Source organism: Dioscorea cayenensis, chromosome 6, assembly GCF_009730915.1.
Source record: "Dioscorea cayenensis subsp. rotundata cultivar TDr96_F1 chromosome 6, TDr96_F1_v2_PseudoChromosome.rev07_lg8_w22 25.fasta, whole genome shotgun sequence".
NCBI classification, from domain to species: Eukaryota; Viridiplantae; Streptophyta; class Magnoliopsida; order Dioscoreales; family Dioscoreaceae; genus Dioscorea; species Dioscorea cayenensis.
Genome location: NC_052476.1, coordinates 5693733 through 5765821, shown reverse-complemented (window position 1 = coordinate 5765821; position 72089 = coordinate 5693733). Strand labels below are relative to the sequence as shown.

Below are 72089 nucleotides of genomic sequence, written 5' to 3'. Positions count from 1 at the left end.
GTCATTCACAGGGGCGAGTCCAAGCCCCTGTGTCCTCTCGGGATGAGCTCTCAGTAAAGACACATGGCCGTGTGGAAATTCCACACGGCCGTGTGTTTTCTCTGGACTCAGAAAAATTTCAAGCTCTGCAGAACATGTCTGAACGTGTATACACACTCAGAGCCTGCCTTGTATGCAACATATACCAGGGAAAAACACGAAAAACTTGCTCAAACAACCAATAACTTCGCCATACACATTTTAAGCACACGAAAACATCAAATAATCCACCAGAAATCACACCAAAAACATCGAAAAGATCTAGACACCGACACTCAAAGCCTTATTCATTCAAACACTAAACTAAGCACTAGAAAAATAGTAAAGACTTGGGTTGCCTCACAAGAAACGCTTGTTTAACGTCATTTAGCTTGACGTACCTTGCCTTACCTCATGGGGGCTCTCAGAGAAAGAATACTTCCTTTTCATCTTTACTAACTTTCCCACCAAAATAGGGCTTTAGCCGATGTCTATTCACCTTCAATGTACCTCTCTCCGGATGAGAAATTTCAATAGCACCATGGGGCGACACCCCAGTTACGGTGTAGGGCCCAAACCATCTGCACTTGAGCTTCCCTGAAAAATAGCCTTCGGTGAGAATTAAACAATAATACTTGATCGCCCACCTTAAATTCTTTCGTAGTTTTAATATGCTTGTCATGCCACTTCCGAATTCTTTCCTTGTAAATCCTTGCATTCTCATACGCCTTCATTCTCTATTTATCCAACTCATTGAGATGAAACATTCTTTGTTTACCTGCTTTTCTCATGTCAAAGTTCATAGCCTTGATGGCCGAATAAGCTTTGTGCTTGAACTCCACAGGCAAGTGACACGACTTAGCATATAGCAAATTATAGGGAGTGGTCTCTATCGGTGTTTTATATGCCATTCTATGAGCCCAAAGTGTGTCATCCAAGCGTTCCGACTAATCCCGCTTTCCTTGTTCCATGGACTTTGTCAAGATTCTCTAAAGCTCTATATTTGTAACTTCCACTTGACCACTTGTCTGCGGATGATAGGGAGTAGCAAGGCGATGATGCACCCCGTAGCACTTCAAAACTTTCTCAAGTTGAGCGTTGCAAAAATGAGTCCCTCGATCACTAATGATAATTCGTGGGGTCCCAAATCGAGTGAACAACCTCTTCAGAAATTTTACCATGGTTCTGGCGTCATTAGTAGGTAAAGCTTGAGCCTCCACTCATTTAGACACATAATGAACTACAACCAGAATGTATTGATTACCATTAAACTTTGGAAATGGACCCATGAAATCAATACCCCATACATCAAATACCTCACAGCATCGGATTCTGAGGCATTTCATCCCGCCGTGATAGATTTCCAGCCCTTTGACAACTTTCACATTGAAGAACAAACTTATGTGTTTCTTGAAATAAGGTAAGCCAATGGAATCCGGCAGCTAGAGCCTTTTCAGCAGTTCTACTTAACGCATAATGTCCCCCAACGGGCCCGGAGTGACAATGTGCAAGGTTGTCCCATCCCTCTTCCCTTGATACACATCTTCGAACTATGTGATCTATGCAAATGCAGAACAGGAATGGGTCGTCCCAAAAGTAATTCCTCAGATCACTAAAGAACTTCTTCTTTTGCTGGAATATGAGGCTCTGCTTAAGAACTTTCCCTGATAAGTAATTTGCAAAATCTGCGAACCATGGAGTACCCTCTGATTATGAACTCTAAATTTCATACAAATGTTCCTCGGGAAAGAAATCATTAATTTCTTTGCCTGCTGGCTCTTGACCTTCACACCCCTCTAGTCAAGACAAATGGTCTGTAACCACATTGTCGGTTCCTCTCTTATCTTTTATCTCCATATCAAACTCTTGCAATAATAAGATCCAACGAATCAATCTCAGTTTTGCATCCGCTTTGTTCATAAGATAGTGGAGGGCCGAGTGATCGGTAAATACAATAACCCTAGATAAGATGAGATATGGCCTGAATTTGTCAAAAGCAAACACTACTGCTAACAACTCTTTTTCGGTGGTAGTATAATTCTCTTGAGCACTCGTAAGTGTCTTGCTAGCATAATAGATCGGTCGAAACTGCTTATCTTTCCTCTGTCCCGACACTGCTCCAACAGCATAATCACTTGCGTCGCACATGAGCTCAAAGGGTTCGTTCCAATCTAGTATGGTTAAAATTGGTGCTTGCACTAATTTTTCCTTCAACAAGTTGAAGGCGATCAAACAGTCATCCCAAAATCAAAGGGGGCATCCTTTTGAAGAAGTTTAGTCAACGGTTGAGTGATCTTCGAAAAATCCTTGATGAACCTTCTATAGAAAACCGCATGCCCCCAAGAAACTAAGAACCCCCTTTTACATTTGTAGGTGGAGGAAGCTTCTCTATGACTTCAATCTTTGCCTTATCTACCTCCATCCCCACTTGAGAAATCTTATGTCCAAGTACAATGCCTTCTTGAACCATAAAGTGACATTTCTCCCAATTAAGAACAAGATTTGTCTTTTCGCACCTTACTAGCACTCTCTCCAAATTCTTTAGACACATGTCGAAGGAGTCTCCGAATACCAAAAAGTCATCCATGAGCACCTCCATTATGTCCTCTAGAAGATCGTCGAAGATGGCAGTCATGCAACGTTGGAATGTCACTAGTGCTTTACACAGCCCAAAAGGCATTCTTTTGTAAGCAAAAGTACCATAAGGACAAGTGATTGTTGTCTTCTATTGATCCTCTAGAGCAATTGGGATTTGGAAGTACCCTGAAATACTATCAAGGAAGCAATTAAACTGATGGCCCGCCAATCGCTCCAATATTTGATCAATAAACGACAATGGAAAATGGTCATTTCGAGTAGCATCATTCAGCCTTCTGTAGTCAATGCAAACACGCCAGCCCGTGACTGTCCTGGTTGGAATCAGTTCATTCTTTTCATTCCTCCCTTCTTTGGGACTACTTGAGTTGGGCTCACCCATGCACTGTTGGAGATGGGATAAATAATTCCCGTATCTAGTAGTTTTACCACTTCTGCTTTGACAACTTCCTTCATGTTTGGGTTCAATCTTCTTTGGGGTTAGATCACATATTTATAATTATCCTCCATCAAGATTTTATGAGTGAAAAATGATGGATTGATGCCCTTGATATCTGAGATCTTCCAAGCAATTGCCGATTTATATCTTTTCAACATACTAACAAGCTTCTCCTTCTGATCTATAGACAAATTTGAAGCCACAATTACAGGAAGCTTTGATTCTTCCAATAAAAAGGCATACTCCAAATGTGCCGGCAAGGTTTTAAGCTCTAGTTCGGGTGGTTCCTCAATTGATGGGCGCAATCTGCTTCCTTTCAATCTGTCAATTTCCTCAAAATTGTTCGCCTCCTGTTCAAAATCATTCTCCACCTCTTCCACTTGTGCATGTGATTCTGAATGGTCTTCAACGACTATCAATTCCTCCATCTCACAACTTTCCTTCCCAGACATTGACACGCCCAAAGAGAAAAGTCCATGTCTTTGTTCATGATAAGACAAGTCAAACTGAGCAAGGACTCTCTCCAAACTTTCTTCTAAGTGATTACTCATAGATGCCAATGCAGATTTCTTGAAACTGATTAAGTACACTATCTAATCCACCATTCTGATTCTGAATTCTGGAAATATAATCAACAACTGATTCTTCCACTTGATGGTGAAGAGTGCAGTGTTCTTGGAGGGAATAACATGGTGTTTCTTGTACTGCAAATAGTTGAACTTTCGGTTCTATATTTTCAACCATTCCCGTGATTGTGTAGAATAATTCAGGTATGTTGATCATTTTTCCTGTAATCAAAGAAAAAGAACAAATTAGAACGGTGAAAGAATAAGAAAATGTGGAATAGAAAGAATAATGAATAGCTAAGATAGAAAAGTGCAAAGTATCTCTAAACACCTACTCCCCGGCAATGTCGCCAAAAACTTGACACAACCCTTGCGTGTGACCTGCAAGTGCATGGGTTTGTCAAAGTAATAAATCTCAAGTGAGTGGGTATCGTATCCACAGGAAGTAGGGAATAAAAACACCAAGATTGCTACTTAACCAAGCGAAGATGAAACAAAATCTAATTGACGCTTTTTATAATCAACAAAATCTAATCTATCATCTCACCTCACCATAAGTGTTCAAATCTTCTAAATTCATCAAACCAAATATATGTTTGAAAAATCCACATGTACATCGAACGGGTAAATTTTTCATGTGGTCATTGTATTATGTTTGATTTACATTTTGATCATTGTGTTTCAATTTTTGTCATTAGATATTAATTTGTTTTCACCGGTTGGTCACTTGGAGTTTTCCAGCGAAATTTAGATGACGTGGCAGCCGGAAATGCCACATCACTCTTTTTTTTTATATTTTTTCTAATCTCAGCTGGAGAGAGGATGCTGACTCAACTCACTTAAAAAAAAAGAGTGACGTGGCATTTCCGGCCGCCACATCATCTAAATTTGGTTGAAAAACCCCAAGTGACCAACCGGTGAAAACAAATTAATATCTAATAACCAAAAATAAACAAATTGAAATACAATGACCAAAATGGAAATTAGCCATAACACAGTGACCACATGAAAAATTATGGGATATTTCAAGTTTGTGAGAATAATTATGGGATATATCATTATAATTGGAGTCTGATAGAAGGACTTTGATGATTTAACTTGAGTGGGCTTATGTTGTTGATAAAGGATGGAGCTACTCCCATTTACCACTTCGTTTTACTCAATGTATTTTATCATGTTCCTTGAAACTATTTTATATTTCCTTGTTGATTTCTATATGAAATGCTAGAATATATAGCATGTTTTGTTCTGTTCAAGCCTTTGAATAATTATTCATATCCCATTTAAGATGTTGATAGTTTCATGCTTTCAAAATGATAGTTGAAAATCATTTATAGTTGATGAAATTGTTATTTTGATCTTAAATGAATTCGATGCAATGCTTGCGAGAGTGCATTACTTGGATTTACAAAACCTTGTTTCCTCGAGTATGTATTGGAATATAGGAATAGATTTCATTTCTGAAATGCAAATGTTTATGACTATGTTGTTATCGGGATTGAAAAGAATTATGAAACTTTGTACAAATATCTTGCTTTTGACAAACGCTCTTGTGATATGGATTTCTTTCCCGATGTGTGAATATTTGTTCTAGAAAAGGACTCTTGTATGTAATATACATGAATTGTATTATTTGAGCACCTACACGACTTGAACATATCCACAAAAGTGGTGGCCTACGATCTTGATGTTCTCGATAGGGTGGTTTTAATGGTGATTATGGACTTTAGTCTGACACTGCAGTGGGGGTCTCACAGTCTGACCTGATGGGAGGCGGCGTGGTCAACCTTGAGTATACCCCTGGTCAAGAGGTGCATAAAGCCATTGACAGGGTTTAGTTCTGTTGAGAAACTCGGATCACCACACGGGCTCCCCAACGGCCAATGCCAAGAGACGCGTATCTTGGCGGCTCCGGATCTAGCCATGGCCATTGTTAGAGATAGAGGGTTTCTTGAGGCTATCCATTGAATTGATGGTTTTTGGCATATTTTTCATGAATTTCTGTGTCTAGGAACTTATTAGATTAATGATGTTTACTTGGCAAAAATTTTACTTTGATCAGCCTGTTTCATGAGAATGCTATGATTTGTGCATATTATTCTTTTTGGACATTTTCATTGGGAGATCATATTATGTTTCACTATTGGAATGGTATTTACTAACATATTTTAAGCTGTGTTTTCCCAAGATTTTATTGAGAAGTAATTGCAAAGTCTGTTTGCAAAGTTTTACGTTGAAATCTTATGTGTATATTCATACATTTATATTCTATCCTACCTACTTTTATTTGACTGTGTTCATTCAATGGTATTGTGATTTACACTGCCATTTTGGAAAAGTATAAATAACCAATTTTTCTATATTTGTTAATTTGTGAGATTTTCAATTGCCCTCACCAAACTCACTGAGTAATCAAGTTACTCAGCCTTTCTTCTTTCATCTTTTTCAGGTACAAGACCCCAAGATTGTTGAGCTTGAGACTAGTGGTGTATTGCCAGTTTTAGGATGGATCCACTAGGGCTGTTTTTTTGTGAATTTTATATTTCTGAAAGTATTTATTCCTTTTGTATTGTTGTACAATATTACATTCTAAATACTTATATGTTCTCACTTGGTTATCTTATTTAAAGTTGATTTTGAAGTGTTTTAGAAATTGTTTGAGATCAGGTTACTAAGCAGTCTTGTAGGACTTCAGGTTTAGGAAGACTTGTGTCCTTTGTTTGAAAGTTCTACTACATTTGTTGCGCACCCGGCCGTGTGTCGGGCCGTGACAGATGAAGAGATTTAGATTTTGAGGTTGGTGATAGTGTTTCCAAAGATATCACCTTGTAAGAATACAAACCAATTTTGTATTAGAGGAAAGCTAAGTTCTCGCTACATTGGGTTATTTCCAATCTTTTCAAGGATTGAGCCAGTAGCTTATTATTTGGAGCTATCTTAGGAATTAGCTAAGATGCATGATGTATTTCATGTATTTATTTTGAGAAAGTATACACCGAATCCGTTGCATATTCTTGAAGCACCATTGGTAAACTTATGTAATGACTTGACTTTTGAGGTCTAACAGTTCAAAATACTTGACCATCACTAAAATATGCTTTGTACGAGATTTTTACCGATGGTGAAATTCTTTGGCAAATTGACAGTGTTGTATAACTTAGGAACCCAAAACATCGCTAAGGAATTAAAAATACTAAGTATTACGCACTCAACGTGGATCCATAGATTACAGTGGTAAAGCACATTAACTATGATCACAAATGAATTCTGCAAACCCAAAGGTTACCCGAAAATCCTTTTGAATAAACAATAAATGAATCAACAAAACATAACTTCTCTATCACTGAATTAGCCTTCTTCTCACTCATCCTTGGCTTACAAATGATAATAATATCAAATTTATAAAGATTCTTTAAATCCTTAAAAGAAGTATGAAAGAGGGGACTACATGCATCCTAATAATTTCACAACATAAAAGACATCTGATAGAGGTAAATTAAAAAAAGAAACTCAATTCCATTAGTCTTGCATAGAGGAACTCTCACCCATTAACTGCCTTATGGACTTCCACTGCACCAATGGCAATATCACCTATAAATATCACTAACCAAAAGCCAACACCATTATTGAGCTGTTAACAATAGCACCTTCATCTCCTCCTTCTAATGCCAATTTATTCTTCTGTATCTTTTTCTTATTTGGGTCTAGTTGTTTCTAACTTAGAAAGTATCCACCAAGTTTTTAAAAGCTAGAAGATCAAAGATAAAATTGTTCTCAGAGTGACAGGAAGGTCAACCCGGCGGGAATCAACTGCCCTATCCCTTGGAGGTGTTTAATTAATAGAAAAATATATATATATATATATAATTGTTGGCATCATCATGTTATTATCTTTTTGATGTAATCTCTAAAATTTTAAATTTTACTACAACATAATTTGTAAAAAAAAATTATTAAAACTATACATTTTTATTAACCTTCATATTAATATATTTTAATAAAAAAATCTAAATTAGGATAAATATATTCAGTATAAGATTATATTAACAATTGTCATATTATAAAAAAAAAACCATTAATATTTTAAAAATTTTTAGATTAATCATTTCTATATTTAACTATTTTATAATATAAAGATAAATTTCTCATTTAGTAAAATTTCTTCAATTCTTACATCCAATGACCCTCTTTAATTAAATCAATGGTTCTCTAATAGATTTGAATTTAATTTCACATCAACTAATATCTCGTTTTAAAAACATTATATTATAAGTATTTAACAAAATAAATTAATAACTATAAAAGTTTGTAACTATTTCAATTTATTTGAATTTATCTTATATATTTTTAAATTTTTAAAAATTTAATTTAATTTCTGTCTTAAAAATAATTAATAATAGCAGTCAACAAAGCCTGAACTCGTGACTTCATGATACCAACACACTTATAACAACATCAATCTAAACAATCCATCAATAAATTTTTAATTAACATTGTATCTTTACTAAAGGATACATATAATAGATAAGTTTTTAATTAACATTGTATCTTTACTAAAGGATAGCCCAATGGTATGACATCAAAATATAAGAGAAAGGTCATGGGTTCAAATCTCTCCCCCAACAGTACTGTTCCCCATACTGTTCATACACTGTTCACCCGGGATTTCTATACTATTCTCATACTGTATATATACTGTACATCCGGGTTCCAGTACTGTTTAGTACTGTTTATATTCATAAAAAAAGGGCGTTTGTCGTCTATTATTCAAAAAAAAAAAAAGTTTTACATTAATTACATTTAATCCCACATCGGCTTAGATAAGAAAAATGCCATATTAATTGCCTATGAAAGCAATGGTAACCACTAACCAACCCTTTTTTTGTGATTTTTTCATATATTTCTTTATTTTAAATTATATTTTATAATTTTATTTAAATAAATAAATAAAAACCTGGAGGGCCAGCCTGTAAACCTACGAGTTATGGCTTAGGCCACTAGTTTTGGAAGGCGTCCTAGGCAAGAACCGGCAGGTCAGTTACGGGTCACCCTGTGCCCCCTCTATATTTGGGTCCTGATAAAACTATTAGCAAGTGTGCTTCGTTTTGGCAAAGATGTACCAACCTAATTTCTCCTACTTTGGGCCAACAACACACCCAAGATAGTGGGCCTATCTGAGATGGACTTTGAAATAGGGCCAGGAGTATGCATAGAGTTGGCCTTATTCTTCTCTTTATTAACTTGCCTACCTGAAAAGGAGCCTTCATCAAATCCAAATTTGAACTTTTAAAAATCATTTGAGGTTAAATAAATAAAGGATTATAGTTAATTCTTAAATCCAAAACCTCCAAAGAATTAAGTAAATTAAAACTTAAGCGTGAAGATTTGTTCCTCCTAAATTGGTTCAAAATGCCCATTTTTTTTTTAAATTTTAATGTAGTTCGCCGATTATGCCTAGGAGTAGCATCCATGGCAAAACTACAAATTATTATCAGCCACCTCTGTTATGACTCTGTTTTTCTAGTCATCTCAGATTTCATAAGGCTTAGTAGCAATAAAGGCATCCTCGTTCACCTTGGCTTTCTTCAAGAAAGCTGCTAAGTTATGCCCACACCTTGCAACTAAACAAATGTGTGGAACACCTTTATATTCCACCCTCTTATCGCATTTTGTGCGGTAGTATGCAAGAATTGTGAAAACATTCCAAAGACTTTAAAGCTAAGTTATTGATCCAGGTAATTAGTTCATCTTGATTCAACTTTCTAATGAACTAGATATTCATAGAGCTATATTAGGTGGTCCTTGAATAATAATGGGCTATTATCTTTTAAAAAGTTCATTAGTTGTATCATTTAGAGCCTTGGCGGCATTAATAATGTCACAAAGCAGTTTTCACAAAAATTGACAACATTATTGGTGGAAACTTGAAGATTGATTATTATACTGTTTTTTGTTTTTCCATAAGTTTGCCAATAATCAATCGCTTGCTTTTATAGTTGTACACTTGTACCAATAGACTATGTTGTGTTGTCTAGAAGATAAACATATATTACGACTTTAATAATCTATTGTAACCTCAAAGCCTGATAATATTATTTGCTAACTTGATGCTAGATTGATGTTTGATCATGTTAAATCGGTTAACATTGTTTTGAACCATCTTAGAAGCTTTATTGGTGATATCAAATAATTAAAAAAAAAATTAAGGATTAAAATATTTTCTTTCATCACACTTGGGAATATTAAATTTTTTTTTATAGAGATACCAAATTTAGATGTAATATGGAGACTGATTTTTAGGGGGCTTTTGATTCCATGATTAGAATGAAGAGGAGTTGAATAAGAATGCGAATGAGAGGGAGTGAAGTAGGAATTTGAATAAAGAATTTATACTGGTCAAGTAAATAATATTATATATATAATAAAATGTTAGGTTGAATGAAAACTATTTTTTAATTATAAAAGATTTTGAATAATATTATTTTTATTATTGTAATTAAATATTTAAAAATAAAATTTTCATTTTAATAATAAATAAATTTATCTATTTAATTATTATTTGAATAAGATTATTGTTTTAACTATTATTTATTATGATTTCATTTTAATTATTATTATTATAATATTATTATTATTATTTTAATTATTATTTATTATGTTAAACAGTTATACCTTCATAATCATTATTTATTAATATCAAGGCAATTTTGTCATTTCAACTACAATTAGCGGGTAATCCTCCCATATGTAATTTAAAATAATTCATATTAATTATTATTTATTTTAATTATTTTAATTATATTTAATTACAATAATTAAATATTTAAATTAATTACTTCATATTAATTATTATAAATAATTATTTAAATTAATAAAATTTATAATTAAAACGGTAGATAGGAAATATATCTCTCATTCATTTTCATCCCCTCTCATTGCTCTCAAAATTTATTGGAAATTGGAAGGCATGAGATGCCGCCTCTATACCTCCTTTAAGCCCATTTTCATTGCCTTGGTGGTGTATCCGGATACCAATGCGAGTAAAGTAATATGATAGTCACCGGAAATTTTTATTTTTATTTTTATTTTTATTTTTGTTTTTCTCTTTGTTGCTTGGTGATGTCTTCTTAGTGTACAGTTCCTAAAAGTATTAATGATTAGCATAAAGCGATTACTTTGCAAAAATAACATAATCAAAAAACTTCCAACAGGCCATATGTTTCCTAAAAATTTTAATGATTAACATATATCAATTATTTTTTATAAAAAAATATAACAAAAAACTTCAAGCACGCCATACGCTTGTGAGTTATAACCAGACATTCCAAATTATCCTTTCTATGTAAAGATATATTAAAAAAATAATGATAAAAAAATTTAAACAAAAAAATCCGCTCAATGTAAATCTTGTAATTAATGTCCATTATTTGTGTATTTGGGTGCACGCAACCATGAATCTCCCAAAAAAATATCTAATCTAAATAAACTTTTAATTAAAAATAATAAATTTAATAATAATAATAATAATAATAATAATTAAAAAGAAATATAATATGAAATAAAAAATAATACTTATTAAAAATACAATCATTTCTATATAAACCAACCATCAAGAAACCACTCAATCTCAAAAAAAAACCCCAAAAGCTTTCGTGGAGTTCGTCAATGGCGGAAGATCTAGACAACCAAATCGAGCAAGACTTCGGCCACTTCCTCCGCGTCTACAAGAGCGGCCGCATCGAGCGCATCCTCGGCACTGAAGTCCTCCCCCCCTCCACCGATCCCTCCACTGGCGTCTCCTCCAAAGACATCCTCATCGACCCCACCACCGGCCTTTCCGTCCGCCTCTACCTCCCCGCCGGCCACCTCCACCCCCGACCCCAACCTCCCCCTCCTCATCTACTTCCACGGTGGCGCCTTCTGCATCGAGAGCGCCTCCTCCCCCACATACCACAACTATCTCAACGCCCTTGTCGCCAGATCCAACACCACCGTCGTCTCCGTCGACTACCGCCGTGCACCAGAGCACCCTCTCCCCGCCGCCTACGATGATTCCTGGGCCGTGCTACGCTGGGCCGCTAACCTTGCCGATTTCAAACGTGTGTTCCTCGCCGGTGACAGCGCCGGCGCCAACATCGCGCATCGGGTGGCGATGATGGCCGGGAATGAGAATTCAGATCTGGGAATGAAAATCAAAGGTATGGCTTTAATTCATTCGTACTTCTGGGGAAGGGATGCATTGGAAGGGGAAAATCACGATCCGAAGTTCAGGGAGGAGATGGAGAGGATGTGGAGGTTTGTGTGCCCGTCGTCGACGGAGGGCACGGACGACGTGTGGGCGAATCCGGTGAAGGAGCCGGCGGAGAGGCTGGCGAGATTGGGGTGTGAGAAGGTGATGGTGTGGGTGGCTGAGAAGGATATCTTCAGAGCGAGAGGAGTTGCTTACTGTGAAGCGTTGAAGAAGAGTCGTTGGAATGGAGATGTGAAGCTTGTGGAGCATAAAGGACAGGGTCATGTTTTTCATCTACTGGATCCTCAGTCTCAGCAGGCTTTGGAGTTTTTGGAGGATTTGGGAGGGTTTTTGAATCAAGAGCAGTAGGACTTTTGGGACTAGGGGTTTTTGGGTCGAGAATAAAGTTGAATCTTAAAAATTATATATATATAAATATATGAAGGGGGTTTTGCATATGTGCTGCTCATCTCACAATTTGTTGATGTTATATTAGAAAAATGTATGATGCAATTATATTCTGAATGATTATCAAGAAAGATGTCCGAGTGCTTACAGTCTGAATTTTAAGTTTGTTTAATAAAAATAATAAAAAAATTGAAATTGATCTTAGAAGGGTTGTTGCGTCTGAAGATTCTGGCTACAAAAATAATGTGTTGTCAGTTATATTTAATTCTATACAGTAGGATTGGATGTGCAATTTTCATTAAGTTATTTTGTAAATTTAAAGAAAATCTTGGAAAAAAAAGCAGTTATCTATGCGTATAAACATATAAACATACATATATAAAGGACTATTATTGAAGAATATTATTTATATAATGTTGCGTATGATGGTTTAGAATATTTGAGGGTGAAAAATTTTATATAAGATTAAATATGTTTATATAATTGAAAATAATTACATTTAAAATAAATGTTAATAAATCATTTTCATTTATCAAAATAAAATCACATGCATATTTTTGGTTTTTTTAATAAATTGAGGGCATTTTCCATGTAAAGTCATAAATTTTTGGCTAAAAATCTCATTGTCATGCCTAAGCGATGGGTACAAATTATTTTTAGAAAGTTGACTTTAACTATAGAAGTAAATAAAAATATAATAATAAAAAAAATAAATCTTGTTTAAAGGTAGATATTCAAATATGATTTGTAGAGGGGTTTGTAACTAATAATGTACTTATATGAATTATTTCTAAATTTTTATATTTTTAGAAAAAAAATCAAATGGTTGTTAGTGATGGCATAATCGTAAATATGATAAAGTTAAAGGGTTAATGTGGAAAAAGAACTTGCTTATAATATAAGGATATATTCCTATAAAACCTAAAAAATTTGCTAACAAACGTTACCCGATATATAAGTCATGATTTTTATAACAATACTTTTGATAAATTTGCTATCATGTTTCCATGTATATTTTTATGTACTAACCTAAATTTTAAGTTGTTTTTTTGTTATTTTTTTGTTTTTACAATAATTCTTGGGAGCGTTTGAGCTTTTGGACTGAATTTGAGGAAACATATTGATGTTATGGATCTTTAGCTAAAAAATTCAGGCAAGAATCATATAAATCGATTTGGTAATTATAGAAATCACAGCCAGAACTTGAGATAATTCATCTATAGTCTATTAAATAAAATTGAAATAATCATCTTTAGTCTATTAAACACAAACAAAAGCAATAAAATTATTTTGTTTGTTATTTTCATAAGTTGGGGAGTGTACATCAAACTTTGGCTCATGATGTTACGTGTAAAGAACTCATTTATGTGTTGTTACTTTTTTATAGAAATCAATTTAATAAAATAAAAAGAGATTTATTACTTTGCAAATACCCAAAAAGCCTTCCATTTAAAATATATGTATATACTCCCTTTATTTATTTATTTGTTTTTACATCTCTATTTTTTTATTTTTTATTTTTAAAATTTCATACAGTATTACATATTTTTTTAAAAAAATTTATACTTTAATTTAATATACTTGTACAATTTTTAATAAATCATAATCAATTAAATTATATTTAACTTAGTGGAGTTTTAAATAAGGGTAGTTTTGAAAAGTAACAAATTTTTTTATAAGATATAAATAATTAATTAATTTTAATTAATTAAAATTAATTTTTTTAATCATCATGAATTAAATAGACATGACAAGTAAAAAGATAGGGAGGGAATAGTTTTTATAACCAAAATATAATTTATTATTTTTGAAAATTATAAATTTTCCCTATCATTGAAAAATAATCAAAGATATGCTTGTACAGTTGCACATGTTGATTTTGATGGGCTTAAAAGTTGTCTTTTGCAACAAGCCCAGGGAAGATAATATTCATTTTCAAAACTGCATTACATTACGTATCAAGCACGTTCTGTTATGTCAGACATTGAAAAAGTGGGCCAAAGATGCCATATTTTCCAACAGATTAACTCTCACAATGTCTCTATTTTGACAATGGATTCCTTATCCAATTTTACCATTGACAAATGATGTTGATCATGATCATAATCATCCTATAATTTCCAAAAAATTAAACTGTTTGAACCCAGAGAAATTGTCACCATTTTGACATTGCACGAGAATGATGATGATGATGATAATAAAATCAATACCTATTTTTTGACAAATGAAACAGGTAACAACAAATTAAGAAGCAGAGAAAATCAAGTTTCAGATTTTGATTTTTTTTTTAATTTTAACTTTATCTTCACTCTAAATAAACAAAATTCCAGCAATGTTACAATTTGGAAGAAAACATTCAATATATGCTCCCACAAACTATTCGTTGTGTTCATCTATTATAGAAGTGCTAACTCACAAATTTATAATAAAGCCATAAATAAAAATAAAAACAAGAAATACCCATACGGAAACACGAGAAACCTGACTTGCAGTTGTATACAGAAGCCTTCTAGTCAACCTCATTCGTTGACCAAGAAAGACATATGATTGTAATTCTTAAAAAAAATCGGGACGAGGTGTGTTAGCGACGAGTTCCTTCTTGGCAACCAAAACCTTTCTCTGGTGTGGCAAATGATGTTAGGAGGCAAAAGCTTGATGAAAAGTGAAAAGAATTTATGGCCATCTAGACTTTAATCCTGCCACATTTCAAAATAGTGTCTTGTATAAAGTGATTGATGATGTTGCACCTAATTACCTAAGACTGAAACACTGAAGAGAGTTGATTGGGGCTCAGCGTGATTGGCAAACCAATTGCAAATATGATAAACTGGTTCAAATTAAGGGTGGAATCCCATCCATTATCTTTTGTAATCCTTGACATGATTCAAGCTAGAAAGAATACCTAGATTGACCCAAAAATGTCGCTTTACGTGACTGGATATTGAAGAATGCGCAATTTGAATTCATAGAGAATCCATTTTATCACACAGTCAACAACACTGATTGTAAACGGTCTTATTTCTGCCACTTAATTGTCATTGCCACGTCTCCAAAGTTATTTCCCTTCATTGTCCATGGATCACCGGACCGGCGACCTTATCATAGAGACCCAAGCTAATACTAGCGTATTTATTTGGGAGATGGCAAATCCTTTGTATTTTCAAGTGAAGGACCATAAAGACCGACCATTTAACAACAACTGGGACCGCATTACCATTGAAGTTTGTTTCAACTACTATCTCCGGAGGGCATTGCACTTACACAAATGTTGGTTGTTCTTCACCATCTGGACATCCTTGTGGCCTTTGAGTGATAGTTTTCCTCATGTATTCCATTGTAATGTTATAAACTTTATACGTAATTTCGGTGTTATTTCAATTAATTTTGTAATTAGATCGGTAGCTCATTTTGTGCGCCACTTTGAGTGTTATAAGCAAGGTTGTCAAACCCAGCCCGGACAATGACCCGGCTAAGCCCAGGGGTCAGGGGTCAATGGGTTCGACCGGGTCGAACCGAGGTTGAACCGGAGTCAATAATTAAATATAAAAAATATTATAATAATTAATAATGAGCAAATATAATATTAAACCATAATTATAATATAAAAAACTTATCAAATTTGATATTTAAATTGATAAATGATCTTATATACAATAGAGTTTCTAATTATATCATTTATTTTTATATTTTTTAAATATTCACAAATTTAATATATTAATATATAATTATCGAATTTCTCTCAATCTTATTTATTTATTTATTTATTTACTGGTTGATTTTGTTAAAATAGATAAGAAATTTAATTCACTAATTCTTATATCTCAATTAACTTTTTATTTTGTTTTAAATTTTCTTATATTTTTTATTTAATTAGAATACTTTAATTTTATATTTTTCTAATAAAATTACACTCATTCATTTTTATAATAAAATTACACTCATTTATTGTTTTTTTTCTTAATAAATTAAATTTTTAGAAAGTATTTACATAACACATTAATAGATTTTATTTTTAAATGTTAATTTTTGTTGGTATGTTTATGATATATATATATATATATATTGTAATTCTATTTATTGATTATAAATTATAAATTAATATTAATAAATATACACGATTTTGTGATTTCTAATGAGAAAATAATAATAAATTATTAAATATTATATAAAAAAAAATTAAACATTGTGACCCGATTGACCCGGCCAGGTCAACTGGTTCTCGGTTGAACCACCCGGGTCACCGGGTTAACACCGGGGTTTTTAATACCCGGTTCAATGGGGTATACCCGGGCCGGCCACATGGTCGGTTCTCGGTTTTTCCGATTGAACCGGCCTGGCCGATTCGGGTCTGACAACCTTGAAAATAATTACACTGCCATGATCTCCTCTTTCTCCATTTTGCTTCATCATTTCCTTCTCCTAGGGTATATATACTTATTTTTCTTCCTTTCTACACTTCCCGACTATCAAATTTCCATCAGCCAAAGCCTTGTCGTTTCCCTTATTTTTAATGTTATGTGGGACCCACAGTTTGAATTTTCTGACCCTTACCTACCACTCCACTGATTCCTTGTTATATATTATTTTAATATTTTTGTGGGACCCATAATTGAATTTTCTGAACCTTGCCTACCACTCCACTGATTCCTCGTTGTTATATATTCAAAACTCCAAGAGAATCAAAGGTTGGGAGTTTTAATTTGAATTGTCCAATCATATCTCGTCACGTGGCAGTATGGACAGGGTGGCCAATCGTGTAATATTAGAATGGATGGCCGAGTGAATGGGGGTTCTATAAATGATCACACATACACAGTTATAGATGGATTTCGAGAGCTCTACACCATTCCAAAATGTGTAAGCCCCATAATTACAAAACTGTCACTCTTACTCTCAATGAGCTTTTTTCTGAAGAAGCTACATCCAATTTGCTCATATATTCCTCTTGCCGGCTGTGATCTAAACTAATATTGTGATTATTTCATTTTCATCATATTTTTAAGTTCTTTATACTAGTTTTCTCTTGTTCCGGCATGGAGTCGTAGCTGCTATCGCTTACATCGGAATATAATGTTTCAAAGCGATTTGAGTATAGATTATCCACTGAGTTACAACCCATTCAACTTATACTTCCATAATTGGCTAAGATAGCTTGGGCAAAGATTATAGGTCATTGTTTAAATATTATCCATTGCAAGGTTGAATATAACCCGCAAGTACCTTTCAACGTAACAGGCTTTGTCATTGTAGAAATACATGATGAACGTATGGAAAAGGGACATATTTTGCAAGCTAAGTTTCATTTTCCAATAGATTTCCAAATTGATCTACATTAATATTCTTCCTCTTATTTTTCTGTAAATGATCCTATACCATGGAGAGCATATTTTCGCGTAGAGGAATTGAATATCAATGTGGGTTCTTACTTCACAAAGTTTAAAGGCCTATTGAAATTACTAGCTGCCATTAAATCTACATCTGTGGCTTTTCGAGGACCTACCGTCAAAATTTATTCACTGAAATACACATTACAAGGCGTGGACTTCAAACATGTCCCATACGGTTTGGATTATAAAGCTGTATGCTGTAGCAATTCGTCTTTATCCACCTTGAACCCGTTACGGCTATTGCCAGGTGAATCTTACAGAGGCCACGCATTTACTCTATGTGGACCATGTGGAGATGATGATTCATGTCACCTAATGGATATGGGGGCCATTGGACAATCTATTTTGAAGGTCGGGGTCAAGTAGTACATGTGAACCACATTCAAAATAGCCGACATTGTAAATTTGCTCAGAACACACATATGGGGCCCCTGTATATACAGTGCAGTCACATGGTTTATCTATCAAGTTCCTGAGATAGAAAATAAAAAACTAGCTATATGTAGTTGTTCAAATTATAAAATACAAAGTATAAGGGACTAGGCAAGCTACTAGCAATAATAGAGTAACCAAAAGCGTATAGCACACTATGAAATAGTGATAATTAAATGATATGTATATAAATGGCAAAGCGCTGTTGGATAAGAAGATGCAATATGGCATTCCCTAACATGAATATGTATTACAGGATTAGGTACACTAACATCAATTTTAGGTACCATACAATGTATAATAGGAGGAGATATGCATACAAGCAATCCACCCAAGATAGGTGTTAATACATATGGTGTATTAATACGAGGTATATCATGAAGACACAACATCCACGTATGAAGAATATTACAGAATAAATTAAATTCGGCGCAACTGTAAATATCATTAGACCGGGTGAGAAACCAGTAACCTACTTAAGTCTACTTTTTGTTGGACCTAAGGAAGACCTAAGGGAAAAGTTTGTTATAATGTTAAAATTTCTATATATGACAGGGAGTGTGAAAGTGCCTAAATTGCCACAACAAAATATGATGGCGGTTGATGGGAAGCCAACATACGTACTTCAAGGTGTCATAGGTTTTTTTGTTGTGAAAGATAGATGACCACAGGGAACAACGCTTCCAGAATTGAAAGACATATTTGAGCTTAATGATTATAACCAAGCGAATGCGCTCATAAAGTCGTCACTAAGTACCAGGTTCTCAATCATATGCAAGAAGAAGATTATTGTCACACCCTGACTCACGGGCCCAATGATGCGACAAATGCCGCAACAACCTGAGGAAGGATACCCTACCACTCTATCCTCAGGTCGCCGCAAGGCTTACAAAATACATGGAATCAATTACCCTGAACAGAGTATTCACAAACAGAAATATCCAAGGCTACGAAGTACAAATATACAGAGAGGAAGCTACACACTCAGTAACAAAATAAAAGGAATTCAAAATTTAAATAAGACATCACACAACCAAGATAACCTATAAAGCAGAACATGCAACAACAATACTAATTTTCAAAACCTAACGGTAGTAGTGGTTCCATGAATGTTATACAATATAAACATGCCCACATATACAAATATACAAGACTGTAGAAAAAGAAAGATGAATAATACAAGCCATGCCCAACACTCCACCATGCCGCACCACCTCTAAAATCTGAAATCTAAAAAGGGGGAGAGAGGGTGAGCAACCTAAGTTACACAGTGAGTGGGTTAACACAACTCTCAAAAGAATATATCAAAATAATCGAGATAAATTACCGAAATAAGCTTTTACCAACAATACTCACAGATTAAAACATAATAGCATATAACATTAATCACAGGTGCAATAAAACCAAAAATAACATAAAAGAAACCTTTTCATCAAATAGGGTTTCAACAAACAATTTTCCGAAATACAAAACACGGGTTTTAAACAATAAAACAAGTTGAACATCAATCCAAGTTTTTACAATAATACATATAGATCAAGACATTTTGATATATAACAACATATATAATACGAGTTTCAAAATCCATAAAACACAATACTTGTCATCAAATCAAATTTGGGGGAGACTGTTCTCCTAAGAGTAATAGCTGGACTTCGCCCCCTCACCACAAATTTAAGATGACACTATAAAAGATACAGAATACATAATACTCATCGCCAAATCAAATTTGTGGGAGACTGCTCTCCTAAGAGTAATAGCTGAGCTTCGCCCCCTCACCACAAATTTAAGATGACACCGCAACGCAACCAGCAAGTAGTAATCTACAAATCTTTCTAAACCTTTGCCATGGCCGGGGCTAGGTTCAAAGCTGTCAAGATACTCATGCCCTTAACGTTGACCCATTGATTTACCATATGGTGACCCTGGCTTCCCGATGAATATCTAATCAGGGCTCTCCTCTCCCACCTGAACTGGACCAATAATTCAACCGGTTTTCCACGTCAGCTCAACAGACTGGCCGTCGAAACTGCCTACTGCAGTACGATATCACCAACAAAAATAATGCAATACATGCATATATCATCAAAGAATCTATAACCAGGACAACCTTTAAATATCCAGAATAAAATACCAGCCCCACATTTGCCAATGTTAAAAGCATGATATAATAACCAAAGCCTCATAAATTAATCCAAATTCAAATACAGGCACAATCAATAATATTCTCATTCGAACATCAAGAATTTCATAAATGCATCAGTAATATAGAAACACATTCCCAAGCCATTTAAATCATTGATTTATTGTGATAAGCCAAGGAAAACTTTCAAATAAAGCAATATAGATTTATAAGTAATATTCTAATAGAATTATGCATCACAAAGCCCACTCACAGCTTAGACGATTTATAATTCCCAGATGCTCCAACCTCGAGGCGAGCACTCATCTCCTAGCCAAAGCACACACACACAAGCAATAACCAGAGTTAAACAAAGCATACCAATAAAAAGAAATGAAACCCTAGGACACACTAACTTGCAACCCTCAAATGATGCTAGGGTTAACTCAAAACTTGCTTCTCAGGTTACTAGTGAATTCCTAAGGTCTTGAGCTTCACTCTAAACCAAAGATATCAAAGAAACAACTAAAGTTCACCTATGATACAATAAACTTGGGATTGCTACAGTAAAAGCGGCCCTTCTACAAAGAATATCTCCAGATTTACATCATCAAATCATGAAATCTCATTACAAGCATTCACACAAATGAATAACAATGACATTGGTTTCAATTTGAGCCTAAAATCAACCCAAACCATGGTGTATTTCTAGGTTTTCAAAGATTTTCAAAAACAAGGAAATACGAAAGAATAACCTTGGATCGAAGCCTTATCGTATTCACAAGTAAAAAAGGGAGAGAATGGATGCTTGGTTCACCGGAAAAATTATCTAGGGTTTGGGTGGTCAGCCAAAAGAAACAAAGAAAGAGGAAGAAAGAAATAAGAAGGAATTAATGAAAAATTCGTGCTGCTATAGTATCATGCTACTACAGTATTGGGTTGAAAAAACAATAGTACCAGGCTGACTAAAGCTACTATAAAAACTGGTTATAAGAATTATAATCAACGAGGTTGGTGCTATCTACATCGAAGATTTACGTCATTATATGAAAATGCCATGGAGGTATGTAGTATGGTCAGTTTTCCGTGATAAGATGAATTCCAAATCAGGTTAATACTCCAATACACTAAAGAATACGTTGAACTCTGGGGCTTCTATTAATTGTACATGTTTACACCAATTGAGATGGATTTTTGAGAGCTCTGCACAATTCCAAAGAGTGTAAAAAAAGTAATTACATATATGCCACTCCAGCCCAAGAGATTTTGTTTTAATGCCAAATTTTTTTCTTACATATCCTCATTGTCCTCTGACAAAGGAAACTACGCTGTAACAACTGTTGGTTGTATCTCTTCCGAGCAACAAAAAATTTGTATGTGTTGTAAGGGAATTACATGAAGATGGCAGTCCACACTTACATGTTTTAATATAGCTTGAAGGCCGTACTTAGGTAACCAATCCGAGATTGTTTAATATAACTTGAAATCAAGCTTGGATGTAAAAGCTAGTATTGAGAAAGAGAGTGATTACATCGACTGGGGTTAGTTTCAAGTTGACGGCAGATCCACCCGGGACGGAAGACATAACTTATCTTCTGTTTATGCCGATGCGTTGTACTCTGGAACACCAGACAATGCTTTACAGATAATTAGAGAAAAAGATCCCCGGGCATTTACTTTACAATATCACAATCTTAAATCTAATTATGAACGTATATTTGCCAGACCGTTGGTTCCTTACATTTCTTATTGAGATTATTTAACGTTCAGGATTACACCACGTATGCAGGTATGGCTTGAGCATAATTTTAGATTAATGTCACTACGTGACCTGATGAAAATAATATAATACATAAGGTTGGATGTCAGCTGCTGACAAGTCTGATCCTGGAGAGACCAAGCTATATCGGGAAGACAGCCTGGGTAAGATCTCTAGGTACGCATAACTATATTTGTAGCCATATAGACTTTAATCCTTTCACGTTTCAGCAAAAATGTATTATACAATGTAATTAATGATGTGGCGCCAAACTACGAATAAAACATTGGTGGGAGCGGAATTGGTGCTCAGCGGGATTGGCAGACCAATTGTAAGTATGGTAAACTGATTCAAATTAAAGGTGGCATCCCATCCATTATTCTCTGTCATCCGGGACATGATTCAAGTTACAAGGAATATCTGGATAGGTTGGAGAGTTTAGCTTTACGTGACTGGACGCTGAAAATGCCCAATTTGAATTCATAGAGAATCCGCTCTATAACACGGACAACAACACTGACCGCGGCGATCTTCTCGTCGTTACCTCTCTACTTAATTATCCTTGCCACTTCTTCATAGTTAGTTCCCGTCATTGTTCATAGATATCAGGACAGGAGACATCATCACGGAGACCCATATTAATATTGGCATATTTTTTTGGGAACTAAATAATCCTCTATATTTCTGTGTGAAAGATCACATCGATAGACCCTTTTTCCGCAACTGGGACCGCATACAGAGGATTATTTACATAGAAATTGCTGTTGAAAAATATGCCTTTGCATGTACACATACAAAGGATTATGTATGCTTCAACAACAATCTCCGACGTACTTTGTGTGTACACAAATGCTAGCTCTTGTTCACCATATGGACAACCTTCAAACCTCTGAGTGATAGTTTTCTACATGTATTCAGATGTAATGTTATGAACTTTCTACGTAGTTTCAGTGTAATCTCTATTAATTCTGTCATTAGATCTGTTCAACATTTTGTGGGCCGGTTTGATAGTTATATCCTTCATGTAGAGAATTCGGTCCATGTTCAGTTTGACTTATATTAATTTTGATTAAAGATTGTTCTTTGATCTTTGTCCATTTCCATTAGGTGTATACTGGTCCTGACCTATATCTTACGATAAAACATACATATTTTATTATGGATAAACAGGTTTACATTACCTAAACAAACAGCACTCAGAAACAGATTTTATGCTAACAACGTAACAACAATCCGGTCTACACATCACCAACCGGTTGATACGGCTCCTTTCGAGGTATCTATATTACCTAAGTCCTCAAAGTTTCATTTTTTTTTTCTTCAGGCCATCTCTTTCCACGATCGTATACGCTTCGGTGATGTCCTCATCATCTTTACTTGTCGTTGCCGCTAGTCATAGCATACGGTATACGGCTTCTTCGTATTTCAGTAATGCGTTGATGTACTCCGACAACGGCTTCTGTAATACAATTAATGAGGGTGGTTCGGCCGTATCTGAGAAATAATAAATACATTGCCATTATCTTCTCCTTCTCAATCTTATTTACTAATTTCCTTCTCATCCGGGGTATAAAAACTTATTTTTCTTCCTGTCTACACTTTCCGACAGTCAAATTGTCAACAATAAGCACCATGACGTTTCTCATATGTTTAATACCATGGGGGACCTACATTTGAATATGATGAACTTTGCTTGCCACTAAATTGACTTCCTCAATCTTTCATATTATTTTATTCAAAGTGGGTTCCATAGGCATTCAAATCCCAGAAAAGGAAAGAGACGGGACCTTTAATTTGAATGGATCTATCAGAATTCAACATGTGGCAATATATGGATGTGTTTGGTACATCTGAAAGTTCGTTATTTTATCCGGGAAAATAACATATGAGAATGACTCTACCATGTTTGAAGTGTTTTTATTGAAAAATAGCTTTACCATGGAAATTAAAATCCATCAATTTGATGGAAAGTCATTCACTCACATTTTGGTAGGAAAGTCTGTTTATATAATTGAAAATAATTACATTTAAAATAAATGTTTATAAGTACCTATCATTTATCAAAATAAAATGAAGTAATCCTCCAAACAGTCTCTCTACTTTTTAAAATGTGCCCGTTTGGTCATCTACTGGTTTTCAAGCACTTTTGTCCTCTTACTTTTCTAAAACGCACCCCATTAGTTCAGGAGCAAACGACCATCGTATTATAGAAAAATAGAGAGACCAAATGTGTCTGTTTGGTCCCTCTACTTTTCTAAAACATGTCATTTTGGTCCCCTACTTTTTAAAAATATGACGGCCATTTGCTCTTTGATTAATTGAGCAAGTTTTACAAAAGTAAGGAGACCAAATGGACACATTTTAAAAAGTAGAAGGACTATTTGGAGTATTACTGCAAATAAAATCACATGCATATTTTTGGTTTTTTAATAAATTGAGGGTATTTTCCAAGTATAATCATAAATTTTTGGCTAAAAATCTCACAGTCATGCAATGGGGACAAATTAGTTTTAGAGAGTAGATTTTAACTATAGAAGTAAATAAAAATATAACAATAAAAAAATAAATTTGTTTAAAGGTAGATATTCAAATATGATTTTTAGAGGGCGTTTGTAACCAATAATGTACTTACATGGATTATTTCTAAATTTTGGTACTTTTAGGGGGAAAAAATCAAATAATTGGCATTGATGGCATATCTGTGAATATGATAAAGTTAAGGGTAAATGTAGAAAAAGAACTTGCTTATAATATAAGGATATATTCCTATAAAACCTAATTTGCATGTATAATTTGTTATACTTAATTTAAATGTTTTTATAAAAATTTGCCAACAAACGTTACCCTATATATAAGTCATGATTTTTATAACAGTACTTTTTGCTATCATGTTTCCATGTATACTTTTTATGCACTAACCTACTTTTTAAGGACTGTTTTCTTTTTAAAATTTTTGACAATAATTCTTAAGGATTAAATTCATATTTTATTGGTATTTTTTATGTTTAGGAAATCAGTGTATTGCTCTATTTTATTTATTTATTTATTTTCGGAAACTAAGCACTCTTTAAAAATAACAAAGAAAGTTGAACTTTCAATTTTTGAAAAAGGGACTACATGCATCCTAAAACATTTCAGGTATAAAAAACATTTTATCGAGGTAAACTAAAAAGAGAAACTCATCACCATTAGTCTTGCATGGAGGAAATCTCACCAATTAACTGTCTTTTGGACTTCCTTTGCACCAATGACAATATCACCTACAAATATCACTGACTGAAAACCAACGCTATTCTCTGAGTTGTTAACAATAGCACTAATAAGTGTCAAAATGTGCATATCTTCATTATATTATTTTACACACTTAGGGTGTGTTTGATGTGTAACTAAGTGCAACACAAGCAGTATAGAACAAAACAAATAGTTGTGGTACAGCACAACTACTTATACTGTACCTTGTTTGATATTTTATAAATAGCAAAAAAATTTGTACTGTTCTTTGTTTGATTACTATAAGTACTGAACAAATTATTGTAAAATTACTTTTGATACCCTTTATACTGTCTTATGTTTCTTTTACAATAAACAATTTCACAAGTAAATTTCAAAGTTTTTTCTCAATTTCAATATTAACCTAATTAAATTTGTATGATTAATCAACTTACTAAATGTATTTTTTAAAATTTTAAAATATACGAAAAAATATTTTATAGCTAAAAAATACATGATAAATTCGTTTAATATGTCAATCCACTAAACAATAAAATTTAGTACTCTATAATCTTATTAAATATACTGCAATATATAATCCATATAACCTAATTTATAATTAATAATCCTATCAAATCATAATTATATTTTTATATTATATACACTAATCTAAAGAAAATAAGGTTCCAAACAATTAATTTTCACATTATTTTTACTATATAAACAAATTTACAAAATGTCAAGAGATTAAATAATAAAATTTGTAAATATGATTTTCTAAAATTATAAATTTTTAATACTATATGTACTAATTTGTAAAAATTTTTGAGTTGCCAACCAATACAATTTAAATTTTCAATTTTTGGATAGAAATATAAAAACAAATTATGTGAATTTTTATGATTTAAAATTTTAATTTTAAGATATCGATCAAGATAATTCTCACTTTTATTTATATTGTATAGAAATCAAATATGAATTTAGATAAAAATACATCCTATTGTACTAAAAAAAAATTATATATTATTCAAATTAAAATGAAAACACAAACACCATCAAGGAAAGGTAAAATACCCTATTTAGTTCCTCTAATATAGTCAATTTGCCCCTTTGGTTCCTCTAATATGATTTGTCTGTAGGAGGTCCATGTATTTTAATTGTTGGGAAATATAAGTCCCTCTCTAATATAATTTGTCCCTAGGAGACACTTATGAGGACTTACATCTCCCAAACTCCTAGTAAGGGTGAGCAAAACCGGGTACCTGATCTGGTTTTTGAAACCGTATCGGGTACCGGTTTTTCGGATCGACAAAAACTTGACCCGTATCCGACCCGGTTTAAACCGGGTACCGAAAAGCGAGTACCTGGTTTAAACCGGTTCGGATATCGGATATCCGTATCCGAATTTAAGTTTTATCTACTCCATGGATTTGTTTTATCTAACAACATTACAAAAGAACAAATATAAAAAATTTACAACTTAGCATTAAACTTAAATTTATTTATACATATATATAAATCTTCTAAGAATGAAATTAGAAATGCAATCTATGCATGTTGATTGTTAGCCTTTATATTATCAATCAATGGTCACGATCATGTTCAAAAATAGTTTAACTATGCTTATGAATAGTAGCACAGTATTTTGATCTAAACTGTAGATCACCATCGTATTAGTTACTGAATCAATCTAAACCGTCAAATCAACCATCGTAATAGTTACTGAATCAATCTTAATAGTTACTGAATCAATCTAAACCGTCAAATTTGATTTCTACTAGACCTACAGAGTGGGGAGCAACCAAACATAAATTAGCCTATGAATTATCAATCAACGGTCACGATCATGTCCAGAAATAGCACCACCCGATTGAGAGGCAGTACAATGTTTGAACACTGTTAAGGTTACCTCTCTCCACTCAATTCTCTCTCAAACTTTTAATTATCTGGGGACGTTCCCCAAATTACATTTTCTATATATATATATATATATATATATATATATATAACTATTAATAGGTTGAGATGAGGGATTTGGATTTTTGTTATTTTTTTACTTTTTTTAGAACATATAAAATTTAAAATTATTATTATTATATATATAATGTAATAAAAATTAAAAACCTAATCAAATTCAGATACCCGATTTTTAATTTCTCCTGATCCAGATCTGACCCGATTTGCATCTAAAAAATTCAGATCGGGTACCCGACCCTTTTTTCCGGATCGGGTACCCAAAAAATTAGGGTAAAAAAATTGGATATCAAATCGGATCATCGGATCCGGATTTTTTTGCTCACCCCTACCTCCTAGGGACTAATCATATTACAAGGACCAAAATAAGGTAATCTACCTCAAGGAAACTATCAAATATGGCAAAATAATTATAAATCAATCATAAATATAAATAAGGTGTAAATATCAAAATGGTCCCTTTATTTTATGTTTTTCGCCTTTTTAGTCCCTCTAATATAAAATCCGCGTATTTGCACATTTTCATTTTTTCACTATAAAATCCACCCTTTTGGTTCTTGTATTTACACATTTTCATCCTTTTTGGTCCCTCCAGTTCATCAGATGGAAGGACCAAAATGGCAGATCCGTCAATTGGAGGGACCAAAAAGACAGAAATGTGCAAATACGAGGACCAAAAAGGCGGATTTTGTTTTAGAGACACTAAAAGGGCAGAAAAAGCAAAATAGGGTGACCATTTTAATATTTTGACCTATAATTAAACCTATAATCTAAAAAAAATGCGTATATTTCTGCATGAGTTCTTAATTAATCTCTCTTTTGGGAGAGTCCTTGCAAACCCTAAAATTTTAAAGAGGTCCTAAAATTTTAGAGAGATGAGGGAGCAAAAAAAAGCAAAAAAATCAAAAGATAGGAAAATATGAAAAAAAGAGGAGGAAACGGAGAGGGAGTGGGAGATCAAACTATGAAGATGAGAAAGGGTGTCGGCGGAGAAAGAGAATGAGGTGCAAGATTGGGGACGTGAACGTCGTGGGATGTGGAATACATGATTATAATTTTTAATGTTTATTAAGGGTAGTCTAGTCTTTTAGTTATACAATAAATTTTTTGTACCGAGGTTTTGGTGGTACAAAAATTTTGTCTACTTGTGTTGTACTCTAACTTTGCCTTGTGTTGTACTCTCAATCTTTTTACAAATCAAACAAGGGATGTACCTCAAAATTTTACATATCGAACGGACCCTTAGTGTATTTTCATGAATTGATGCCACTCTTAACCACAATTTGGTATATGTTTATCTACAAGGAATGGAAAAGGTGATTGGGAGTTAAGAAAACATTGCGGAGTATGTTTGACGCGAAACAGGCGAGTTTTGAAGAGAAGTACTGTAGCATTTCATTGTATTTTTTGCTGCCCGCACAAGAGGACGTATGAAACAAGTTGAAAGTGTTAAGATAATTAGGATCCATGTTAAGATAATTAGGATCCATGTCTAGTTGGTAAGAAACCAAATCATATCACATCCATGTATAGTTGGTAAGAAGCCAAATCATATCACATCCATGTATAGTTGGTAAGAAACCAAATCATATCACATAATTATAGGATATGTATCAACATTGATTGTAAGCCATAAAATTGTAACACTATCTTATATATAAATATGAGAAGGATGCAACCTGTAAGGTATGCAAGTTACAAAACCCTCATTCATTAATTCCTTTTATGGTATCAGAGAGGTTTTCTTCCACAAAACATCCAGTGAATTATGGTGCTTCTTCTGCCTGCATGGCGGCGTTATCTCTTGGTCTCACCAACTTCGTCAATGTGAAACTCACGAGGGAGAATTACATGCTATGGAAGGCGCAGCAGATGCCTATCCTTCGAGGCTATCAACTTCTTAGTTTCGTTGATGAATCGGAGGTCGCGCTGCCAACAACCATCAAGGTAACTAAGATGATTGACGGCAAGATAGTTGAGAAGATCATCCCCAACCTGGAGTACAATGTCTGGCTTCTCAAGGATTAGCAAGTACTCAGCTTACTTCTCGTATCGCTCGAACCGGTGGTGCTGTCACAAGTCATTGGCTTGACATCCACAGCAGAGGTGTGGGCTGCCATCAAACGCATGTTCGTATCATAATCCAAGGCCCGGATCATGTAAATCCGGATGCAACTCTCCACGACGCACAAGATTGATCTGAGCGCGATGGAGTACTTCAACCGCATGAAATTGCTTGCGGATCAAATGTCATCTACGGGCCATCTAATGAGTGATGATGATCTGATTGGCTATATAATGGTGGATCTTGACGTTGAGTACAACCCGCTGGTTTCCTCAGTCACAACCAGGTCTGACTCAATCGGTCTCTCCGAGTTCTACTCCTATTTTCTCTCATATGAGACTCGCCTGGAGCAACAGTATCAAGCCCTCCAAATTGGTTCGACCGCCAATCTCGTTTCGCGTGGCTATCAAGGCGGCGACCATGGTGGTGGTTTCGGGGGAGGCCATTTTGGTAGCGGCCAAGGTGGCGGTCGAGGCGGTAGCGGTCGTGGACCACTACATAAGAGCCGCGAACACCGCGACCACTCCAAGGGCCAGAACAAGAAGGGCGGCGGTAGCTCAAGGCCTACATGTCAAGTGTGTGGTAAGGTGGGACACAATGTGTTAAAGTGCCATCATCGCTTTAATCACTCCTACCAGGCAGAAGATGATCGTGTGGCTAATTACATCAACACCATCCCCTACAACGCCGATACCAATTAATACACTGACACGGGCGACACCGACCACATCACAAGCGAGCTCGATAAGCTGACGATCCGTGACAAATATCATGGTTGTGATCAGGTTCACACTGCAAATGGTGCATGTATGTTTATTAGTCATATTGGTCATTCCTCGATTAATACCCTGGATCAAGCTTTATGCTTGAAACATATTCTTCATGTTCCTAATGCCAAGAAAAATCTTGTTTCCGTACACCGTTTAACCTCTGATAACAATGTCTTTCTTGTAACATATTCTCCTGACCATTTTCATATTAAGGATCAGGAAACGAAGAGAACACTTCTTCACGGGGAATGTAGGGGTGGCCTCTATCCCCTCCTATCGAGTTCACCATCTGCGTCTTCCAAGCATGCCTATTCCGTTACCACACCCACTCAAAAAAGATGGCATAATCGTCTCGGCCATCTGTCGCTTTCTATAGTTCGTTTGTGTTGTTAGTCTAAATAATCTTTCATGTTCCAATATTTCCAATAATGTGTTGGTCTGTGATTTATGTGAACAGGCTAAAAGTTATCAGTTACCTTACACTACTTCGCATGAACTTCCGTTGTCTCCATTAGCACTTATCTATTCCGATGTATGGGTCTTGCACTTACTTCTGCTAGGGGTTTTAAATATTATATAAGTTTTCTTGATGATTTCAGCAAGTTGTTTGGGTATTTCCTCTTAAAAGTAAGGTTGATGTTTTTCGTACATTTGTTCATTTTCAAACTCTTGTTGAAAAACAACTTGATAGGAAGATTCTTTGCATGCAAACTGATGGGTGGGTGGGTGGTGGGGGGAGTGAGTATCACAAATTACATTCATTTTTTAATCCAGTTGGCATTGCTCATCGTGTTTCTTGTCCTCACACAACTCAACAAAACGGTGTAGTTGAACGAAAGCATCGGCACATTATCAAAACTGGTTTAGCTCTTCTTGCCCTTTCGGGTGTTCCCCTCAAGTTTTGGGATAAAGCCTTTAGCACTACCAGTTACCTCATTAATCGGCTACCAAATAAAGTTAAACACAATTCCACTCCACTAAAAAATTGTTCAACATTAAACCTGATTATTCATCTTTAAAGATTTTTGGGTGTGTGTGTTGGCCTTATCTTTGAGCCTACAATGTTCGCAAACTTCAGCTTCGTTCTCGCCGATGTGTATTTCTTGGCTATAGTACTCAATATAAGGGCTATAAGTGTCTTGATCCAACATCTGGTCGTATATACATCTCCCGCGATGTTGTTTTCGATGAGGAAGTATTTCCCTTTACCATCTCTTTGTGCATGAATGGTCCTCGCGTCCTGTCAGAAACTGTTCTTTTTCCAATTGTTCTGGGTATTGATCATGGCCATGCGACTAATGAACCTACTAATGCTCCTGTTGTTGTGTAGCCTAGTGTTTTTGTGTAGCCACAGGTTGTCCCTGTGTATGGTGAAGCGGACGTCCATGACACTGTAGCCGCGGTGCCTCCGGGTGTGCTAGATGAAATGACTGGGCCGGGCTTGACCCCGTCTACTCCTACTAGCATGGGACTGTCTTATGGGACGGAAGCTATAGTGCTTACCGAGTCGGGGGCTAGTGCAGCGTCGAGCGCTCCTGAAGCATCTGCGTCTCCTGTTGTGCCGCTTGCCCCACATGGGCGCACTCACCACATGACAACACGTCTCTGTGACAACATCCGGCTACCTCGTATATTCACAGTTGGCACTATTCATTACGGGTATAGTGCCACCCGTGAATCGGAGTCACTTGATATGGCGCTGGCAGATCCGAGTTGGAAGCATTCTATGGACCAGGAATTTGAAGCACTTCAGCAGAATGGTACCTGGTGTCTTGTTCATCCCACTTGTTGGTGGGATTTATATAACACAAGTATACGCTATCGCAAACAAGTAATATAGTGATAAGAGAGTATCGGTCCCACGAGGATTGAGCTTATTAATTACCAAAATTACTAACCCTAATTCTACTTGATTAATGATATTGAAGAGGTTTAATTTAGAAAATCTAATTCAAGGGCTAGAGAGAGAGAGAGAGAGAGAGAGAGAGAGAGAGAGAGAGAGAGAGAAGGAGAAATCAATGTATTCTAGTGTTTCCGAGTTCACCTAAACAAATTCCACCTAGATCATCTAATTAAATCAATCAATGTTTGTTTCTTATGTTGTCATCAAATTTCCCTAAATTACATATTGATCTTTCTCAAGCATCAATAGCATATTCCACTAGATAAGTTAACATCATCTCTGAGATAACTGTGAACCTATGGAACTCATTAAGCTCTAGAAATTTATAATGATGCATATAACCTCATAAATATCTCTATCTTATGATGATTGTATGATATTTCAACCAAGATCTAATTCAATTATCACCTCTCGGTCTCAAATCAAATTAATAATCATGCAATTGGTGATCAGGCAATCACAAGCATTAAGCATAGATTAACATATCCAACATAGTCTTGAAACAAGCATTAATTAAATTAAACAAAGATGAATCTAGGGTTTCATAGTCTGGCTACATCGTAGCACTAGAAAAAGTATTTAGAACATAATAATTGCAAAGTTTGACATATAAATAAGGTTCATAATCAAGTAATCAAAGAAAAACTAAAAACTAAAGCCTGGTAATGAATCCGCGCCGAATCTTTGCTCCCGATCTGTTGATTTCCGAAATTCTCCTCCTTTTTTGTCTCAACCCTAGCCCCTTTTATAACATAAAAATCGGGGTAGCGCCTAGGCGCCAAAGATTGTAGCGCCTAGGCGCTATAGTTTTTATTTTGCACCTCTTAGGGCCCGTTTGGCATTTTGCAAGGAAAGTAATTGCATGTAAAGTCTTTGCAGGGAAAGACTTTGCATGCAATTACTTTACCTGCAAAATAACATTACAACGTTTGGTTATTCCAATCAAAATTGTAATTACTTTGCATGCAAACTTAATTCCCACGTTTGGTATGAACTTGTTTTCAATGTAAAATTAGGTTTATTCTCATTTTTGCCCTTAGTTGTTATAGTTACCAACAAAAACAAAGTCCACCCAGTTTTATTATCCGACACTAGTGTTTTATTATCCACACTAGTTCACATTACTTTTGTTTTCAAAGTAGTTTTATTATCTACATCATATCTATTACTCAAGATTTTCTATTATAACAACATAAATCTTAAAAAAAAAGAAGGGAAAAAAAAAGATATATGAAGTTCAATAAACCAATTTTCAAAAGAATGTATGAAATTCGCAAGCAAAACCCTAAAATGTTGATGAATTACATTGAATTTCATCAACTTTTTAAATATCAAAAGGCATCCTTTTTCATTTACATAAATTTTACCAAGTTAACAAAAATTAGCAAAATATGGAATTTATGAACATAAGAAAAAGGTTTGCACCATTATATCTACAATAAAATCCCATAAAAATAAAAATATATGTTATGCAAAACATGATAAAAGAGACAAGAAATAATATTGTTAAACTAAGGAATTAATATTTTGATTTGAATGCTTCTACTTAATATTTATTTATATATCTCATATATTTTAAAAACTTTGATTCACTACAAATACAGAACAATTTTTCGTGGGAATTAAAAAAAAACAATCGTGGACAAGTAAAATATATATGTCTCAAGTTCTTATCTTATCATGTTGGATTATTATTTCAACATAGATTTGATTTAATCAAAACAAAAATTCTCCAATAAAAATTTTATCCAAACAAATATGAAATTTATTTATCTTTTGATCCATTTAAAATATGAATTTTTACACCAAGAAAAAAATTTAACAAAAAAATTTAACATAAAAATAATCTAACAAACTCGAGAAAAATATTACGAGATTTTCTCCGATTCGGAAGAAGCGACAACTCTCCACCGAATTGGAAATATGATCGCGTTAGGGTTTTTTAAAAGACAAAACAAACGAGAAAGAGTTTTATGTAATAAAGGGTAGTTTGGTAATTTGACAATTACCAAACTTTCCCATCCAACGGTGTAAACACTTTCACACCACTCACCCTGTGAATCACTTTCCCTAGTCAAGTGGAAAGTGATTACAAGGAGACCATATTATTTTTAAGAACCAAACGCTTGAAGATTCACCCCTCTTACTTTGCAAGGAAAGTAACAACTTTAAATCATACCAAACGGGCCATGTTGTTGCTCCTAAGCACTGCATGCTAGCGTCTAGGCACTAGATTTTTTATTTTGCTTATTCCCTCTTTGTTGAAACTTTGCTCTTCTTGCTCCAATTTTGTGCCTTTACATGTTCTTCCTTCGAATCATTCTCTTTTTTTCCTACAATGCGATAATAATAAAATTAGGAGTAAAATTGGTTTAAAATAATTCAATTTTAATTCATTATGAGTTAAAGAAGGTCTATATATTAAGTGCAAATTATACTCACCAAATACCCCCAAACTTAGAGTTTTATTCGCCCTCGAACAAAAGAAAGAGAAAGAAAAATATCATGAAACAATGAAATGTGATTAACAGCAACATAAGTGAAACTCCGGCCTCAAAGTAGGATTTTTCAAACCCATAAAAAGAAATTTTAAGCACGGTCTACAATTTCAACTAGAGGGCAAATCTTACTCCATTTAAGGTTCCATGTGTGTGTGTGTCCAGTCTTTGCTACTTCGCTATCCCTGAACTCTTGTTTGTTTATGCAAAAATAACAACCCACCTAACCTCTAATTGAACCCCCAAGCTTATTTACTTATATATATATTTCATCATTTTTTTCTTTTTTTATTCCATCATCATTTTTTTTTCTAAAACAGTAGCTTTCACACATCCTTTGAGGTAGCCCTTTCTCCCAATAGGGCATACTTAGTATCCGACTTTCAGAAGTGGCTTCACACATCAAAGGTGGTAGCTTTTTCTTTTTCTTTTCTTTTCTTTTTTTTTTTAAAAACAAATGACCTAACTAACTAATTCTAGGGTCTTTCAAGGCTTTAGTAAGCTCCTAATTTGCATAAATGATCTCTAAGTATTTGGAAAAATTAGTAAGCATAACTGGGTGTGCTAAGAATGTAAAGGAACCAAAAAAAGCAACACAAGCACTATAGTCAAAAAGAGACACATCTATTGTTTTTTTCATGGATTAGAAAGTCACTAGAATTTTTATCATCGGCCATCATTGTTCCACAAACCAAATAACTTTTTTTTTTTATATAAACAACACCAAATACCACCAAACTTAGAACAAAACATTGCCCTCAATGTAAGCAAAGAGAAATAAATAAATAAATAGAAAGCACAAAATAAAAGTAAAAACTAACCTGAATGTCTCAACTAGCATCCTTTTCATCGTTATTATTTGGTGGTGGGTGTTCGTGGAAGGTTGGGGCTGATGGAAATTGAACAACATTGGGTCCTGTGTTGAAGCCACATTGATTGAACAATTGCACAAGACTAGAGTTAAATGCCACTTGATAAGAAAAAAATTGTGTTAACTCTTGCCTTTGGTTTTCTACTTCCCTTTGTAAATTATCAAATTGTTCTTCCATGGACTTACGAGATTTAGAGGAAGGGTGTTTTGGTAGGCAAGGTGGCCTAGAAGAGCTAGCACCTGTGTTACTTGCAAGTGGGGAATCCCAACTTTTTAATCTTGCTATAAAATTCTTATGGATGAGACTCTTAGGATGTAATAACTCTTCATCTTGTTGCCATATAACACCAGCTTCTCTACATAAGGCGGTAATCAAAGAAGGATGTCCTAAACAGCCAGTTGTTGATGCTCATCTAGAGTGTCTAATGGATTGTTGAATTATTCTTCCGACATCAATTGATTTACCTGTTACAATAGCATATAGTAAAATTGCTCTATCTTTATTAACATCACTATAATGAGTCACAGGTTTCAATTTGGCTCCAATGAAGCTAAGCCAAGCTTTGTTAAGGTTATTTAATTCAGAAGTTTGAAATGATAAAGGGTCATCTCCTCGCATAGTCCATTGAGCTCTTGGTCTCCCAATAGTCTCTAGCACTTGTTCTAAATTTAATTCATCGTTTATATAAGTGCTACATTCATCATTGTCAATATTCGGGAGTTTATAAAATCTATTGATGGTGGAATGATCAAATTTCACTAGTTTTCCCCTTACAATGACACTTAAACTAGATTCATCCATGTTTGCATAGAGTTCCCTTACTAAAGAAACAACTGCGGCTTCAAGTTGTTTAACAAAGTCTTCCCATCCTTGATCCCTAATAATTAAAAATATTTCACGTTGATTAGAACAACACGGCTTTAATCCTCTTTCAGGGATTAGGTTTCTCTTGACTACCGACTCATGATATCTCTTCGATGCTTCAATATCGACAAAACGATGACGATCAAATAGTTCGGATGAAGTGGAAGCTCTATGTCTTTTAGGAGCCATGGTGAGGAATAATTATGTGTCTAGGGTTTTGTAGTTAAATTCTTTAATAAATACCCCCCAAACTTGAATTCAATCGCAATTCAAACAATTCACCACAAACATATTATTTAAATTAAGCATATCAAAAGCAATTCCACTCATAATGATGATTTTCCACAGTTTTTTTTTTACATAAAAACTCAAAGAGTTCCTTAATTCATCATGCTCCAATTATTGCACTGGAAATCATGATCTTATGCAAATTAGGCATGATGTAATGTAGCAAAAGAACACTAAAAAGAAATTACCATGCTTGGAGAAAAAGAAACATGAATATTACCAATGGAATCCCCTCAAAACTTCCAAGTTCTTCTTTAATCGGCACAAAACACCAACAAGATGAAGATCTAACACCAAGATTTCATAGATTTCAAAGGATTGAAAGTAAATAAGAGAAGAGGCAAAGTGAGAAGGAAGAAGAGAAAGTGAAAGCCTAGGTTTTACTTTTTACCTTTCAATTGGTTTAGGGTTTCATTATTTAATATAGATATATCAATTGGTTTAGGGTTTCAGAATCACAGCACCTAAGAGCTAATACCCCTATTTGAAATTAATCAAAGTGGGTTATGGAGCCTAGGCTCCATGAAGACAACGCCTGGGCGCTGATTTCTCTGTTTGGAATGTGCAAAGTGGCGCACATCAACATCGCCTCCTAAGCTTAGGCGCTGAGGCTGCACAACCTCAGCCCCACATTGAATATATTTATTACTCTTTTTTTAAAATTTTTAAATAGAAACAGGGTGCGCAGGCGCTACACATGTGGCGCCTGAGCGCCCAACTTTCTGTCTAGACCTTTAAGTAGTAGGTTTTTTTAATTAATTAATTATTATGTATTTATATTGTTTTTTTAACACTTTTGACACACCTATAAGATAGCTAGAATGGAAAAAAAATAAAAAAATAAAATAAAACTAGCACAAGTTCAAAAATAGAGAAAAATAATAATAAAATAAATAAAATAAAGGATTAGAAATGCCTGGGTTGCCTCCCAAGAAGCGCTTGGTTTATTGTTCTCAGCCCTACGACTTCTCTTTATTTTTTTTATGGTGAGTTAAGGACGATGTTCGTTTTGTCATTGTCAAAATTCCCCTCAAAATATAGCTTTAACCTCTGTCCATTAATTTTGAAAGATCCTTTTTTGGGATGATTGATCTCCACGACGCCATAAGGAAACACCTTGGTGATGGTGAATGGTCCAGACCACTTTGACTTAAATTTACTTGGGAATAATCGCAACTTTGAGTCAAATAAAAGTACCTGTTGTCCTGGCAAAAAGTTTTTGAGCAAGATGAATTTGTCATGCCAAGCTTTTGTTCGTTCCTTATAAATTTTTGCATTTTCATAAGCTTCATTTCGAAATTCATCGAGCTCATTTAATTGCAAAATACGTTTCTCTCCTGCTGCTTGCATGCTCATATTCAACTGCTTCATAGCCCAATAAGTTTTATGTTCCAACTCAACAGGAAGATGACACGCTTTACCATAGACTAGCTGATATGGGGGGCATTCCAATTGGTGTTTTAAAAGCAATGCGATATGCCCATAATGCATCATCTAGTTTCTTAGCCCAATCTTTACGAGAATTGCTTACCATTTTCTCCAAAATCTATTTTACTTGTCGGTTAGATATTTCTGCTTGTCCATTGGTCTGCGGGTGATATGCTAATGATGTTTTATGTTTGACTCCATACTTCAATAATAGGGATTCAAATGGTTTGTTGCAAAAGTGTGAACCTCCATCACTTACTATTGCCCGTGGAACACCAAACCTTGTGAAAATAAACTTTTGAAGAAAATTACGCACCACTTTACCATCATTTGTATGAGTTGCTACAGCTTCTACCCACTTGGATACATAGTCGACTGCAAGCAAGATGTACTTGTTATTATATGATGAAGGAAAAGGTCCCATAAAATCTATGCCCCATACATCAAACAATTCTACTTCAAGCATGTTCTTCAAAGGCATTTCATTCCGCTTTGAAATATTTCCCATTATTTGACAGCGATCACAAGAAGTGACAAAACATGAGCGTCTTTAAATAAGGTTGGCCAATAAAATCCTGACTGAAGAATTTTTGTAGCAGTTATGTTACCCCCAAAGTGTCCTCCACACTCAAGTGTATGCCAATGATGCAACAAATCTTCCATCTCTTCTTCAGGAACACAACGCCTTATGATTTGATCAACACAATGCTTGTACAATACTGGTTCCTCCCAATAATAATGCTTCACATCAGAGAGAAACTTTTTTCTTTGTTGGTATGACAATTCGGGTGGAAGAATATTAGCTGCAAGGTAATTTACATAGTCAGCATACCATGGAGGCCGATTATGAGATACTGCAAGTATTTGCTCATCTGGGAAATTATCACCAATAGGCACTTCTGATGGCAACATGTCATTAGCTAACTCTAGTCGAGAAAGATGATCTGCAACTAGATTTTTTGAACCCTTCTTATCTCTGATCTCCAAATCAAACTCTTGTAATAATAACACCCACCGAATAAGTCTTGGTTTTGCATCCTTCTTTGCTAAGAGATATTTAATTGCTGAGTGATCAGTAAAAACAATAACTCTGTTCCCAATCAAGTATGGCCGGAATTTGTCAAAGGCAAAAACGATAGCCAATAATTCTTTTTCTGTTGTTGCATAATTAAGTTGTGCCTCATAAAGAGTTCGACTTACATAGTAGATGACACGGAACACCCGATCAGTACGTTGCCCAAGAACAGCTCCAACTGCATAATCACTTGCATCACACATCAGTTCAAATGGTAATTCCTAGTTTGGAGTCACAACTATGGGTGTTGACACGAGTTTGTCCTTCAAAATAAAGAAAGCCCGTTTACATTCTTCATCAAACACAAAAGAGACTCCCTTCTCAAGAAGATGAGATAATGGCTTGGCGATCTTGGAGAAATCTTTGATAAACCTTCTATAAAATCCAGCATGACCAAGAAAACTCCGAACTCCTTTAACTGATGTTGGGGGTGGTAACTTTTCAATTGTTTCAATCTTTGCTCGATCAACTTCAATGGCTTCGGATGAAATTTTGTGACCCAATACTATACCCTCACGAACCATGAAGTGACATTTTTCCCAATTTAGCACTAAGTTGGTTTCTTCACATTGTTTTCAGCACCAATTGTAGATTATCCAAGCAATTGTCAAATGAGCTTCCAACAACAGAGAAATCATCCATAAAAACTTCAATTATATGTTCCACCATGTCAGAAAAAATTGCCATCATACATCTTTGAAAAGTGCCTGGCGCATTACATAGTCCAAATGGCATCCTTTTGAAGGCAAATGTGCCATATGGACATGTAAAGGTGGTCTTCTCTTGGTCTTCTGGAGCAATGGCAATTTGATTATAACCTGAGTAACCATCTAAGAAGCAGTAATATTCATGTCCTACCAATCGATATAACATTTGATCAATAAAAGGAAGAGGGAAGTGATCTTTTTGTGTGGCTTTATTTAACTTCTTGTAATCGATACAAACTCTCCAGCCAGTTACTGTTCTTGTGGGGATCAACTCATTGTTTTGATTTTTGACCACTGTCATACCTCCTTTCTTAGGCACTACTTGCACTGGACTCACCCATGAACTGTCTGAAATTTTGTAAAATACCCCAGCATCCAACCACTTTAATATTTCTTTTCTGACCACTTCTTTCATGGTCGGGTTTAACCTTCTTTGTGCTTCTACGGATGGCTTGCTATTATCTTCCAAATAAATTCGATGCATACACATAGATGGTCGTATTCCTCTAATATCAGCTAATGACCATCCAATTGTTGATTTGTGCCCCCTCAAGACTCTTAATAGCTTGTCTTTTTCTTTAAGAGAAAGTGATGACAAAATAATCACCGGTAGGGTAGTGGATTCTCTCAAATATGCATAACGGAGATGTGTTGGTAAAGGTTTTAATTCAAGAATTAGTGGTTTGTTAATTGATGGAATGAGACATATAGGATTTTGTCCCAATGGTTCAAAGTACTTTCTCCTATTTGGCTTCAAAAGAATCCATACAATCTTGAGTCAAGCTGGCCTCCAAGAAATCTTGTAATTTCACTGAGTTCGGCAGTATTACCAGCATATCATCAATATGAAAGCAACAATCACTTGCTTGAGGATATTTAATAGCATCAAAAACATTGAAAGTCACTTCTTCTTCTTGGACCTGAAGACATAATTCCCCCTTTTGCACATCAATAAGTGCTCTCCCAGTAGCTAGAAATGGTCTGCCAAGCAAAATTGGTATATCTTTGTCTTCTTCCATATCAAGTACAATGAAATCAGCTAGAAATATGAACTTATCTATCTTGACAAGAATATCTTCAATTACTCCCCTGGGATGCTTCAATGAACGATCTGCTAGTTGCAAAGTGACTGTAGTAGGCCGCACTTCTCCCAAGTTAAGCTTCTTGAAGATTGATAAGGGCATTAAATTGATACTTGCTCCCAAATCACATAATGCCCTGTCAAACACCACATTCCCAATCAAGCATGGGATGGTAAAACTGCTGGATCCTTGAGTTTGGGTGGCAACTTCTTTTGCAAGATTGCGCTACATTCTTCAGTATGTGCGACTGTCTCATAATCCTTAAGCTTCCTTTTGTTTGAAAGAATTTCTTTCATGAACTTCACATAGCTCGGCATTTGCTCAAGAGCTTCAGCAAATGGGATATTAATGTGAAGCTTCTTGAATACATCTAAGAATTTAGCAAACTGTTGGTCAAGCTTATTCTTCTTCAAGCGCTGAGGAAAAGGGATTCTTGTAAATCTATCTTGTTGTAATGGTGCTTCAAGTTGAGCTTCATATTTATTGTGTTCAAGGTTATCTTGATAATGCTTCTGATCTACAGACTCAGACTTTTTCTCTAGCATCTTCAATTTCTTTCCACTCCTCAAAGTAATTGCACTACATTGTTCATTGCCACTCTTTCTTGGATTTGCCTCAGATGTGCTAGGCAAATTTCCTTGTTGTCTCTCTGTTAGCATACCTGTCATTTGACTTAACTGAACCTCCAAATTCCTGATTTGTGTAGACTGATTTTGTATGCTAGTGCGAGTTTCATTCATGAACTGCGTTTGAGTTGTAGCTAACTGAGCCATTGCTTCCTCCAGATTTATTTTCTTCTCTTGTGGTGGGTTGCTCTGTTCCTGCATGGTTGAATTATTTTTCCAAGATAGGTTAGGATGATTCTGCCATCCTGGATTGTATGTATTGGAGTAGGGGTTATCTTGTTGCCTGTTGAAATTCCCCATATATTGAGCTTGCTCTACTGTCATCATTTGCGAAAAAGAATTACCAGCTGGACATTCAAAGCTTTGATGAGGCCCATTGCACATTTCACAAGCCATAGATGTAGTCTTTACTGCATTTGCTGCCAAATTATTGTTCAGTAATTGCTTTGAGAGAGCTGCTATTTGGGCTGAAAGGTTGGTAATTGCATCTATCTCATGTACTCCAGCCACCTTCCTTGGCATGTTTCGCTCATTAGGCCATTGATAGTTGTTAGCAGCCATATCTTCTAGCAATTCATATGCCTCATCAATAGTTTTTTTCATTAAGGCTTCACCTACAGATGCATCCACTAGTGTTCTGGTGGTGTTGTTCAAGCCTTGATAAAAGTTTTGAATCTGCATCCACTTATGTAACCCATGATGAGGACATTTCCTTAATAATTCCTTGTATCATTCCCATGCATCATATAAATTTTCGAATTCATATTGAGCAAAATTGTTGATTTCAATCCGCATCTTTGTTGTTTTGGCTGGTGGAAAGAATTTGGCAAGGAATTTCTGAACAAGATCATCCCATGTCACAATGGAATTTGGTGGCAATGAATTCAACCAGTTTCTTGCTTTGTCTCTTAGAGAGAAAGGAAATAGACGTAGGCGAACTGCATCATCGTCCACTCCATTATATTTAATTGTATCACAAACTTCAAGAAAGTTCGCGATATGAAGATTGGGGTCTTCATTAGGTAGCCCATTGAACTGGATTGCTTGAATCATTTGAAGAGTCACAGGCTTCAGCTCAAAGTTGTTCGCCTGAATGACTGGCCGCCTAATTGCAAGTTGAATGCCAGTTGATGGCATCGTATAATCACGCAAAACCATAGGTTGATTGACCACCATTGGATTATTAAATACTTCCTCATTTGCTGGTGCATTGTCCCCAGCTCTTGCTTCCTCAGGATTATCCATAGCTTCTGGCGATTGATTATTTGTAAGTCTTTTCTCCTTCCTGTTCCTGCGACACGTACATTCTATTTCAGAGTCAAAACGTATGAGACTTTTAGTACCAAATTTTCGCATTCAATTTTAACAATTTTAATTAATAAAAAAAGAAGAAGAAAAAATCAAGAATAATGAATTATGAAGTAAAACCAGAGTTTTTTTTTATCTTGATATTAATAAAGAACACAATCCCCGGCAACGGCGCCAAAAACTTGTTGGTGTGATTTATATAACGCAAGTATACTCTATCGCAAACAAGTAATATTGTGATAAGAGAGTATCGTTCCCACGAGGATTGAGCTTATTAATTACCAAAATTACTTACCCTAATTCTACTTGATTAATGATATTGAAGAGGTTTAATTTAGAAAATCTAATTCAAGGGCTAGAGAGAGAGAGAGAGAGAGAGAGATAAGGAGAAATCAATGTCAAGAGATTCTAGGGTTTCCAAGTTCACCTAGACTAATTCCACCTAGATCATCTAATTCAATCAATCAATGTTTGTTTCTTATGTTGTCATCAAATTTCCCTAAATTACATATTGATCTTTTTCAAGCATCAATAGCATATTCCACTAGATAAGTTAACATCATCTCTGAGATAAGTGTGAACCTATGGAACTCATTAAGCTCTAGAAATTTATAATGATGCATACAACCTCATAAATATCTCTATCTTATGATGATTGTATGATATTTCAACCAAGACCTAATTCAATTATCACCTCTCGGTCTCAAATCAAATTAATAATCATGCAATTGGTGATCAAGCAATCACAAGCACTAAGCATAGATTAAAATATCCAACATAGTCTTAAAACAAGCATCAATTAAATTAAACAAAGATGAATCTAGGGTTTCATAGTATGGCTACATCGTAGCCCTAGAAAAAGTATTTAGAACATAATAATTGCAAAGTTCGACATATAAATAAGGTTCATAATCAAATAATCAAAGAAAAACTAAAAACTAAAGCCTGGCAATGAATCCGCGCCGAATCTTCGCTCCCGATCTCTTGATCTCCGAAATTCTCCTCCTTTTTCGTTTCAACCCTAGCCCCTTTTATAACATAAAAATCGGGGTATCGCCTAGGCGCCAGAGATTGTAGCGCCTAGGTGCTATAGTTTCTGTTTTGCACCTCTTAATGTTGTAGCGCCTAAGCACTGCATGCTAGCGACTATGCGCTAGATTTTCTGTTTTGCTTGTTCCCTCTTTGTTGAAACTTTGCTCTTCTTTCTCCAATTTTGTGCCTTTACATGTTCTTCCTTCGAATCATTCTCTTTCTTTCCTACAATGCAATAATAATAAAATTAGGAGTAAAATTGGTTTAAAATAATTCAAATTTAATTCATTATGAGTTAAAGAAGGTCTATATATTAAGTGCAAATTATACTTATCACTCACGGTCAAAACATCATAGACTGCAAGTGGGTTTACAAGGTTAAGCACAAGATGGATGGCAGCATCGACAGATACAAAGCTCGTCGAGTGGCAAAAGGATTTTGACAGCATTATGGTATTGATTATGAGGATACCTTCAGCCCAGTGGTTAAATCTGCAACAATTCGCTTGGTTCTCTCCATTGCTGTATCACGTGGTTGGGACTTGCGGCAATTGGATGTTCAGAACGCGTTTTTGCATGGTGTTTTGGAAGAGGAAGTTTTTATGCGTCAGCCTCCTAGGTACACAGACTCACAGCAACCGCATCATGTGTGCAAGCTGCATAAGGCTCTGTATGGTTTAAAACAGGCACCATAAGCTTGGTATGTTAGACTGAGCTCAAAGCTACAAAAACTTGGGTTCATGTCGTCTCGCGCTGATACTTCCTTATTTATTTATACCAATGGTGCGACTACTGTCTATGTTCTTATTTATGTTGATGACATTATTGTCACAGGCTCTTCCTTATTGGTGAGTTACACTTCTTTCTCGGAATTGAGGTAAAGAAACTGGATGATAGCATTATTCTCTCTCAGTGCAAATGTGTTACAGATCTTCTACTTCATGTTGGCATGTCGATATGCAAAGGTGCTACTACTCCCATGTCCAACACCGACAAGCTCTCTGTTACTATTGGGGATCCGTTAGGTCCCAAGGAGGCCACCAAATATAGAAGCACTGTTGGGACACTTCAGTACCTTATTCTCACACGGCCTGACATAGCTTACTCCGTTAACAAGGTGTGTCAATTCCTTCACTCTCCTACCAACGTGCACTGGACGGCGGTGAAACAGATACTTCGGTATCTCAACCACACTGTAACAATTGGTATGAAGATTTTCAGGTCTTTCTCCACCTTGGTGAGTGCCTTTTCCGATGCTAATTGGGCTGGATGTCATGATAATAGGAGGTCTACAGGTGGCTTTGCTGTTTTCTTTAGATCTAACTTGATCTCGTGGAGTGCGCATAAGCAAGCAACAGTCTCTCGATCTAGCACAGAAGCAGAATATAGATCACTAACGAATGGTATGGCGGAGATTGTTTGGGTACAATCGTTACTTAGTGAACTTTGTGTATTTCAATCTCGGACGGCATGCTTATGTGTGACAATCTTGGTGGCACCTAGTTGTCAACGAACCCTGTCTTCCATGCTAGGACCAAACACATTGAAGTGGATCTCCATTTCGTCCGAGAACGAGTCACACGCAAGGTTCTTGACATTCGATTCATTCCTTCACAAGATCAAGTGGCAGATGGTTTTACAAAGCCATTGCTGGCACAGCTACAGGAGAAATTCAAGCGCAATCTCAATCTTCATCAATTGTGATTGAAGGGGGCTGTTAAGATAATTAGGATCCATGTTAAGATAATTAGGATCCATGTATAGTTGGTAAGAAACCAAATCATATGACATCCATGTATAATTGGTAAGAAACCAAATCATATCACATAATTATAGGATATGTATCAACGTTGATTGTAAGCCATAAAATTGTAACTCTATCTTATATATAAATATGAGAAGGATGCAACCTGTAAGGTGTGCAAGTTACAAAACCCTAATTCATTAATTCCTTTTAGAAAGGCATGCCGTAGTTTATGCGCCCGCACAGGAGTCGGTATTGATGCATAATTTCTGGGTTATAAAAATCGGACTCTAAGGTCTGAGAATAAGCTTTCTTCCATTTTTTGGCCACTCTTGGCCACACTTTGGGGGTGATTTGAGGGAGTGTCTAACAAAGATCAAGCCAACATCTAAGCATCAAGCTAGGCCACTTAGAGAGATTTAATGTGGCATCACTCATCTTGTTCAGCTTGGTAGGAGAAAAGGGAGAAAACTTCATCAACTCAAGAGGATTTCAAAGATAGAGAGAGTTTTTATGATTTATTTGTTTTCATTTTACCTCTAATCTTGCTTAGTACTTCTTTATCATGAGAACTTAAAACCCAAGGGCACCGGATGTTGGTGAACCTTGGGATAAACATGTGATTTGTGAATGTTTGGTTTGGTTTAATACATTGTTTATGTTTGTGATTCAATCTATAACACTTGTTTGTCTTAGATTACAATATAGAGAATTCTGTAATTCATGTATGAATTGTGTATTTGAGGAAGGTGAACATCCTTTGTACTAGGTCATGCATAGATTGATAGTTTTTTGAGGTGTCAACATAATTGAGAACTCGGGTGCCAAAACGCCCTCCAATTTAGTGAAATCCTTATGACAGAGACTCCTACAATGTAATGCAATCTTAGGAGAGTCAGTCATGAATTGATTTAAGCAACTCTCATATAGGATTAAGAGCTAGTCACAAAGATGTTAGGGTTAGCTCATTTTGGAGATCTTGCGGTCCAAACACAACTTTGCCATGCCAAACCAACTTCCTAGATCACGCTAGTAGTCCTAAGGGGATCTACATTCGAAGGCCATCATCTCCCATCGATTTTAAGCCTAAAAATCACAAGTTTAGTGCTGAGCCTCCAGTTTCACCTTTCCTTACTAGTTTATAGTCAAAATTGCTAGAGTTGGAGCTCTATAATTTGCATTATTTAACACATGTTGAAGATGATATGGAAAAAGCAATGATGTGGCATAGTTTGGTGGCATGGCAAGATGACATGGAGTGGATGCATGAAGAAGATTTTTGTGAAATCAAAGCCATATTTGGAGAAGGTATATAAGGCAAGTGGATTGCAACTTCAAGAACACGCGAACAGGATCCTAACCATATGAAGTCAAAGACTAAATGAAAACACTTGTATATTTGGCAAGTAAATCAATCAAGCAACCACTTGGAGACAAGATCTAATTAAGCCATTATTTAGATGCAATTAATGGATTGTTCGGATTTGGAGGAAATGTAAATATGGGTGAAGCTAATTGAAGACACTTATTATATGGAGATGATTAAAGCCTAAATTTAGATGAATGAAGATCAAGTTTGATGATTGTAAAGACCAAACTTGGATGAATAGAGATAATGTTCAGAAAGAATATCTTTAAGGCCTTTAAAGACTATCTTTGGTGAGATGGAGACGCGTCTTGGAAGATGAGACCATTGAGAGAGGGACCTGCTGATATGATGTGAAGAAGCAAGCTAGTTTCTAGTAAGAAAATTTTAGGAGGAGTTGACTGCATCGACTTGGACTAGCATGACCGGGATGGTTGGAGGCGTCGTAAGGTCATATTGCAATGGAAGCTAAAACTTAATCAAGATCAACATGCGGGTCACGTTACAAGCTCGGTTATAATAGTTGTTGCAATATCTAATTTTGGAAGGTGTCTAAATTAGGAACATAAGAGATTGAGTGATAAACTAACACACACCCCTCCGGAACTAATAAAAACATTTTCAATTTGTTTAGGTTAGATAATAACAAAGAGTGAGTAATCCTAATTCCTTGGCCCCGTGGAATACAATCATCTTGTTTTTGTTTGAGATATTACTTGATGAAATATGCGTTTGCGGCAGGCAACCCATCAAGCATCTTCATTTCTTACTCTAATACCAATTTAGTTATTCTGCATCTTTTCTTATTTGGGTATAGATGTTTCTTACTTAGAAAGTATTCACCAAGTTTTCAAGAATTAGAATATCAAAGATAAAATTATTCTCCGAGTGAGAAGAATAGACCATGTATTATTTGGCCTAGATAGAACTATTAGCAAGTATGCTTCTTTTTGGCAATGATGTGCCACCCTAATTTCTCCTACTTTGGGCGATTAACACACCAAATACAGTGGGCCTAACTGAGATGGATTTTTAAATAGTGCCATGAGTATGCGTAGAGTTGGCATTATTCTTCCCTTTATTAACTTGCCTACATGACAAGGGAGCCTTGGTCAAATCCAAATTTGAACTTTTAAAAATCATCTAACGTTCAATAAATAAAGGATTATCATCAATTTTCAAATCGAAAGCCTTCGGAAAAAATCAAGTAAATTAAATCTTAAGCTTGAAGATTTGATTCCTTCTAAATTGATTCAAAATGCCCAAATTTACACCATTTCTTTGTTTAGTTTGCCAATTATCCCTAGGAGCTAGCATCCATAACCAAACTCCAAATTACCATCAGCCACCTCTGTCATGACTCCATTTTTCTGGTTATCTCAAATTTAATAAGAATTAGTAGCAATAAAGGCATCCTTGTTCTCTATAGCATTCTTTAAGCAAGCAACTAAGTTATGCCCACACATTGCGACTAAACAAATATGTGGAAAGCCTCCATATTCCACGCTCAATCATAACCATCCAAATGAAATTTTGGAAGTAATGGTTTAGGCAAGTCAAATATCACCACCCTTGCAAATAGTCCTCTTTTTTTTTTAATAAAAGCAGTATAATAATTAATCTTCAAATTTCCACAAATAATGTTGCCAATTTTCGTGAGAATGGCTTTGTGATAGTATTACTACTCCATACAGGAACGAAACCAAGACTTATTGATTGGGGGAGGCTGAGGGCAAAATGTCAAAAAAATATTTCAGTCAATATAACAATTATATTCGATACAAAATAGTGCGATATTGTGACATTTAATTAAAACAATCACAAAAAGCATATAACGTTTATCTTATCTGATGTGTGGTTTAGGATTAGTTTTGATCTAGTAGTAGATCTCTGTTGGCTTTCTTGGCCTTGCCTGTGGTCAATGGATTTCTTATTTTTCTCTTTTTTTTAACTATTTTCTAATAATTCTTGATCTCGATGAAATGAATCTCATATTGTTAAGATTTTTAGCATTCCTCTTGTTTGATATTTTTATTAAATCCCTTTTTTTTAAATGGTTAATGATGTGATTTTTAATTCATCCAATCAGAAAGTTTGGTATAATTCAACTATGAATGATGTGATTGAAAATAAGCTAATTTTTCTTTATATAAAAATAAATAATATTAATTGTAGATTTTACCAACTAAGCTTCCTTGCTATGCAATTAATATAATATAAAAATAAATTATGTTAATTGTTCTCTAAACAATGTTGCTAAAATAGAATTCAAATACCAAAGTTGACTAATGGAATTATTTTTCTAATTCTGAGTCTCTGACACATGTTAAAAAATAAATAAATAAATTTTTAAACAATGTGATTTATATTAAAACTAATATTATTTTTTAAACCCTCCATATTATTAACAGTGCTAAATATATATTATTATAAAAAATAAAAAATAATCACAATTCTAACAAGGCTCAAACTACAAGTCCATATCTATTCTTGGGATGTCATTGTCGAGCCTATATAAAGCTTATAAAATTCAAACCCTTGTATCTTTCGTGAGTCTCTTCAATGACGGCGGTGTGCTCGAGCTGCGGCGAGGGCAGCATCATCGTCGATTCGGGCACCTTCAAACGGGTGTGCGACTTGTGCGGCGTCATCCACTACACCAACGACTTCGTCGCCAAGATCTTCATCGGTCGCCATCCTTGTCCACTCTTTCGGTGACTTTGGCCACCTCGAGCGACGCCAGTACGAGCCAAGGAGGGGCTGCTGGCCTGGCCGAAAGGAGGGGCTGGTTCTATGTCTTCCGGCCAAACAAAGAAGAACGTCCGTGCTGTGGGGGGTTGAAGCCCCTGCTAACCCCCTTTGGTTCTGTCCTTGACTCAATATCTAGAATTCGGACTGGATCACTTCCTAAGAAATTAATGTCACTGAGGCTCTAAAGTAAGGATACAACTAATGAACTTTTTAAAAGATAATAGCCCATTATTACCCAAGGACCACCTAATATAGTTCTAAGAGTATCTAGTTCATTAGAAAGTTACATCAAGATGAACTAATTATTTAGATCAATAACTTTAGAGTCCTTGGAATGTTTTCATAATTCTTGCATACAATTGCACGAAGTGTAATAACCAATAAGGCATCCCCTAAATTTGACAATAATAGCTTGCTTCCATGGTTGTAATAATAGACTATGTTGTCTAGAAGATAAATTGATATTGGGACTCTAATCATCTATTGTAACCTCGAAGCCCACTGTCATCAAATCCCTTCATTCATAACTTACACACCGTCATCTTCATTCCTTTATCTTCATTTTTACCATCCCCTTCTTCCTCCTCAAACAATTTAGATAAACTATCAAACTCCATATTTTCGTCTTCTACTCTGAAACACCTACTACTTCATCCTCCTTACCTCGAAACTTAAACCTCTTAGTTGCATCATTTTTGTCGGTAGCAAAAAAGCTCTATCTTACAACCGACATTGTAATATTATTTGTAAACTTGATGCTAGATTGATGTTTGATCATATTAAATATGTTAATATTGTTTTGAACCATCTTAGAAGCTTTATTGGTAATATTAAATAATTAAAAAAATTCAAAGATTCAAATATTTCCTTTCATCTTGAGGGATGTAATTTTTTGTGGAGATTCCAAATTTAAATTTAATATGGAGGTTGATTTTAAAGTACTGTGACAGTCGGTGAATCTCTTTCTTCTTTTCTTTGTTGCTTGGTGATATTTTTTAAATACAGAGCTTCTTAAAAGTTTTAGGGTAAATTATTTAAATAGAAATTCAATTATTCGATTACTCCTATTTGAGTCACTGAGGTGTAAAAGTTTTAATTGGATACTCCAATTTTAGATTTATGTTCAATTGAGTCATTTACACAACCGCCGTTAACGGAAGTCTGACATAGCATGACATGTCACACAACTTATCAATATCAGCTATGCCGCATTATATTCTCTCTTGTTTGTGTGTAAGATTCCAACTTGTATTTGAAACTGAGTTACCATTAATTATATTATCATGTTGCAATCTCATAATATTATTATGTTATGTCTCGTGCCATGGCATATGTGGCATAAATTGTGTGATATGTCATGCCACGTCAGTCTCAAGTTAACGATGTTAGCACGAGTGACTCAATTAAATATCAATCTAAAGTTGAGATACTCAATAGAAAATTTTTATTATTCAATGACTCAAATAAAAGTAAATGAATAGTTAAGTGACTATTAAATAATTTACTTAAAATTCTAATGCTTGACATACAGCGATTATTTAAAAATATATATACATAATCAAAAAAACTTCCAGCACGCCATATGTTGCCTTAAAGCTTTATGATTAAAACATATTAATTGTTTTTCAAAAATCCACCACACCATATGCTTGTGAGCTCTAAGTTATAACTGAACATTCCAAATTATCCTTTCTGTGTAACGATCTATTAAAAAAATAATGATAAAAAATAAATAAATAAATAAAATCCACTCAATGTAAACAAAATTCACGTCCGTCATATATATATATTTTGAGAAAAACGACAAGCGCCGGAACCCAGGGACGAACACGTCACCTTGCGCGAGATGAGAATCGAACTTGGGGAGCCACGCTCGACACTCGAGACGAACACCCTACGCAAGGGACCCGATGTCAATAGACCAAATGGTCGTTGGCCACGTTCGTCATTTGTCCACATATGCTTGGGTGGTCGTAGCCATGAATCTCCGAAAAAATATCTTCGCTACAGAAATCTATAATTAAAAATAATAATTTTTAATAATAATAATAATAATAGAGAAGAAAAGGAAATATGAAATAAATAATTATTATAATAAAAAAAAAACCATTTCTATATAAACGTCCAAAACCAACTATGAAGAAGCCACTCATCAATCTCAAAAACAAAGACCCCCAAAAGCTTCGTGGAGTTCATAAATGGCGGAAGATCTAGACAACCAAATCGACCAAGACTTCTCTCCCCTCCTCCGCATCTACAAGAGCGGCCGCGTCGAGCGCTTGCTCGGCAGTGAAGTCGTTACCCCCTCCACCGACCCCTCCACCGGCGTCTCCTCCAAAGACCTTCTCATCGACCCCACCACCGGCCTCTCCGTCCGTCTCTACCTCCCCGCCGGCCACCCACACCCCGACCCCAACCTCCCCCTCCTCATCTACTTCCATGGCGGCGCCTTCTGCGTCGAGAGCGCCTCTTCCCCCACATACCACAACTACCTCAACGCCCTCGTCGCCAGATCCAACATCACCGTTGTCTCCGTCGACTACCGCCGCGCACCGGAGCACCCTCTCCCCGCCGCCTACGATGATTCCTGGGCCGTGCTTCGCTGGGCCGCTAACCTTGCAGATTTCAAGCGTGTGTTCCTCGCCGGTGACAGCGCCGGCGCCAACATTGCGCATCGGATGGCGATGATGGCCGGAAATGAAGGTTCAGATCTGGGAATGAAAATCAAAGGTATGGCTTTAATTCACTCTTACTTCTGGGGAAGGGATGCATTGGAAGGGGAAAGCGAGGATCTGAAGTTCAGGGAAGGGATGGAGAGAATGTGGAGGTTTGTGTGCCCGTCGACGACGGAGGGTACGGACGATGTGTGGGCGAATCCACTGAGGGAGCCGGTGGAGAGGCTGGCGAGGTTAGGGTGTCAGAAGGTGATGGTGTGGGTGGCTGAGAAGGATATCTTAAGAACGAGAGGAGTTGCGTACTGTGAAGCGTTGAAGAAGAGTGGTTGGAATGGAGATGTGAAGCTTGGGGAGCATGAAGGACAGGGCCATTGTTTTCATCTACTGGATCCTCAGTCTCAGCAGGCTTTGGAGTTTTTGGAGGATTTCGGAAAGTTTTTGAATCAAGAGTAGATGGACTTTTGGGACTAGGGGTTTTTGGGTTGAGAATAAAGTTGAATCTTTGACCAAAAAAAAAATTGCATCTTCACTTCCATATGCGCATCTCACAATTTGTAGGTGTTCTATTAAAAAAATGTATGATGCGAATTTTAGATTGGTGATTATTATCAGGAAGATGTTTGAGTGTGTGCATTCTGAATTTTAAGTTTGTTTAATAAAATAATAAAAAAATTGAAATTGAAAAAAAAAAAAATTTCTTAGCATGGTTATTGCGTCTAGAGATTCTGGTCACAAAAATAATGTGTTGTCTATTATATTTAATTATATACAGTAGGATTGGATGTGCAGTATTTATTATTAAAATATTTTATTAATTTATTTTGTAAATTTAAAGGAAATCTAGGAAAAAGAAAGGGCAGCAATGCATGTGTATAGACATACTGTTATTGCCCACTTTAGAATGGGCGGAGACGTGCGTCTCACTTTTGACCCAGATGGCTGGCCGGTTTTTCATGTCTTTGTGTCTCGCCCCGGCCCATTTTGTGGAGGATGGCGTGGAGGATGAAGAGGATGAGCTCGCTTCATCGTTGGATGCGTTGTTTGGGGAAGAGCAGGCTTCATCGGTGCCGGGCTTGGATGCTCTTCATAAGGTTGAAGAAGGCGGAGGGAAGGACATCTTGGAGCTGCCTGTGGTTGTAGATGGTTTAGCTTTCTCTCATGGGAAGCGTGCGGCGGTGGAGCTTGGCTCCCACGAGGTGGGTTTGGAAGTGGGTCTAGTGGTGGATGTGGTGGAGCTTGGGCTCTGCGATGGCGGACTGGAGTACGGGCCTTTTAAGCCGGTGGTGGAGCGGGGCTCCCACATCTTGGACCTGAGGCTCGGAGACACAGTGGAGATACTGGCCACGGTTGAGCTTGGCGTCTGCCCTGGTGGTTTGAGTGAACTTGGGATGATGGAGCTTGGCTATCGTAATAGTGGTTCGCCGGTGATGGGGCAAGAGGAGAATTCGGTAGCGATGGTGGAGTTGCACTCCCTCACCGGCAAGAAGAAGATAGGGGTGGAGATTAGCCGGATGGACAGCGTGGCGTTGGCTCGGGTGGCGTTGGTTGAATTGCATTCCCACGCAGCCATGAGGAAGACCGGGGTGGAGCTTGGCTCTCCCATTGTTGGAAAACAGGTTGTGGTTGAGCGTGGCTCCACTGCTGCCGGGAAGTTCTCAACTGCCGCCGGGACGATGACGGTGCTCCAGTCATCGAGGTCATCACAGGTTTCCGGTGGCCGGATGGTCTTGAGGGGAAGAACCGTCGGGCGGGAGGCTTCTCGGACCGTTGAACTTTTGCGGATATGGACGGGAGGCTCAAGTAGACGACGTGTCGAGCATGGGATGGTTCGTGCGTTAGCCGAGGCATGTTGCAGATCTGCTAGCGCGCTTGGAGAGGGAATTCGGGCTGTGATGGCCGAGGTTTCAGGATGTGTGGACGTAGGTATTTTCCCCTCGGGGAGTGGCGAGCAATCCCTCTTCGGTGTCACCATCTCATTGGTCTAATACTTAGCTGTTGGGCTCTCATTGGTTGGGGATCCTTTCAGGTTTAAACTGTTTTCAATGTGGACCATGTTATTAATGCTATGTGGGTGGGCGGTAATCCGATCGACTGGTTGGAGAGACTTCATATTGGATTTGGGCCGAGTGGGCCCTACGTTGGTGTTTGCACTGGTTGGAGCCTTATTTTCATCTTTTGGTAGGCCCAAAAACAAGATTGTGTATCTGGAAGTCTTTGTCACTAGCGTTCGTTGCTCTTTGGAGATGATAGAGCCTCATGTCGACATCCCCCGTGGTCGACAATTCAGTGTGAGAGGTACGGAGCTTTTGGGGGAATAGGCCGATGCTAATCCACTTCTGTCTGCGGGAGTGATTTTCGTCGTCATCTTATCTTTTCTTATCTTATCTTTTCCTCTACCTCGTTGTTGACGTGTTTGTTTGTGTTTTCCACATCTAGTGGATATTTTGTACTCTTTATCTTCTTTTTAATATTAGTGGTTTATCCACCTTTTCAAAAAAAAAAAAAATATATACTGTTATTGAAAAATATTATTTATATAATGTTGAGTATGATGGTTTAGAAAGAGGGTGAATAATTTTATATAAAATTAAATATGTTTATATAATTGAAATAATTACATTTAAAATAAGTGTTTATAAATAATTATCATTTATAAAAATAAAATCACATGCATATTTTTTTATTTTTTATTAAAATGAGGGTATTTTCCAAATATAATCATAAATTTTTCGCTAAAAATCTAATTGTCATGTCTAAGCAATGGGGACATTATTTTTAGAAAGTGGATTTTAACTATAGAAGTAAATAAAAATATAACAATAAAAAAAATATATCTTGTTTAAAGGTAGATATTCAAATATGATTTTTAGAGGGGTTCTAACCAATAATGTACTTACATGGATTATTTCTAAATTTTGGTATTATTAGAAAAAAAATAAAATGGTTGTCATTGATGGCATATTTGTAAATATGATATAGTTAAAGGGTAAATGTGGAAAAATAACTTGCTTATAATATAAGGATATATTCCTACAAAACCTAATTTTGCATGTATAAATTTGTTATACTTAATTTAAATGTTTTTTAAAAAAATTTGCTAACCTAGGCCACCACATGAATAAGTTATGATTTTTATAGCAGTTTTTTTTGATAAATTTGCTATCATGTTTCCATGTATACTTTTTGTGTACTAACCTAATTCTTAGGGACTATTTTTTTGACAATAATTCTTAAGAACTAAATTTATATTTTATTGGTATTTTTGATGTTTTGGAAATCAATGTACTGCTCTATTTCATTTATTTATTTATTTTGAGAAATTAACCACACTAAAAAAAACTTGAACTCTCAATCTTTGGACAGGTAGGGAGTGAAGTTTCAACTCTCCATAAATGAAATAATTCATCTATAGTCTATTAAACACAAACAAGAGCAATAAAATTATTTTGTATGTTGTGTGCATAAGTTGGGGAGTGGACATCAAACTATGGCTCGTGATGTTACGTATAAAGAACTCATTTATGTGTTATTACTTTTGATAGAAATCAATTGAATAAAAAAATGAGATTTATTACTTTAAGCTTTCCATTTAAAATATATGTATATACTCCCTCCCTCTAGTACTTTTCACTAATCACCTTTTTTTGAGTTTTTCTCTATTATTTTTTTATAGGATACCCAACTATGGTGAATTATCAGTTTGAGGTCCAAACTTTAATTTGTATCAAAATGGTGACCTATCTTTAATTATGTTTCCCCGATTAGGTACCCGGATAATTCCGGTTATATTTGAATGATGTGGCAGTTCGGAAATATAAGTCAGCATAAAAAAATAAATGGTGCTTGCCACGTCAGCAACCCAGGTCACATCTCTCTCTCTCTCTCTCTCTCTCTCTCTCTCTCTCTCTCTCTCAAGCTCTTTAATTAGTCAACTATATTCGCGTCTTGGTCCAAATGCGCAAGCTTGGCGTAGTCAACCTGTTCAGCCACCACCATGCCGAGTCTTGGTCCTCCGTCCGTCTTCAATCTCAGCAAGAACATCACTTTTAGAGTAGCTTTGGGTTGCAGCCCCATTCATGAAGAGCAAGACAAGTTTATCTCTCTCTCTCTCTCTCTCTCTCTCTCTCTCTCTCTCTCTCTCTCTCTCTCAGAAGCTCTTTAATTAATAATGGTGACCAACACTCATTTACTTGAACTGAATTTTTTTGACATTAAGAGCTAGAGCCATGGAAGGCTATTCATGGGGACGTCAAGAGATGTAAACCAAGTGAAGAAAATGTTAGAGATGATGTAGTTGGGTGGTGTTGGTGGAGGAGGAGCTTTGGGATGTCAGGGGGATCAGAAGGGAAGGAGGAAAAGGTTTTGAGAAAGCTAGAGAGAGAGAGAGAGAGAGAGAGATAACTCGGGTTCGGCGTGGCAAGCACCATTTATTTTTATCTCGACTCATATTTCCGAACTGCCACATCATTCAAATATGACCAGAATTACCCGGGTACCCAATCGATGAAACATAATTAAAGATAGATCACCATTTTGATACAAATCAAAGTTTGGACCCCAAACTGATAATTCACTATAGTTGTGCACCCTATCCAAAAAATTTCCCCCTTTTACTTGTTGTATTAAATCATTTTTTTCAAATTTACCCTTTAATGTAATATATTTGTATAATTTTTAATAAATTACAATCAACTAAGCATTAAATTATATACTCTACTTAGGGTTTGTTTAGTTGTCTATAAGTGAAATTATAATATAAGTTAAAGGTATAATTGTTGTACAAGTCCCTATAATTGTGTACTTTTTGCCTTTTTAGTCCTTCTAATACTTTTAAGTATAATTAAGTCCTCATATTTGGTCGAGTGAGGTCGTTCTAGTCCACGGTAATATTTTTAGGTACAATTAAGTCTTTGCAATTTACACTTGCCCATCTACACCGCGGACTTAAATGACCATACTCGATTGAATATGAGGACTTAATTATATATAAAAATATTGCAAGGACTAAAAGAGCAGAAAGTATACAATTACAGGGACCTATACAGCAATTAAACGTAAATGAAAATACTGTATTTCAAATTATATCATTGTTGTTTGATTTGTTGTACCTAGGAATGATGCATTTACTTTTTGTTATTTTCTATTTTATTTAAGTTTAAAGTTATACTTACCATGTAAGTAAGTTATAGTTACCCCAATTACCTATTATTATTATTATTAATTATTTAATAATCTTCATTAAAATTGATTTAAATATAAATAATTAATTAATTTAATAAATTTACAAATATTTAATATTTCTTTAAATTTATTACTTGAAAATATTTATAATTAATTTTATTAATTTTACAAAAAAAATTATGATAAAATATTTAATTATACAAATACTAAATTATAAAAATATAATATTATTTTATTTTATTACCTAAAAATATTTTTATAATTAATTTTTAAAAACAATATAATATTTTTAATAAAAAAATATTTTTTCATAAAATATTTAATCATATAAATATTAAATTATAAAAATATTTAATATTTATTTAATTTTATTACTTACAAATATTTTTATAATTGTTTTTTAAATAATATAATATTTTCAATAAAAAATATTTTGTCATAAAAATATTTAATTATAAAAATATTAAATTATAAAAAAATTAAATATTTTTTTAAATTTTAATACTTTAAAATATTTTTATAATTAAATTTAACCATAATTTACTTTAAATATTTTTAAAATTAAATATAATAGTGAGTGGATACCACTTAGGACCCGTTTGGATGGGAGTAATGGATCCCTAGGTATGGGAAACATTACCCCCATCCATCGGGTATATATCTTGAGTGGGTACTGTACTATGGTCAATTTTCACTTTGAGCATCAAACTTTAATTTGTATCATTTCGGTTATCCAACTTCAATTTGGTTTCATTGAGCGGGTACTAAGAGATTTTTTAGAGGAATTTAATGACGATGCTACGAAAATTGCATTGTCAGTAGCAATTCATGGGGTTATCTATTGTGGCTACATATCCTATCATCAACGATGTCAATATAGTCACCTATTATGCAATTCAATGATGTCCTCGTGTACATAATAGGTGGTAACATGGACATTGTTGATGATGTGGCATATACACATTAGTAGATGACATCGTTAATTGCTATGGACAAGGCAATTCTGGCAACAAGATCATCAAATTCCTCCTAGAAACCTCTTGGTACTCGTCCAGTGAAACCAAATTGAAGTTGGATAACCGAAATGATACAAATTGAACTTTGATGCTCAAAGTGAAATTTGACTATAGTATAGTACCCACTCAAGATATTTACCCCCCATCCATCTATACCCATGTTTGGGTATCTCTAGGCATGTTTAGAATTCCAAGTCATTGGGCATGTGATGGGGGTCAACTAGGTTTTGTCATTACCCCCAAAATTGGGGGTAATGCTTGGATTGAAGGTGGGAATGACATATTTGGCATTGCTTTATCATCCAACCCAAAATTGGGGGTAATTATATACTTTTATTAATTATTAAATAAAAGAATTAATAAAAGTATTTAATTATGATAAGTAAAGTGAAATGACATTTTTGCCCATACTTAGGATTTAATTAAATAATAATTATTAATTTAAATAACTAATTATAATATTAAAAGTAAATAATAATTAATGTAAATTGAGCCATTTAAATATTATAATAATTAAAGTGAAATGACAGTTTTGCCCTACATAGATTTAATTAAATAAAATAATTAATAAAAGTATTTAATTATGATAAGTAAAGTGAAATGACATTTTTGCCCCTACTTAAGACTTAATTAAATAATAATAATAATTAATTTAAATAACTAATTATAATAATTAAATTAAATTATAATAAAAATAAATTGAGCCATTTAAATATTATAATAATTACAGTGAAATGACATTTTGCCCTTACATAGATTTAATTAAATAAAATAATTAATTAAATTATTTAATTATGATAAGTAAAGTGAAATGACATTTTGGCCCCTACTTAAGACTTAATTAAATAATAATAATTAATTTAAATAACTAATTATAATAATTAAATTAAATTATAATACATAAATTGAGTCATTTAAATTTTATGATTAAATTAAATTGGTTAATGATAAAAAAATTTATTTATTCTAAATATTTAATTATAATAATTATAGAGACTAAATATTTATTTATATATAATTATTTTATATATTAATTTATCATTATTTATATTAAGGGCATTAAAGTAATTTACATATAATTCTCTATGTCACTTTTGCTATTCCCAACATTTATTCCTTTCCAACCAAACACCATTACCATTACCATTACTTTTCCCATTCCCATTACCATTATATTCCCATTACCATTACCATTACCACTCTTATTCCGTGATCCAAACGGACCATTACTTTACTGTATTTCAATTTACAACAAATTTTGTTGTAAGTTAAAATGCTATAAAAATAGGTGAGACGTAAGTCCACTTACATGTAAATTTAATTTTTACAGCAAATCAAATATTCATTTACGTGTGAAATCACTTATATTACAGTTGTTTATAAAAAATTCAAACAACACTTTAGAGGAGTTTTAAATAAAGATAATTTTGAAAAATAATAAAATATTTTATAAAATATAGGTTATTAATCAATTTCAATTAATTTTTTTTAATTAATGTGAATTAAATAAAATATAACATGTAAAAAAACCGAAAAAACTAATTTTTATAACAAAAATATAATTTATTATTTTTGAAGATTATAAATTTGCCCCATCATTGAAAATAAAATCAAAGACATGCTTGTACAGTTGCACATGTCGATTTTGATTGGCGCACCTAAAATTCTGTCTTTTGCAACCAGCTCTGCATTACAATAGGTATCAAGCACGTTATGTCAGACATTGAAAAAGTGGGCCAAAGATGCCATAATTTCCAACAAATGAACTGTCAGAATGACTCTATTTTGACCATGGATTCCTTATCCAATTTAACAATTAACAAATGTTGTTGATAATGATCATAATCATCCAATAATTTCCAAAAAAATTAAACTCTTTGATCCCAGAGAAATTGTCACCATTTTGACATTGCATGAGAATGATGATGATGATAATACCAGTTGTGGTATTAGAAACAAAATTTAGGAGATGCTAAATCTAAATTTAAAAAATTTATGCATATTAAATAATTTTATTAATTTAAATTTGAGATAATAATAATAAATAATTCAAAAATAAAATATACATCCATCTAAAAATTTTGATTTATATGTAAAAAAATTTATTATATTTACATAATTAGCAAATAACTCAACTAACAGTTAAACACTAAATTGACAAATAATACAATTAAAAAAAAAACAACTTAGCACAAATTGGCAATCTAAATTTATTTATACAACAATTACTTAACATATAATTTACATATAATCAATTTTCTATAGCAATTGATCACAACAAATATTTAATAGTTTTTATAACAATTTTCATAACAAATAATAAAACAAATATTTAATAAATATTCAATAATTATTTAATAAATGTAAAATATTTTTAGGAAACAAAATATCACACAAAAATTAAACAAATTAAAATAGATATAAAACAAATTGAAAAACATATAATAAGATCCTACAATAAAAGATAAAATATAAACTTGGAAGAGATTGAACAAAAAGAAAAAACTCACAAGATGCAATAATTTTGTTTTTGGAGATTTTGAGATAGCGGTTGCATTATTTTATAGTATTTATATTCATTATTACTATTTTTAAATTAATATCCTAAAAAATTGGTAATAATGTATTGATAAGTTCAATAAAAAATATATCTAAACATAAAATTTTAAAACAATAATATTTGAAGATTCATATTTGGTTAGCCATATTATTTATTATTGTCACCAAATACCAATTTTATTTAATACAATAATCTTAGGCTGTGTTTGATTGCCCCTTCTTCTCTTGGAAAAATTTTCTACGGGTAATTTTCTAGCCAAATAGATTGTTTGTTTGCTAAAATTTTCCGTGGAAATTTTTTTCCACAAACTCTATCACGTGACCCTTTTTTCCTTCAAATCAGTGAAAAATTTTTCCTGCCTTCACCCTAGGAAACGTTTTCTAGGGAAAACATAAAGCTATGTGAATAAATAACGTGCGATTGAAATATTTAAAATAATTTTTCTCTTAAAAATTTTAAAGAAAAGTTTTTCCTTTTCTTTTATTTTTTTTTTTAAAAAAAGATAAATTATATAACTTGATAATATTTTAAATAAATTTATCAAATCAGTGAACAGATCTCGCGGCGTTTTGACAGTAAGATTCAATTCCACATAGCGTTGTTTATAATTTTAAAATAACTTTTCTTTTAAAAATTTATAAGAAAAGTTTTTCCTTTTCTTTTAATTTTTTTAAAAAAGATAAATTATATAACTGGATAATATTTTAAATAAATTTATCCATATCAGAGAACAGATCCCGCGGCGTTTTGATGGTAAGATTCAATTCCACGTACCGATGTTTATAATTTTAATAATTTTTAAAAAAATTTATATTGAAAATTTGACTTTTTCCAGAGAAAAATAATGCAATCAAACAACAAATGAGGTTTTTTCTACTGAAAATGTTTCCATGGAAAAATAGAGCAATCAAACAATAAAATTTGTATTTTCTATAGAAATTTTTTGATTTTTTAGTTAGAAAATAATGCCAATTAAACGATAATTTTTTCATTTTTTATGTAAAATTTTTCCATGGAAAAATATTCCATAGAAAAATTTTCTTTTCCAACCATTTTCCATGTTGCCAATCAAACACAGCCTTATTGTTTTTTATTTAATTTATTTTAAATATTTGGGTAGAATTTAAAAAAAAATAAATAATATCACTTTCCATACAAATTATAATTATTAATATTTTAATATATATATATATATATATATACATTCATGGGCAAGGGGGTGCTTGAGCACACCCTTGCCCCCTTCTAGATCAACCAATGAATAAAACTAATACCTATTTTTTGACAAATGAAACAAGTAACAGCAAATTAAGATGCAGAGAAAATCAAGTTTCAGATTTTGTTTTTTTGTTTTTTTAATTTTAACTTTATCTTCACTCTAAATAAACAAAATTTCAGCCATGTTATAGCTTGGAAGAAAACTTTCAACATATGCTAACTCGCACATTTATAATAAAGCCATAAATAAAAATAAAAACAAGGAATACCCATACGCAAACACGAGAAACCAGACTTACAGTTGTAAGCAGAAGCCTTCTAGTCAACCACATTCTCGACCAAGAAAGCCATATGATCGTAATTCTTAAAGAAAATCAGGAAGATGTGTGTTAACGACGAGTTTCTTCTTGGCAACCAAAACCTTATCTAGTGTGGCAAATGGTGTTAGGAGGCAAAAGCCCAACGAGAAGTGAAAAGAATTTACGGTCATCTAGACTTTAATCCCACCAAATTTCAAAATAATGTCTTGTATAACATGATTGATGATCTTGGACCCAATTATCTAAGACTGAAACATTGGAGATAGTTGATTGACATTTAGTATGATTGGAAAATCAATTGCAAATATGGTAAACCGGTTTGAATTAAGGGCGGAATCCCATCCATTATCATCTGTAATCCTATATATGATTCAAGCTATAAAGAATACTTAGATAGACCAGACAACGTCACTTTACGTGACTGGACATTGAATAATCCACAATTTGAATTTATAGAGAATCCACTCTATCACACAGCTGACAACACTGACGGTAACGATCTTATTTCTGCCACTTAATTGTCATTGCCGCATCTCAAAAGTTATTTCACTTGCGTATTTTTCTGGGAGATGGTAAATCCATTCTATTTCCTAGTGAAGGACTATATAGACTAGCCGTTTAACAACAACTGGGACCGCATTACCATTGAACTCCATTTAAACTACAATCTCCGGAAGGCATTGCAGTTACACAAATGTTTGTTGTACTTCACCATCTAGACATCCCTGCACCCTTTGAGTAATAGTTTTCTTCATGTATGCCATTATAGTGTTAACTTTCTAAGTAATTTCGGTGTTATTTTAATTAATTTTGTAATTAGAACGGTAGCTCATTTTATGCGCCGCTTTGAGCGTTATATCATCGATGTAGAAAATATGGCACATGTTCAGTTTGATTTGTATTAATTATGATTACGATTATGGTTATATGTTGTTTCTCGGTTTTCATTCCATGTATAGCGGTCAATATCCAAATACGATAAGTAATAACGACTTTTTTATACTTATACAACCTTACAATACTTAAATAACATCGATTTTTACAAACCCTTAAGGTACCTCCTGACTGACACTCACCATCCTGTCGATACGGCACCTTTGGACATACCTATACTGCCTAATTGCTCTATTTTCCTTTTTTTTTTCTTCATGCCACCTCTCTCTATGACCATATATACTTCGGTCACATCTTCGGTCACCTCTCTCTATGGTATAATGCTTTTTCGTATTTCTGTAACGCGTTGGCATACTCCACCAAAGGCTGCGGGTTTTCTTTGATGGCTTCCACAATACAGATCCCATGTATACATTTAATGAGCGTAGTTGGGCTGTATCTGAGGAATAATAAATACATTGCTATGATCTCCCAATTCTCCATTTTGCTTTATCATTTCTTTCTCCTCGGGGGTGTATATACTTACTTTTTCTTCCTGTCTACATTTCCCTGATGATCAAATTGCCATTAGCAAAAGCCTTATCGTTTCTCTTATTTTTAACATGATGTGGGACCCACAATTTGAATTTGCTGAACCTTGCCTGCCACTCCACTAATTCCTCATTGTTCTATATTATTTTAATATTTTATGGGACCCACATCAATTCAAAAATCCGAGAGAATCAAGGGCGGGAACTTTAATTTGAATTGTTCTATCATATCTCGCCATGTGGCAGTACGGACGGGGTAGTCATCCATGTAATATTAGAACGGATGGCCGAGGGAATAAGGGTTCTATAAATGATACACACATACACACTTATAGATGGACTTTAAGAGCTTTGTACTATTCCAAAGTGTGTAAGCCCCATAATTATAGAACAGCCACTCTTACTCTCAATGAGCTCTTTCCTGAAGAAGCTACATCTACTTTGCGCATATATTCCTCTTGCTGGCTGTGATCTACAGTAACATTGTGATTATTTCATTTTTGTCATATTTCTTAGATCTTTATACTATTTTTCTCTTGTTCCAACAAGGAGTCGCAACTGCTATCGCTTATATCGGAATATCATATTTCAAAGCAATCTGTGTACAGATTATCCACTGAGTTACAACCCATTCAGCTTATATTTCCACAATTGGCTGAGATAGCTTGGGCAAAGATTACAGGTCATTGTATAAAGATTAACCACTGCAAGATTGAATATAACCAGTATGTGCCTTTCAACGCAACATGTCACGTCCCGTCCTGCAGGTCTCACGCATGACATACCGCCACAACAACCCAGGGGAGATCAAACACCTACCTAAACCCTAGATCGCCGTAAGGCTATCCTGTTCCCTGTACAAATTCTATAACAACAATAAATAATTTAATAATGAGGGCATACAACAACATTACTACTTAAGAGCAACATTGTAACACAAGGTAAAAACATGGATAATCACAACACAGAAAGTCATAACAATAGGGATAACATCCCCCAAACACTGCGTATAACTCCCATACATCACATAGTCCTGACAGGCACAATTTGGAATATCCAAGAGAAGTAAAACAAAATATTAAGGTATAACATCCTAGTGGATCCTTGTAATACATGGCAAAATGTTTAAGCATCATATACAACTTAAGAGAAACACAAAATAAACTTTGCCAAGCACTTCAAGCTTTACCCAAATGCTAAACTATCACCTGTGAGGAAAACGAAGAAGGGGTGAGTAACTAGGTTACTCAGTGAGGGACTAAACATGGAACTACTTCTCATACATGATTGAATAAAATAAAATGCCAAAATATGCTTCGATTCTCAAAATATTTACAATAATTTAAATAGCAAGTATAACATAAGAAATTCACGATAAACATCTTTTACATCATCACGGAATCGATGCGAGTATGAAATCCAAATTCATACATTCCTCTAATAATTAATAGCTCAAAATGTTTAGAAATTAATAAATGAACAATTTAAAATAGTCAATAGTATCACAACTAGCCTCGAAATCCCTCCATTAACTAACTGTGGCCTCAGTTAGCTCAGAAGCCACTAAGATGCGCGTATCTTAGCGTTGGCCGTTGGGGGAACCCGTGTAGTGAATCCAGCCACCCAACCCTGCACACCTTTCAGGCTCTCTAAGCGCCCCCTAAAAGGGTGAAACCTTATATGAGTACTCTACGCCACCCCAATTAGGTCGGCCCGTGGAAACTCTGCCCTTTATTGCAGTAGGTATTGGGGATCCCCCTATGCCACAATCAAAACATTTAAATAACAATCCAGCCCGTAGGCTCAATACATACATCAACATGATAGCACAATTCTCATCAAGAGATCACAAGTTTTCACATATGCAACTTTCACTCCAAGAGTGAATAACTTGATTATAACATCTTCTATGAAACCATTTCATCAAGAACATCATATAAGTGTAATCTTTGAAAATATACTTCAAATATACCATCATCACAATGAATTTCAATTTGGTTTACATATGTCTTTTTAGTCATTCTAAGAAGAATATCAAGTCTCTTGAAATACATAACTTGAAAACATATATTTCAAAACATAGGGTTTCCAAACCACAAGTAATATATATATAATCTTTACCAACAATCACGAAATAAGCCAAGTCATAAATCATCATGATTTATAGATCCCATGGAAAACATTTCAAGAGTTTTAACAATAAGAAGTTTATCATTCAAAGGCAAGCAATTTAAGTATTAGAAAGCATGCATGATTTATAGTCCATGATTTAGTAAATCCCACTCACAAACTTGGCGAGCTAGAAACCTCTAGTGTTACTTCTCTACCGGCTCTTTTTCCTTTGCTTGAATTCTCACCTTCTAGAAGCAATTAAACAACCCAAAACAACAACTGAACATCATCAACAACTAGATCAACTTGGATGAATGAAAATGCTCAAAATGGGAAAACAATTGTTCATAGGGTTTGCTAAGCACTTTAACATGAAGATCTAACAAGAATGAAACTCTCCCAACCCTCAAAACTAACAAAAAAAGCAAAAGAAACCAAACTTGGTTCGGTGGTACAGTAATCCTAATTTAGAACATGAAAGATCTTTCTCAAATCTCAATGGATTCAAGGTTATACAACTTCAAACTTCTTCTATTCTTTAAATCCAAACAAAACCCATGATTATCCATCAATAACTTCAAAGAAAATCCAAATAAGAGAGAAAAAAAGAAGGAGAAGATCAAATGAAGCACATCCTTACCTCAAAGCTTCTCAAAAACCCAAGAAAAGCACTTCTAAAAGAGAGAAAGATGAGATCTTCGAGTTTCTTCTTAATTCAAGACAAGGGATGAGAGTTTGAGAAGTGAAGATGAAGTATCTAGAGGAGGAGGAAAGTGGAAGAGAAAAGGTCTCAAGGAAAGGTGTAGAAATAATGAGAAAAAGATAAGGAAAATGGGTTTTAAACCCTAAATTTCCGCCCCATACCGACCCACATACAGCCTCCATACGTCCTGTATGACCTAGTAGAAAGCTTCTGGAATTTTCATACCAGGGTAGCCCGTATGGACCCCGTTATGCCCATTCAACTTATACAAAATGGCTCTAAACGACTCAATTGGTGTCTGATTGACCTTATTTTTTATTCTAACGACTTGGGATACTCTTAAGCACTCTCACACATGAAAATTACTCAAGAAAACACATTGAAACATGAAGGAAAGAAATACAAAAAAGTTGAATTACCACACAATGGGCCTTGCCATTGTAGAAATACATGATGAATGTATAGAGGAGAGATACACTTTGCAGCCTAAGTTCCATTTTCTAATAGATTGCCAGATTGATTTACATTATTATTTTTCCTCTTATTATTCTATAAATCATCCTATACATTGGAGAGCATATTTTCATGTAGAGGAATCGAATATCAAGGTGGGATCTTACTTAACAAAGTTCACAGGCTTATTGAAATTATCAACGTCCCGTAAAATCTACATCTATGGCTTTTCGAGGACCTACCGTCAAGATTCAGTCACCGAAATACACATTACATGACATGGACTTCAAACATATCCCATACGGGTTGGTTTGTAAAGCAGTATGACGTAGCAATTTGTCTTTATCCACCTTGAACCTGTTATGGCTATTGCCAAGTAAATCTTACAGAGGCTGGGCATTTGTGCTATGTGGACCATGTAGAAATGATGACTCACGTCACCTAAAGGATATGGAGGACATTGGACCATCAATTTAGAAGGTCGGGTCAAGTAGTACATGTGAACCACGTTCAAGTATAAGTATGGATGGCCGACTCGTCCGTACTGCCACGTGGAATCCGATGATAGGTGCTTTCAAATTAAAGTTGGCGCCTAAATGTTCTCTAAGATTTGAATATGTTGTGGGTCCCACCAATAGCCGACATTGTAAATTTGCTCAGAACGCATATATGGAGCCCCTATATATGCAGTGCAGTCATGTGGTTTATCTATCAAGTTCTTAAGATAGAAAAGAAGAATTAGCTATATGTAGTTGTTCGAATTATAAAATACAAAGTATAGGGGACTAGGCAAGTTATCATAAATAATAGAGTAACCAGAAGCATATATCTAACAATGAAGAATCGTACTCCCTTGTAATGGATACAATCACGTTTCATTATCTAATTAGTCTTGCAGTACATGAAAAATTACATATGCAATTAATGGATGTTGTTACTGCATACTTATATGGCCAACTAGATAATATATATATATATATATATATATGATAGTCCCAGAAGGACTTAAAATGCCTGAAGCATACAATTCCAATTCCCAGGACATGTATTCAATTAGGTTACAAAGATCTTTGTATGGTTTGAAACAATCTGGGCGTATGTGGTATCATCGCCTCAATGAATATTTGTTAAAAGAAGGGTATAACAATGACCCTATTTGACCATGTGTGTTCATCAAGAAATCCGAAATGGGGTACTTGATAATTGGGGTATATGTTGATGATTTAAATATAATTGGAACTCCTGAAGAGCTTCCAAATACCTTTAATTATTTAAAGAAAAAATTTGAAATGAAAGATCTTGGGAGAACAAAATTTTGTCTCGGACTGCAGTTTGGACACTTAGAGAGAGGTGTTTTTATCCACCAATCAACATATACATAAAGGGTTTTGCAACTATTTAATATGGATAAACAATATCCATTAACAAGCCCTATCGTTGTTTGATCCCTTGTTATTTATAAAGACTCTTTTTGACATCAAGAAGATAACGAAGAATTACTTGGTACTGAAGTACCATATCTTAGTGCAATTGGTGCCTTGATGTATCTTGCTAACTGTACTCTGCTAGATATAGCTTTTGCTATAAATTTATTATCAAGATACAGTTCTACACCAACACAGAGACATTAGAATGGTATTAAACACATACTACATTATCTTCGAATAACAGTGGATATGGGATTATTTTATACACATAAATCCAAAAGACAATTAGTTGGATATGCAAATGCGGGGTATTTATCTGACCTGCACTGGCACACTCACCCCTTCTACCGAGATAAATGTGGCACCCATCAGTTAAAAAATCCATTTTTACTACAAAACCTGACACCCCTCAGAAACCAAATTAGACTTATAAATCACAATTTGCAACTTTACACCAACTACAGGATTCAAATACATAAATACAGCAAATATAATTACTCAAATTTACGGGTACAACCTCTACAAGATCACGACAACAACAAATACAAAGAAAGGTATGTGACCCACTGCAATCTTGGACTCAACCCTGACTAGCTTTATAGTCGAACAGTGATCTACTAGGGTCCTGCTCCTGCAACTACAACACTTTCAGTTGGTCGATAGTGGCTTAATAATTCCAAATAATCAAGTATAGTGTACGTAAAGTGTATAAACATCAATTCTCAAATAATTTCCCAATTTTTACAAATACCAGAATTTTAGAAAACAAAAATACAACTTTAAAGAGCTTTTGAAACATAAATTCATCATAAATCAACATCAAATCAATTTTCGCAGAAAAATCCAAATTTTTGTGAGAGAGTGCCCCTCCTAAGAGCGACGGTTGGGCTTCGCCCTCTCATCACAATTCAAAATAACAGTTAATATAAAAACCGCCCTAAAATCCACGGCCTGAAAAGCTCTCTCCGACTTAGCCGCTGTCACGACTAGGTTGGGAACCGCCAAGGTCTTCATAACCTTAACGTTGGCCCACCGGTCCCGTATGGTGACCCGGGATCCCGATGAACATCTAGTTAGAGCTCTACACACCCACCTGAACAGGACAAATCAACACTCAGGTCCACCACGCCACCTCTAAAAGCTGACCCGTGGGGACCCACTACTGCAGTAGTCGGGCTTTAGCCCGCCGTCACCGTCCAAACCATCAAGTAGATATAGCAATAATACAATCGATATAAATCATATCACAGTGTCCTTATCCAGGACAAGCATTCACATATCAGAAATAAACATTATTTTCCACAAAGCCATTGCCAAAAGTATAAGAATGCATAATACCAGTAAAGTCCAGATCCATAATATCATTCCTATACCAGGAATGAAAACCAATTCTACAAATATTGCCCGTAAAACATTTTAATATGCGCACATAGTTTCACAAATCATTCCAAATCAAATCATATGTAACCAATAAAATAAATACATTAACCGAATAATTAAATCAGATATACATGTATTTTTCCACTATTTGAAAATATGTATAATTATACAAAAATAATGTGTATCAATACGATTGTCAAGGCACAATAACGTCAAATAAATATAAGTATCTTTGAACATTATGCACAATTAAACATAATAAAATGAAATAATCAAACCATTATTTCCAAAATACTAGCTATTAAATAATTATTTTCAAATAATAATAATTAATCAATTATGTAAAATAATAACCACTATCAACTCACCTGGTCTCCCTTGGTTTTTTTGCTAGACTTGGAACTCCCTCCCAAGCCTAATCAACACCTAACAAGAGAACGAAATAAAAATAAATAAATACAGGGTAACTACAAAATTGAACCCAAAAAGAAAATGCAATGAACAAGTAACTAACTCTCTAATTGGCCCACTCACTCCAATCGGTTAAAACCCAACTTTGCATAAGCAAACTGGTCTCCAATTGCATTTAAACCAACTTAATTTAGGCTAAACACTGCTGAACCAACCTGGACCAACCTTAATTCCACTGAACCAAGCTCAATTTCACTGAACCAAACACAATCTGGCCAACCAGCCTTGAACAAACTCTAATTCTTATACAAAATTTGTTGAACCATCTTGGTTCAACTGAACCCGAATTTTTCTTGAATTGCTGACTCAACTAAACCCAATTCTCTTCCAATTGGTTCAATCCAAAACCATAAGCCCAACATCAAAATCAAGCCCATTCTTCAATCTCATTCAAACCCAATAAACCCAACCTACTTCAATCCATCCAAACCCAACTCAACCAATTTACTCCACCAACTTGGTTTGATCCAATCAAGTCAATCGGCTAACCCAACCAACTCCATTCCAACCATCATCATTACCATCTTAATCATCATAATCATCACTTAATTAACCAAATCAAACCCTAATCTCTGCACTATAGTAATGCTACAGTAAAACCTAAAATCTCATCTCTATTTCAAGCAAAATCCATCACAAATACAAGATTTTTCCAAAACAAATTTCAAACTCTCATCATCTATAACAACATACCAAGTTTTTCTACTCAAATCCATCATTTTCTTCATCAAATCAACAATATATACATATATACATGCATACATATCCATGCCAAATACAACACAAAGAAAGGTTCTTACCATGCCAAGCCATCACTCCGCCGAGCTCTCTTTGACGATCTCCAATCCTCCACCTAAAACCTCCCATTTTTCTCTTCACTTCTTTTTTTTTTTTTGTTACTGTAGATATGATGGAGAAGAAGGAGATGAAACCATCAAACAATAGATTTTTCTCAACTTAAGTTTTCTGTCGAAACTTACTGTTAGTCCCTGAAAATACAATCTCTTACAAAACGGTCCCTAAAAAGTTCACCAATGGTCCCTGAATCGTAAAATAGTATTTCCAAAATATCCTTGCAAACTATCCAACAGTCCTTGGATTATGACACAGTATTTCAAAAAGGTCCCTTCCGTCTTACCTTTCAGTCCTTGGTCTCCAGAAATATTTCGAATCAAATCCTTTTCATTTACTCTTTAACCCAAAATCTTTTAGAAACTTTCACATTTAGGTCCTTATTCTTTCCACTTGGGATTTCTCAACAAGATTGCTCTGTAGAAAAATCATACTACAACTGTAGTAATACCTTGAATATATTTTCCAACAGGTATCCAAAGGTTCAGGGTATTACACGCATAAAGCCCGATCACAAACTGGTTATGTGTTTACACATGGGGGAACGCCCATATCATGGCGTTCTTTGAAACAAACTGTAACTACTACTTCTTCAAATCATGTAGAAATACTTGTTATTCATGAAGCAATTCGTGAATGTGTTGGATTAAGATCAATGACACACCATATTCAAGAAGCTTGATGTTTGTTGTCCCAGAAGGACAGACCAACAATATTATATGAAGATAATGCAACTTGTATAGCTCAATTGAAAAGAGAGTACATCAAAGGCGACAGA

General features: G+C 34.7%; 1 protein-coding gene, 2 non-coding genes and 2 pseudogenes across 3 annotated transcripts; 4 read left to right on the top strand and 1 right to left on the bottom strand.

Moving 5' to 3' along the window:
• Window positions 1-11234: 11234 nt before the first annotated feature.
• On the top strand, window positions 11235-12269 carry LOC120262982 (annotated as a pseudogene).
• Window positions 12270-29405: 17136 nt separating this feature from the next.
• Window positions 29406-29539, top strand: LOC120264174. Its single transcript, XR_005537346.1, has one exon. It is a non-coding gene; the product is annotated as a small nucleolar RNA Z247 (small nucleolar RNA).
• A 7842-nt stretch (window positions 29540-37381) lies between these two features.
• Window positions 37382-41999, bottom strand: LOC120263080 (annotated as a pseudogene).
• Window positions 42000-42009: 10 nt separating this feature from the next.
• LOC120264034 lies at window positions 42010-42116 on the top strand. The gene has a single exon (XR_005537216.1). It is a non-coding gene; the product is annotated as a small nucleolar RNA R71 (small nucleolar RNA).
• A 9536-nt stretch (window positions 42117-51652) lies between these two features.
• Window positions 51653-52841, top strand: LOC120264006 (probable carboxylesterase 12). The gene has a single exon (XM_039271996.1). The coding sequence runs from the start codon at window positions 51718-51720 to the stop codon at window positions 52645-52647; it is 930 nt and encodes a 309-aa protein (XP_039127930.1). The 5' UTR covers window positions 51653-51717; the 3' UTR covers window positions 52648-52841.
• Window positions 52842-72089: the final 19248 nt, after the last annotated feature.

Coding starts and splice junctions, on each gene's coding strand:
- LOC120264006 (XM_039271996.1), top strand. CDS start 51,718: ATGGCGGAAGATCTAGACAACCAAATCGACCAAGACTTCTCTCCCCTC.